The sequence below is a fragment of the Primulina eburnea genome, chromosome 5 (genome assembly GCF_022965805.1).
Source record: "Primulina eburnea isolate SZY01 chromosome 5, ASM2296580v1, whole genome shotgun sequence".
Classification (NCBI taxonomy): Eukaryota; Viridiplantae; Streptophyta; class Magnoliopsida; order Lamiales; family Gesneriaceae; genus Primulina; species Primulina eburnea.
In genome coordinates this window covers 34780229-34852317 of record NC_133105.1, presented here as the reverse complement: position 1 = coordinate 34852317, position 72089 = coordinate 34780229, and the positions used below count along the sequence as shown (strand labels likewise).

Sequence of the window (72089 nt, the reverse complement as noted above, 5' to 3'; positions counted from 1 at the left end):
CGGCGGTTTCCACATCGCGCCCAACGGTTTCCACATCACAGCTCTGCGAGGATCATATCATAATAAGGGTCGGCGCCCAATGCCTCGAATTGAGAGTCATCCACTTCCGCCGTTTCTAATATTGCATTGATCGTAACAGAGCCACACGGAACTAGCCGACCCCTAACAAAGACCCTACCATCTTTCCCTTCCGCCGCATTCGCATAGAATTCTCTAACAACTAAAACTACTGCCGCCTTGGGTTGAGTCCCAAATTTTTCCCATCCACGCCGTTCCAAATCCACAAGAGGCCGTAGATGTCTGTCCTCAAATTGTCTACGGAATCCCCTCTCGGCTATAGGGTTTCTGTGAATCTTAGCATGATCGTATCTAGCCCTAGCCGCCTCACTCACAAACCGATGCCTATCAAAAGATGAGGATGAAGAGGAGGAACCAGGATTACCTCGTTGAGAGAGGTGTTCTTGCTTTCTAATGGAGATTGTGACTCGATGCCGGAGAATTGAGTGGAGAAGGAGGTACCTACAGGAAGGGATTCGCGTTTTTATCTACAGGAGCGCTCGATCGGTAAACACTTATCGCTGGAGCGCCAGGTTCTCTGGATTTTGTTTCGTGAAATGAGTGATCGCGCTCGAGCAGTACAAAATTACCGCCCGAGCGCCGAGCTCTCTGGAGATTTTGAAATAAGTGGTCGCGATCGAGCGGTAGAAAGTTGCCGCTCGAGCGCTGAGCTCTCTGGAAAATTGTCCCCTCCAATTTTTTTTTTTTTGAAATAACAATTAAAATAAATAAAACATAACTAACATAAATAAAACATCGAATTTAATTGCAAGATAAGGGGGAGAGAGGTGGTTCTCAATTTATAGTCGAGAGCTTGACTGTCGGTCAGTTCAGTTTGGATTGTCTTGTAACCGGGTGATCCCAAGTTGTGGTTCAACTGTGCCACCCATGTAGTGCTTCAGTCACTGGGCATTGACCGTAAATGTCCCATCCTTGCCGTCTTGCAATTCTACAGCCCCCCGATGGGTAAACTTTGGAAATCACGAATGGACCAGACCATCGCAATTTCAACTTTTCGAGGAATAGTCGCAATCGGGAGTTGTAGAGCAGGACGTGTTCACCTTCCTTGAATTCCATTTTAGTGATTCGCCTGTCATGCGCCCTCTTTGTATTTTCCTTGTACGATAGCGCGCGATCATATGCCAGATTCCGAAATTCCTCCAACTGGTCCAATTGAAGTAGATGTCGTTCACCTGCATCAGTAAAGGTAAAGTTCAGTGCTTTTGTTGCCCAGTATGCTCGATGCTCTAACTCTACAGGTAAATGACACGCTTTATGTAGTGCCCGAATTCAGTACACGTATAACCCATGCAGTTATTTAATTATTAAATCATTTAACTAATTTTAAAATGAGTTTTAAGCCATGCATGATTTATTTAAATGCATTATTTTAAATTATTCGAGTTTATGAGATGCACGTTAAAATATTTTTCGAGTTTCATTTTCAGGCGATTATTCGAGGCGGGATAGAGGAAAAGACCGGTGACGATTTTTGGCAATTTGAAAGTGTGGTAATTTATTTTAAGTTGAGGATGGGGCAATTTAATTATTTATTTAGTTTTAGCATCTTTGAGCCTAAATCATTTAGTTGGTAACTTTAAGAGTTTAAAAATTTTAAAATTAGCATTTTGGTGGGTGCTGTTTTAATTTAAGAGTCTTGTTAAATTAGTGTGGGTTAACCTTTATTAGTAATTTTATCAATTAAATTAGCACTAATTTCTCCTAATCAAAAACCCACACACACGTACACACACTCACACACACTTACACATTTTTACACACACTAAACACACAACACACCTACACATTCATTTTCAGATTTTTAAAGAAAGAAAACTTAGGGTTCTTGAGAGAACAAGCAGCCGCCCCCTTCCGCTCTATGTTCCAGCAAGTTTTCGGTGATTTTATTGCAAGATAATCGAGCCACCATCGTCCCGGATCAACCTCGCTTCTTTCTCCGCTTCGGTATCGCCGTGTCGGTAAAGTTTATCATCAAAAGGCACGTATAATCTTTCTTTTGCTGCATAGATCATGTCATATTATGTGTTGCGTTGTTTATGCGTAAAAATATATGTGTTAAGTTCGCTGTTTGAGCGGAAAACGGTTTAGATCAATTTTGAGATAATTTTAGATCTGAAAACTCGTTTTTTGCTATCTTTTTTAAAACTTCGACTTTTCGGTCGTGATTCTGAGAAAACTTTCAACGTGAAAATTTTAGAACTTTTTGATACCTTCGGTTTGATATAAAATTCGAAATATTTGGATACAAATTGAGTTAGTTATGACCGTTTTCGTGGGACTGCTCAAATTGCGTTTTCCTGAAAATTATGTTAGTGATATGTTCTTGAAGTTATTTGATTGCAGGCTTCGTTGGGCATCGACGGGCTTGTGCTACTGCATTTAGATATGTTGTGGGATGTATTTAGGTGTAATTTGGTGGTTCGTTATGGTCGAGATTGGCTTGGGATGTAATAGAAGTCGTAGGAAGCGAAACGATGCCGAATTGCGGGTTATTGTTGTATTGTAGTTACTTGTCGATGTTTGGGAATGTTCGGGGTGTTTGTATGGGTCTGCATCAATGTAATAACATCCTAGGACGAGTCTTGAGGGGTTGGTTCATGGTCCTTAGGCTTGGATTGAAAGAATGAATGAATAAGTTATTGAATTTTCGTGAGTTTGCAAGTCCAGTGCCTACCCGGACCCCTACACGGAGTCCGTGTCCGTTTTCCTTCAAAAATACGAAATTACAGTTCCTATCCGGACCCGTACACGGACCCCTACACGGGGTCCGTGTACCCCTTTTAAAAAAAATTATTTTAAAAAAAAATTGTTCTTTTTTTAGGATTTGCTTCGGGGTTCTAATATCATGGTTTAACACCATTGTTAAAATTTATTTATGTAAAAATATAGGATTTGTTTTGTGGTTTTATGTCATGATTTAGTACGATAATTAAACGAGGTCAAGTCCGGAGCGAACTAGAATGTCATAAGCTACTTATTCACTTTGGTGGTGAGCTCGAGTACCTACGTCTAAGACATGCAAGTTAAGTATTTAAAATTAATGTTAGTATGTGCAGTAGCGGCCCCAAGTGAAATCCAACAAATCTCTCAACGCCAAGTAAGTATGTTGACGTGCAAAAGAAAATATTTCAAGTTTTTGAGGTATGCTAAATGTCTTGTGACCAAATTATGAATGGGTTTGGAAGTCGGTGAACGTGGCCGAGGACCTCTCCCTTCCGTTAAATTATGAACGGGTTTAGATCGTGATTGGAAAGCGTTAAATTATGAACGTGGATCAATCAGCCCGTTAAATCATGAACGGGGATCTCATGTATGTGGCAGTGGATACGTCCCTGTCAGCCCAGTACTGTGGTTTAGTCTGATCAGGCAAAATATGTTATGGGTCACTTGCTTTGAAACATCCTCTATGCAAAATGATGAAGTATGTATGTTCAAGTATGCAAGCATGTTTAAGAAAAGTTTATGGCACATCTAAGTATGTATGTACGTATGCTCAGGTTTATCAAGCAAGTTCAAGTTTTAAGTATGTACGTCCTATTTTAAAGTTGCATGTGATTTTATTATGTACTACTCGTTACTACCAGTTTATACGTGTTGAGTCTTTAGACTCACTAGACTTGATCGATGCAGGTGAGGACGTTTATGAGGAGGGTGAAGGTGTTGACCGAGGAGCTGGCTTGGACTCAGCGGGAGGCTAAACCCGAGGACCGCCCATGTTTTGAAGTTTTTATGAAAATGTTCAAACGCTTTTGTCAAACTCTATTTTTAGATCTTTGTTTGCAACAAATGGTGGAGACGTACAGTTATTTTATCAAATTTTGAACGTTCATGTTTTGTTTAAGAAATTTTTTAATTTTTCCGCAAATTTTAAGTAGCAAAAGTACGGTACGTTATAGTTGGTATCAGAGCCGTGTTCTTGTAAAGGGTTATGCCTTTTGCTAGTCGCAAGAAGCTCACGAAGTCACACCTCAAGTCTGTAAGTTTTAAAGTTTTGAGTTATGTTGTGTACTAACCATTAAGTTTTTATTTCAGCATGTCCATGTTTTAAGTCCAAGTTACGTGCATCTTATGATATTAGTATTATGTTCAAGCATATAGGGTTTACGTGTTGGGTAAATGTTAGAACAGTATGCCTCCAAGACCAAGGATTGTGCGTGAAGCAGGCGATGAGAATAGGAAAGCCCAGGATGGGGAGAGGGCCACTCCTCCTCGTCCACCCCAAATATGCAGGCTCAGATGCTTGCAAGGATGGCCCAGCTCTTCGCACTGTTTGCAGGGAACTAGACTGCAGCAGACACAAGGGCGAGGTCCAGACTGGAGGCAGTCTATGAAAGATATATGAGGATGAATCCGAAGGATTTTTCGGGGACCATTGACCCGATGATAGCGGAAGGATGGATTAAGTCCATCGAGGTAATCTTTGCACTTATGGAGCTACAGGATGCTGACATAGTTAGATGTGCCACCTTCTTGTTGACTGGAGACGCAAGGCTTTGGTGGGAAAGTGCGTCAGTGTCAGTGAACTTACAAACACTGACGTGGAATGAGTTCAAGGAGGTTTTCTACTCCGAGTACTTCACTGAAGAAGTAGGCTCTCGCCTGACCAGGGAGTTCATGTCGCTGCGACAGGGAGACAACAGCGTGGCAGACTTCATCTGGAAATTTGAGAAGGGGTGTCACTTTGTGCCCCTGATGGCAAATGATGCCCGGGAGAAGATGATGCATTTTATGGATGTGTTGCGGCCGATCTTGCGCCGTGATGTTCGAGTTGCTGATCATATGACTTATACAGTTGTCGTGTCGAGAGCATTGGCGGCAGGGCAGAACCAAAGGGACATTGAGGTCGATAGGTTTGGCAAGAGGTCCTATTAGGCAACTTGTTTTGAGGAATCTTTGTAAGTCATTAAGAAACTTAGGATTAAGTGGATATGAGTACTGGAATTAGGTTGTCTAGACTACTTGGGTCGTGTAAGTTTTAATTTCAAATTTATGAAATAGGTGATCATACAGGGATATTGAGTGAAATAAAAAGGGAATTAGTTATATCCAACATAGATTACCAATGTCGAATATTAAGATTTTTATCGAGTAAGAAATCCAAAATCTTTATATGAGGATTCTAGAATTCTGTGGGTTATAAGTGAAGTTGATTTATTTGAATTAGTCCATCATTATCAGGGGGAAACTTATTAAGCTTTATACATTAGAATGAATTAAGTATTGAGGATACGTCAAAGTGTGACATTCGTTCGAATGAGGAAGATTTAAGTGTCTTAGGCCTTAACAATAATGTAATTGGGAAGGAAATAGTTTAAGCATGTATTTGATGCTAGGAAGGTTTTATTATCTAAGCAGAATATCGATATTGTATATTTTGGGATTTTATGGATTAGTGTTACTCGAAATTTAAGATTTGCAGCAATCTTTATTTGGGATGTACTTGTAAACAGCTAAGTTACATAAGTTAGTGTCATATGGTAAAGACTAGATTCAAGGATCGTAGGTCAATATTATTACGGGGTTAAGATAAGGTTTAACTTTTGAGTGTAGTACCAAGGATAGAAGTTGATCAGTAACTTTTGGTGCTGAGATTTCTTAGATTGAACTGCATAAATGCTAATGTAATAGATCGATGAACATTACGGGTATAGTATAAGGGAGGTAAGATACGATAAGTTTGAACCTCCATTTCTAATATTGGGAATTGTGAGAAAAACCAAAACTCGAAGTCATAGTAGAGTAAAACTAAGACAGCCTTCAGAACTAGATTAGGGCATTACGATTTCTTAGTGATGCCATTTGGACTGAAGAATGCTCCAGCGATTTTTATGGACTTGATGAACCGAGTATTCCAGCCCTACCTAGATCAGTTTGGCATAGTGTTCATTGACGACATCCTCATCAACTTGAAGAGCCATGACTAGCATAGCCAGCATTTGAGGACAGCGAAGTTCAGTAAGTGCGAGTTTTTGTTGGAGAAGGTAGCGTTTTTGGGTCATATTATTTCTAGCAGTGGAATTGAGGTGGATCCAACCAAGGTAGCGGCATTTAAGGATTGGGTTGAACGGAAGAATGCATCGGAAATCCGCAGTGTTCTGGGTTTAGCCGGTTACTACCGTAAGTTCATCCAAGGATTTTCATCGATAGCAGTGCCACTCACAGCACTGACCAAAAATAATGCTAAGTTTGTGTGGAGTGATGAATGTCAGAAGAGCTTTGATACGTTGAAGCAAGCCCGTATTTCAGCGCCAGTGTTAGCCATGCCATCAGGGCAAGGGAATTTTGTGTTATACACCGATGCATCTAAGCTCGGTTTAGGCGCAGTCTTGATGCAGCAGGGTCGGGTGATAGCTTATGCTTCCAGACGATAAAAGGTGCATGAGAAGAATTATCCGACGCATGACTTAGAATTAGCCGCCGTCGTCTTTGCATTGAAGATTTGGAGACACTACTTTTACGGCGAGAAGTGCCAGATATTCATGGATCACAAGAGTCTCAAGTATTTCTTCACACAGAAAGAACTGAATATGAGGCAGAGACGGTGGTTGGAGTTAGTGAAAGACTACGACTGCGAGATTAGCTACCATCCGGGGAAATCTAATCTAGTGGCAGATGCCTTGAGCCGGAAATTTACAGTCATAGCTCAGTTGTCAGTGCAGAAACCTCTTCAATCTGAGATTCAGAAGTTTGGTTTAGAAGTTTGTCGCAAGGGTAGAGCTCCGAGGCTATATAATCTGACAGTCCAATCATCCTTGCTAGACCGTATTCGTACATGTCAGCCTTCCGATGAGCAGGTACAAAAATGGAGGCTGAAGGATGAAGCCAAGGGCAGTGTACTCTACACAGTGTCAGATGGCATTGTGAGATACAGAGGTAGAATGTGAGTGCCTAGTGTTGATTCGATCAGAGAGGATATTCTCACAGAGGCACACGCATCTATGTATTCTATTCACCCAGGAGGTACCAAGATGTACAGGGACCTACAGATTTTGTTTTGGTGGCCAGGAATGAAGAGAGACATCCGCAGATTTGTGTCTGAATGCCTTACTTGTCAGCAGGTGAAGGCAGAGCATCAGAGGCAAGCATGATTGGTTAAGCCACTCCCCATCCCAGAGTGGAAATGAGAGAATATTACAATGGACTTTGTGGTTGGTTTGCCAAAGTCAGTCAGAAGATCGAATTCTATTTGGGTTATAGTGGACCGACTCACTAAGTCAGAGCACTTTTTGCCACTGAAGACGACTTTCTCCATGACGCAATACGCGGAGCTCTATATCAAACAGATAGTCCGATTGCATGGAGTCCTAGTTTCTATTGTGTCCGACAGGGACCCAAGGTTTACATCGTCCTTTTAAAAGAGCTTACCTGCAGCCATGGGGACGGAATTTCTTTTCAGTACAGCTTTTCATCCTCAGACAGATGGCAAGTCTGAGCGAGTGATTCACATTTTGGAGGATTTATTGCGGGCCTGTATGATCGATTTCCAGGGAACTTGGGAATCAAATTTACCTCTAGTGGAGTTTACCTATAACAAAAGTTTCCAAGCATCTATAGGTATGGCCCCCTACGAGGCGTTGTACGGACGGAAGTGCAGATCACCAGTTCATTGGGATGGGGTTGGTGAAAGAGCAGAACTTGGTCCAGAGATAGTTCAGCAGACTGCAGATGTGGTGGTCAAGATTCGAGACAGAATGAAGACCGCCCAGAGTCGCCAAAAGAGCTATGCCGATAAGAGAAGGAGAGATCTCGAGTTTGCCGTAGGTGATCACGTTTTCCTAAAGATAGCACCCATGAAGGTTGTTATGAGATTCGAGAAAAGAGGCAAACTGAGTCCGATGTTTATTGGACCGTTCGAAATTTGGGACAGAGTTGGGACACTAGCTTATCGTGTTGCCTTCCAGCCGAATCTGGCCGGGGTACACAATGTGTTCCATGTCTCGATGCTGAGGAAGTACCTAGCAAATCCTTCGCACGTATTGAGCTACGAGCCGTTGCAGTTGGCTCCAGACTTGTCATATGAGGAAAGACCCCTCCAAATCCTAGACAGACAGGAGCGTAGACTTCGGAACAAAGTGACCAAGTTGGTCAAAGTCCGGTGGCTAAACCAATCAGTGGAGGAGGCCACTTGGGAGACTGAAGCAGACATGAGAATCCGCTACCCAGAATTGTTTGGTAAGGCTTAATTTCGAGGACGAAATATTTATAAGTGGGGGAGGAACTGTAGTGCCCAAATTCAGTACACGTATAACCCATGCAGTTATTTAATTATTAAATCCTTTAACTAATTTTAAAATGAGTTTTAAGCCATGCATGATTTATTTAAAATAATGAGATGCACGTGAAAATGTTTTTCGAGTTTCATGTTTCAGGCGATTATTCGAGGCGGGATAGAGGAAAAGACCGGTGACGATTTTTGGCAATTTGAAAGTGTGGTAATTTATTTTAAGTTGATGATGGGGCAATTTAATGATTTATTTAGTTTTAGCATCTTTGAGCCTAAATCATTTAGTTGGTAACTTTAAAAGTTTAAAACATTTAAAATTAGCATTTTGGTGGGTGTTATTTTAATTTATGAGTCTTGTTAAAATTAGCGTGGGTTAACCTTTATTAGTATTTTTATCAATTAAATTAGCACTAATTTCTCCTAATCAAAAACCCACACAGACGTACACACACTCACACACACTTACACATTTTTACACACACAAAAACACACAACACACCTACACATTCATTTTTCAGATTTTTACAGAAAGAAAACTTGGGGTTCTTGAGAGAACAAGCAGCTGCCCCCTTCCCCTCTATGTTCCAGCAAGTTTTCGGCGATTTTATTGCAAGATAATCGAGCCACCATCGTCCCGATGAACCTCGCTTCTTTCTCCGCTTCGGAATCGCCGTGTCGGTAAAGTTTATCATCAAAAGGCACGTATTCTCTTTCTTTTGCTGCATCGATCATGTCATATTATGTGTTGCGTTGTTTATGTGTAAAAATAATTGTGTGACGTTCTTCGTTTGAGCGGAAAACGGTTCAGATCAGTTTTGAGATAATTTTAGATCTGAAAACTCATTTTTTGCTATTTTTTTAAAACTGCGACTTTTCGGTCGTGATTCTGAGAAAACTTTCAACTTGAAAATTTTAGAACTTTTTGATACCTTCGATTTGATATAAAATTAGAAATATTTGGATAGAAATTGAGTTAGGTATGATCGTTTTTGTGGGACTGCTCAAATTGCGTTTTCCAGAAAATTATGTAGTGATATGTTCTTGAAGTTATTTGATTGCAGGCTTCGTTGGGCATCGACGGGATTGTGCTACTGCATTTAGATATGTTATGGGATGTATTTAGGTGTTATTTGGTGGTTCGTTTGGGTCGGGATTGGCTTGGGATGTAATAGAAGTCTTAGGAAGCGAAACAATGTCGAATTGTGGGTTATTGTTGTATTGTAGTTACTTGTCGATGTTTGGGAATGTTCGGGGTGTTTGTATGGGTTTGAATCAATGTAATAACATCCTAGAATGAGTCTTGAGGTGTTGTTTCATGGTCCTAAGGCTTGGATTGAAAGGATGAATGAATAAGTTAGTTAATTTTCGTGAGTTTGCCAGTCCAGTGCCTACCCGGACCCCTACACGGAGTCCGTGTCTGTTTTCCTTCAAAAATACAAAATTACAGTGCCTATCCGGACCTGTACACGGACCCCTACACGAGGTCCGTGTACCCCTTTAAAAAAAAAATTATTCTTTTTTTAGGATTTGCTTCGGGGTTCTATATCATGGTTTTACACCATGGTTAAAATTTATTAATGTAAAAATATAGGATTTTTTCATGGTTTTATGTCATGGTTTAGTACGATGATTAAACGAGGTCAAGTCCGGAGCGAACTAGAATGTCATAAGCTACTTATTTACTTTGGTGGTGAGCTCGAGTACCTACGTCTAAGACATGCAAGTTAAGTATTTAAAATTCATGTTAGTATGTGCAGTAGCGGCCCCGAGTGAAATCTAACGAATCCCTCAACTCCAAGTAAGTATTTTGACGTGCAAAAGAAAATATTTCAAGTTTTTGAGGTATGATAAATGTCTTGTGACCAAATTATGAATGGGTTTGGAAGTCGGGGAACGTGGCCGAGGACATTTCCACCCCGTTAAATTATGAACGAGTTTAGATCGTGATTGGAAAGCGTTAAATTATGAACGTGGACCAATCAGCCCGTTAAATCATGAACGGGGATCTCATGTATGTGGCAGTGGATATGTCCCTGTCAGCCCAGTACTGTGGTTTAGTCTGATCAGGCGAAATATGTTATGGGTCACTTGTTTTGAAACATCCTCTACGCAAAATGATGAAGTATGTATGTTCATGTATGTTCAAGTATGCAAACATGTCTAAGAAAAGTTTATGGCATGTCTAAGTATGTATGTACGTATGCTCAAGTTTATCAAGCAAGTTCAAGTTTTAAGTATGTATGTCCTATTTTAAAGTTGCATGTGATTTTTTATGTACTACTCGTTACTACCAGTTTATATGTGTTGAGTCTTTAGACTCACTAGACTTGATCGATGTAGGTGAGGACGTTTATGAGGATGGTGAAGGTGTTGACCGAGGAGTTGACTTGGACTGAGCGGGAGGCTAAACCCGAGGACCGCCCATGTTTTGAAGTTTTTATGAAAATGTTCAAACGCTTTTGTCAAACTCTATTTTTAGATCTTTGTTTGCAACAAATGGTGGAGACGTACAGTTATTTTATCAAATTTTGAACGTTCATGTTTTGTTTAAGAAAATTTTTAATTTTTCCGTAAATTTTAAGTAGCAAAAGTACGGTACGTTACACTTTACCAAACAGTAGTCTATATGGTGTAGTGCCTATAGGTGTTTTGAATGCAGTCCTATATGACCAAAGAGCATCATCTAACCATACAGACCAATCTTTTCGACTGACACCTACCACTTTTTCTAAAATCCGCTTGATTTCTCGCTTAGACACTTTCACTTGACCACTCGTTTGGGGGTGTAGGGAGTAGATATCATATGTGTGACACCATATTTGCTTAAAAGTTTTTCAAAGAGTTTGTTGCAAAAATGGGTGCCACCATCACTAATGATTGCTCGTGGTGTCCCAAACCTGTTAAAAATAATTTTATTTAAAAATTTCAGGACCACTTGAGCATCATTAATGGCATATGCTTCTGCCTCCACCCACTTAGACACATAGTCGACCGCCACAAAAATATATTTTTTGTGAAAGTGCTGGGTGTAAGGCTCGAGAATTATCAGCTGTTATGGATGTGAGATTCACAAGTTGGAGAATGCATGACATTTAAATTGAAATTGTGAGGTTTGGGCCGAAGCCACACCGCACCCGCGGTGTTAGAGATACAGCACCCGCGGTACATTGAGAAGAAATTAGTGAAATTGTGCGAACAGACACCGCACCCGCGGTGTTAGCACGACCGCACCCGCGGTGTGAGACCGCACCCGCGGTCTAAGTGTTACACTTTAAAATGAATTTGCCGTGAGCACAGCGCACCCGCGCTCTTGAGTCACCGCACCCGCGGTTTGCATGCGAAAATGCCACCTTTGAATTTCGTGTTGACACATGGCTTGGGGTATATAAGCTTGCATTGGAACCTCATCTATTCTCCATTTCAGCAGCCGAGAGGCAAGAGCAAGGGGAGAGAGTTCACTTCTTTATAGTCTTTGCACTTGAGATTTTGAGTGGTTTTGTGTTCCGATTTTAATTTCGAGGCCGGATTCATGATCCTTGCAACGAGGGCTAGCTAAGGATGTAAGTTCTTATATTTCCAGCATGTTTCGAAATTCATATGCTGGGGAAATTATGTTTTGAGTTGAGAAATGTGCTCTTGGTATATCGAGCATCGTAGATTCGTTATCAGATTGATTTTCGGATATCGTATGCTATGGGTTCGATTTTCCAACATGTGTGGATCGAGTAGATACAGATTTCAGCATGTATATTGATGTGTTGATGAGATTAGAAATGAATTATGATAGATTATCATTGTTTGAGTTGAGCGGTATCGAAGAATTACGCCATTAAGCCGTCGAATTATGTTGAAACCAATATCAGTCTTGTATATTGAATTGTTTGAGATGTATATTGATAGAGTACACATTGATTATGCCATTTCAGATTTATATTGGCTACTTGGTATTCGAGACTTCGACTACGACACAGACAGTGCGACGAAAGGTATAATTCATGTGATCACGGGATTGCACAACTCGATTCAGATTTGATACGAGTTTCCCTAAATCACATACTAGATTGCTATTACATTGATTATGTAATGTTTCGTTTATTGATTTATATTCGAGTCTTGAGATAGGAGAGATTGGCAGACTTGCCAAAACTAGACGTTTCGGTGTATCGACGCATAGGAGCAGATTTGCTATATGTGTAGACCCTCGATACAAAGTTGACCGAAGTCTAGGAATAAGACGTACCGTTGCCCCGAGTGGTTGGGTAGGTAACAGACCATCTTATTCACACCGGGATCCCTAGATTAGAAAAGAGTCGAGTCAAGATTTGAATGTTGAATACAGATTTGTATTCTCCTACATGTTTAGATTTATATTCATGTTATTTGATACATATGCTATGCTCTTGTACATGATTATTACATTGCACGCATCCATGTTTTATACTGGGATATGTTCTCACCGGAGTTATCCGGCTGTTGTTGTGTCTGTATGTGTGCATGGCAACAGGTGGGGCAGGATCAGGGTCACGACGAGGATGAGAGAGTTGATAGCGTGGTGATGCCGGGTGTAGTAGCAGATTACCAGTAGTTTCTGTTTAGATTTGAACTACTTGTATTTGAGATTCGAACACTAGTGTATGGTTGTACTAGACAGATATGTATGTACATTATGTTGTTTATTTTAGTTAACGACATGTTATGCTTTATCTATACATTTGAATTACAGTTAAAAGCAAAATTTTGACCCACATTTTCGAACAAAGATCCAATTAAATCCCAAACGAATAGAGTTAGAGCCCGGGTCCCCACAACAGGTGGTATCAGAGCAGTAGGTTCTGTAGACTGAGATAGAATAGAATGAGCGGGGTAGATTGAGTCATCTTCCTTGCTTTTGAGATGCTAGCATGGTTTATTGCTTTCCCTATTATATGTTATGTTGTATTATCTGAATTGATTTACAGCATTTCAAGCCTGAATCAGAACCGATTCTCGATCGAGGTTATGATCAGAGGAAGGCTGAGACAGATGATATTGATTATGTACTAATCAGTTTGATAATCAGATTTATGCCGCCTAGACGAGTGCCACAGCCAGAGCAGGGTAGCACATCAGGTGTACAGATGGATGTTACCGCTACACCGATGGAGACTTTATTGAAGAGATTCCAGTCTTTCCATCCGCCTACCCTGAAGGGCACAGAGAGTGCAGTAGAGTGCGAGAGCTGGCTTGATGATATTGAGATGTTGTTTGAGTCTTTGGCATATACTGATGAGCGACGTGTGAAGTTGATAGGGCATCAGATGCAGGAGGTTGCCAAGAGCTGGTGGTTGACAACGAAGAGAGCCTTGGAGCACCGAGGCATTGACATCACGTGGAAAGTCTTCAAAGATGAATTCTAGCAGCGCTTCTTTCCCGTCTCCTACCGGAAAGATAAGGGAGCTGAATTTGCGAATCTGAAGCAGGGACAGTGGAACATCGAGGAGTATGTTGCTAAATTTTCTGAATTGCTACGATTTGCACCGCATGTGGCCGGGAACGACGAGGCAGTGGCCGATCAGTTCATCAACGGGCTGAATCCCGATGTCTTTACTTTGGTGAACACGGGCCGGCCTAGTACTTTTTCAGAGGCACTGAACCGAGCGAAGGGAGCCGAGGCTGGTTTGATCAGGCAGCGAGGAGCTTCCTACGGTGTTTAGGGGCAGAGACCGCCACAGCCTACTACCGTACAGTTTCCACCACCTCCTCCTCGTTTTGACAGCGGAGCTAGTGGTAGTGGTAAGAAGGAATTTCTGAAGGCTAAAGGCAAACAGTTTAAGAAATCTGGGAGTAGTTCATCGAGTTCGAGTGGATCTCGACAGAGAGGTCAGGGGTTAGAGTATAGTGGCGCATACTATGGTTCGTGCGGAGGACGACATGCGACGGAGCAGTGTCAAGGAGTTATGGGACGCTGCAACATCTGTAGGCAACAGGGACATTTCGCCAGAGTTTGTCCCCAGAGAGGTGCACAACGATTCCAGAGCACCGGATCATCAGCACCAGCGCCACAGATGGAGAGACAGGCATCTTCTGTGCACTCCTTCCAGCCACCCTCTACACATACCCAGCAGAGACCAGGAGGTAGTCAGACGGTGAGTCAGCCTCCCAGACAGCAGGCACGTGTTTTTGCCCTGACAGAGGAGCAGGCGTAGGAGGCGCCAGATGACGTCATTGCAGGTAGCTGTTTTCTTTGCGGTTATCCTGCATATGTGTTGATTGACACAGGGGCATCTCATACATTCATATCTGAACATTTTGCATTGAGACATGCATTGCCTGTTGAGTCGATGTCTACAGTAGTGTCTATAGCTTCTCCGTTGGGAAGTGGTTTGATATCTGTGACTACTGTTAGACACTGTATGCTTCAGTTTGAGGGGCATGAGATTGATCTTGATTGTGTAGTACTTGGTTTAGCTGATTTTGACTGTATAGTTGGTATAGACATGTTAACCAAGTACAGGGCCACTGTAGATTGTTTCCACAAGATTGTCAGATTCAGACCCAAAATGACAGACGAGTGGAAATTCTACGGCAAGGGTTCCAGATCTCGGATTCCCTTAGTATCTGCTCTGACTATGAGTAGATTGCTTCAGAGAGGAGCAGAGGGCTTTCTGGTATATTCAGTAGATTTACTGAAGTCGAGCCCAGCATTGGCAGATTTGCCAGTGGTTTGCGAGTTTGCAGATGTTTTTCCTGATGAGATTCCAGGGTTGCCTCCAGTTCGAGAGGTTGATTTCAGCATAGATCTTATGCCCGGTTCTGTTCCTATTTCGAGAGCTCCGTATAGGATGGCACCGATAGAGCTGAAAGAGTTGAAAGCACAGTTGGAGGATCTTCTGTCCAAGGGATATATCAGACCCAGTGTATCAACTTGGGGTGCTCCAGTGCTTTTCGTTAGAAAGAAAGATGGTTCGATGCGACTGTGTATTGATTACAGACAGTTGAACAAGGCAACAGTGAAGAACAAATATCCGTTGCCGCGCATCGACGATTTATTTGACCAGTTACAGGGATCTTCGGTATATTCGAAGATTGATTTGAGATCAGGGTATCATCAGCTCAGAGTTCGAGATGTTGATATTCCGAAGACTGCATTCCGAACCAGGTATGGACATTACGAGTTTGTTGTTATGCCTTTCAGTTTGACGAATGCACCTGCGGTGTTTATGAGTTTGATGAACCGCATTTTTCAGAGATATTTAGATGAGTTTGTAATTGTGTTTATCGATGATATTTTGGTGTATTCGAAGAGTTTGACTGAGCATGCAGATCACCTGAGGATTGTATTGAAGACTTTAAGAAAAGAGCAGTTGTATGCCAAACTGTCCAAGTGTGAATTCTGGTTGCGACAGGTTGTCTTCTTGGGGCATATTATATCTGGAGAGGGTATTGCGGTAGATCCGAGTAAAGTTGAGGCTGTGATCAGTTGGCCGAGACCGACTTCTGTGCCTGAGATACGCAGTTTCATGGGTCTAGCCGGGTATTATCGTCGTTTTATTCGAGATTTCTCCAGTATAGCGAAGCCTATCACCCAGTTGACACAGAAGAATATGCCATTTGTGTGGTCCGAAGATTGTGAAGCCAGTTTTGTAGAGCTGAAGAAGAGGCTGACTAGTGCGCCTGTCTTGACGATTCCTGCAGGTACAGGTGAGTTCGTTGTATACTGTGACGCATCTCACAGAGGGTTAGGATGTGTGCTTATGCTGCGAGGACATGTGATAGCATACGCCTCTAGACAGTTGAAGCCGCACGAGACCCGTTATCCGATTCATGACCTTGAATTGGCGGCGATTGTCTTTGCACTCAAGATCTGGCGTCATTATCTCTATGGCGAGAAATTCGAGATCTACTCCGATCATAAGAGCTTGAAGTATCTCTTTTCTCAGTCAGAGTTGAACATGAGGCAGCGACGATGGCTTGATCTGCTGAAAGATTTTGATTGCGAGATCAAGTACCATCCAGGGAAGTCAAATGCAGCGGCAGACGCCTTGAGTCGAAAGGTATGTGCTCTTTCCTTGTCGACTGTAGGTGTATCGAATTTAGTAGAAGATTGTTGCTTGTCTGGATTGACATTTGATACAGAGAGTAGACCGTTGCGACTTGCTGCGATTCAGATTGAGCCAGACTTGATTATGAGGATCAGAGAAGCGCAGAGAACCGATCCGAGTGTGCAGAGATCGATTGATATGGTCAGAGCTGGACATATCTCAGAATATCAGGTCAGAGATTCTGTTCTGTATGTGAATAACCGTCTAGTGGTGCCAGATGTTTCAGATTTGAGACGACAGATTATGTCAGAGGCACATTGTAGTCGGTTCAGCATTCATCCTGGAGGCAGGAAGATGTACAATGACTTGAAGACGCAGTTCTGGTGGAAGCAGATGAAGACAGATATTGCAGAATTTGTGTCTAGATGTTTGAATTGCCAACAGGTGAAGGCCGAGAGGAAGAAGCCCGGAGGTTTACTTCAGAGTTTGTCTGTTCCTGAATGGAAATGGGACCACATTTCCATGGATTTCGTGACGAAGTTACCTCGATCATCCCGGGGCTGTGATTCGATTTGGGTCATCATTGACAGATTGACCAAATCTGCCTGTTTCATTCCGTACAGGATGACATATAGATATGATCAGATGGCAGAGTTATATGTCAGAGAGGTTGTCAGATTGCACGGTGTGCCGAAGTCGATCGTATCAGATCGTGATCCACGATTCACTTCTCACTTCTGGCACAGTTTGCAGCAGGCTTTAGGTACGACTTTACACCTAAGCACTGCTTATCATCCCCAGACAGATGGACAGTCAGAGCGGACTATCCAGACTTTAGAGGACATGCTGAGAGCTGTAGTACTAGACTTTGGTACTAGTTGGCAGGATTCATTGCCGTTGTGTGAGTTTTCATACAACAACAGCTATCAGACGAGTATTGAAATGGCACCGTTCGAAGCTTTATACGGAAAGAAGTGCAGATCTCCGTTGTACTGGGATGATATCTCTGAGGTACCAGAGTCGGGGCCTGATATGATTCGTGAGATGACCGAGAAAGTGAAGATCATTCAGAAGCGAATGAAGACGGCACAAGATAGACAAGCGAAGTACGCCAATATTAGACGCAGACCGTTAGTATTCGAACAGGGAGACAGAGTATTTCTGAAGATTTCACCTTTCAGAGGCGTTGTCAGATTTGGCAAGCGAGGAAAGTTGTCTCCTAGATACGTCGGTCCGTATGAAATCCTTGAAAAGATTGGCGACCGAGCTTACAGACTTGCTCTTCCTCCTTCATTATCTGGGATACATGACGTATTTCATGTATCGATGCTGCGTAGATATATGCCAGATAGTTCTCATATCATTCAGCCTGACGAAGCCGAGCTGGATCAGACCTTGAGCTACGTTGAAAGACCGATACAGATTCTTGATCGGAAAGAAAAGAAGCTCAGGACGAAGACTATTCCGTTAGTGAAGATTCAATGGAGTCGTCATGGCATCGAGGAAGCAACTTGGGAGACAGAGTCTGAGATAAGACAGAGACATCCCGAGTTATTTTTATGATGTGAGTCTTTCTTCCCGTTGTGACTGTACAGTTTTGTATATACTTGCATTATTATTTGCTCATGAGTTCGAGGACGAACTCTCGTCTAAGAGGGGGAGAAATGTAAGGCTCGAGAATTATCAGCTGTTATGGATGTGAGATTCACAAGTTGGAGAATGCATGACATTTAAATTGAAATTGTGAGGTTTGGGCCGAAGCCACACCGCACCCGCGGTGTTAGAGATACAGCACCCGCGGTACATTGAGAAGAAATTAGTGAAATTGTGCGAACAGACACCGCACCCGCGGTGTTAGCAAGACCGCACCCGCGGTGTGAGACCGCACCCGCGGTCATGCAAGGACCGCACCCGCGGTCTAAGTGTTACACTTTAAAATGAATTTGCCGTGAGCACAGCGCACCCGCGCTCTTGAGTCACCGCACCCGCGGTTTGCATGCGAAAATGCCACCTTTGAATTTCGTGTTGACACATGGCTTGGGGTATATAAGCTTGCATTGGCACCTCATCTATTCTCCATTTCAGCAGCCGAGAAGCAAGAGCAAGGGGAGAGAGTTCACTTCTTTATAGTCTTTGCACTTGAGATTTTGAGTGGTTTTGTGTTCCGATTTTAATTTCGAGGCCGGATTCATGATCCTTGCAACGAGGGCTAGCTAAGGATGTAAGTTCTTATATTTCCAGCATGTTTCGAAATTCATATGCTGGGGAAGTTATGTTTTGAGTTGAGAAATGTGCTCTTGGTATATCGAGCATCGTAGATTCGTTATCAGATTGATTTTCGGATATCGTATGCTATGGGTTCGATTTTCCAGCATGTGTGGATCGAGTAGATACAGATTTCAGCATGTATATTGTAGTGACCCGTTCCAGAATCACCTACTAATCAGAACTTAAGCATGCAAAATTAACATTTAAAACTGAATCAGGTAAACAGCGGAAAAACAGTAATACGACCCAATCGAATCTGTAAGTACAAAATACTTAAACAACCAGATCGAACTAAATACCAAGAACAAATACCAACAGCTACAGGTCAACCTCTGCCAGCTCCCTGTCCACTCCCTCCTGGACCGTCTAACCTGAGACCTGCCCCATCGAATAGGGTGTCCAAAACAGAGATAAACCGAGGACGTGAGCATAAAACGCTCAGTACCGAAAGCATGAGTATACAAGACTATGACATGCATGTATGCAAAATGTACTGGATACCAGGATCTGGGTATATCGAAATACTGCTCAGACAAATGACGTCAAGGTATGTAGCACTCTGCGCCGTCGCACCAGGAGGTGGCTCCCATACCAAAATAAACCTTTGGATATACCGGTGACCTGACCACCGTCAGCCAACGGGGTCCAACCATCCACAACAAACGAGGGCTGAGCACCCTCTCAACAGGCTATCTCAAAGATAATCAGGCTCAACATGATTATGCAAATGCCGCATAATAAACCATGCATCATATGACAGATAATAATGCAACATATAAACATGCAACACATAGTAAAGCATACTCAATCCTGCTATCTCGGATAGTACTTTCGTACCTCAAACCAGTAGATCCTAGCAATCAGCCCTAGAATCAAGCCTACAATCCAAGTGATACCATATCACTAAACCACATCTAAAAGCCTTAACTAGACTAATAGATACTCCCAAATCTCAAAGGGAACCCAGAACTATACCTGCGTCCGTAGTCAGCCTACTGATGCCGCTAGCCCCCAACTAGAGCACAGCTCCGCTACAAAACCAGTAGCTCCCCGCTAGTGCCCGAACCTCGGGAAAAGACTAGAAACCCATCAGAAACGACTAAAACGCTCTGGAACTCTCGGAATTGGCGAGTGAAAAGTGAAGCCTCGCGCTTCTATTTATAGACAACGATCGGACGATCCGATCCACTTCGGACGCTCCGATCCGGTACACTTCGGACGATCCGATCCACTTCGGACGATCCGAACATTGCATGTCTTCCACGTGTCCAGCCACCTGTCTTCGGACGATCCGAACCCTGATCGGACGATCCGAACTCTGACATGACATGACTCGTCTGACTCCGAACAGAACGGACGATCCGAACCAACTTCGAACGATCCGAACCCGGTTCTGTCCTTCCGATCCCACCGAAATACAATTAATCCAATAATTAACTCAAATTAGGCATCGGGATACTACATTCTCCCCCTCTAAAAAGGATTTCGTCCGCGAAATCGAGTCTGAAGAATGACAATTCTGAACAACAATACATTCAACTTAAGAATGAATTACAACTGAAAGCACAACTGAAATTACAATCATAACTGAAAATACTACAACTAGAACAATTCTGGATGCTCTGACCGCATGCGACTCTCTAGTTCCCAAGTAGCTTCTTCAGTACCTCGGCGCTGCCACTGCACTAAGACAAGAGGAATAGTCTTATTCCGCAATACCTTATCCTTCCGGTCTAAGATCGAAACCGGTCTTTCCACAAAAGACAAATCCGGATTCAGCTGAACTTCTGTTGGATGCAAAACATGAGACTCATCCGCTACGTATCGTCTCAGCAAGGACACATGAAACACATTGTGAACACTAGACAGATACGGTGGCAAAGCTAATCTGTAGGCCAAATCTCCCACACATTCTAAGATCTCAAAAGGACCAATGAATCTCGGAGATAGCTTACCCTTGAGTCCAAATCTCAGAATCCTCCGAAAAGGTGATACCTTGAGAAACACTTTCTCGCCTGCATCAAAATGAAGAGGTCTGCGCTTGGTGTTCGCATAACTTGCTTGTCGATCCTGAGCAGTCTTAATCCGCTGTTTGATCACAAGAACTTTGTCCATGGCCTGCTGAATCAATTCTGGACCCTCGACCTGTCGTTCTCCGACTTCTTCCCAGAACAGGGGAGTACGACAACGTCGACCATACAATGCTTCAAACGGAGACATACCAATACTCCTATGAAAACTGTTGTTGTATGCAAACTCTATCAGTGGCAGATGATCCTGCCAAGCTGGCCCGAAATCCATCACACAAGATCTCAACATATCCTCAAGAGTACGAATAGTCCTCTCTGACTGACCGTCAGTCTCTGGGTGATATGCAGTACTCAAACTCAAGGTAGTGCCCAAAGCTTGCTGAAAGCTGCCCCAAAATCTAGACGTAAATCGAGGATCTCTGTCACTAACGATACTCACGGGCACACCATGAAACCGTACAATCTCCTGAATGTACAACCGTGCCATCCGATCGAAAGTGAAATCTCTGTTATACGGAAGAAAATGGGCAGACTTAGTAAGTCGATCCACTACCACCCAGATAGCATCTCTATTCCCCACAGACATAGGCAAGTGAGTCACGAAGTCCATCGTGATATGCTCCCACTTCCACTCTGGAATAGGAAGATTCTGCAACAAACCTCCAGGTCGTCGATACTCAGCCTTCACCTGCTGACAGACTAGGCACTTGGAGACATACTGATAAACATTACGTTTCATACCTTTCCACCAAAATCGAGTCCTCAAATCCTTATACATCTTGTTGCTCCCTGGATGAACACTCAACTTGCTACGATGAGCCTGGGACAAAATCTCCTCCCTCAAAGTGTCATCTTCCGGTACAACAACACGACCAGATAAGCACAAAAGACCCTCGGACTGATAGTGGAATCCAGAAGTATTATCTCCATCAGCCAACCGAGCTAATTTCTGAACCTTAGAATCAGACATCTGAGCATCTCTAATCCGAGAATACAAAACTGGCTCGGACAAAATAGTAGCTATACGGATACTCTCTGTTCCCTTCCGATGCTTACAATTGAATCCCATCGAACAGAAATCCTGAATAATCCCAGATACAGCACAAGTCTGAAGAGCAGATAACCTCACCTTGCGGCTAAGAGCATCGGCCGTGAGATTCGCAGATCCTGGATGATACTTGATCTCACAATCGTAATCTTTGAGTAGATCCATCCAACGACGCTGACGCATGTTCAACTCAGCCTGAGTGAACAGATACTTCAAACTCTTATGATCAGTGAAGATCTCAAATCGCTCACCATACAGATAATGGCGCCAGATTTTCAAAGCAAAAACGATCGCTGCTAATTCCAGATCATGAACAGGATAGTTTTCCTCATGAGGCTTTAACTGTCTCGACGCATAAGCAATCACATGCTCATTCTGCATCAGAACACACCCTAGTCCCTGCAAAGAGGCATCGGTGTAAACACTGAAACCACCAGATCCAGACGGTAAAGCCAAAACAGGCGCAGATGTCAAACGTCTGCGAAGTTCCCAGAAACTCTCATCGCACTCTGATGTCCACTCAAATGAAACATCTTTCCGAGTGAGCTGAGTGAGTGGCTTAGCAATCTGAGAGAAGTTGGCAATGAAACGGCGATAATACCCAGCCAATCCCAGAAAACTGCGGATCTCGGCTACTGTCGTCGGACGCGACCAGTTCAATACCGCTTCCACCTTGCTCGGGTCAACTGAAACTCCCTCGCTAGAAATGACATGACCAAGGAATACAACCCTGTCAATCCAAAACTCACATTTACTCAACTTCGCATAAAGCTGATTCTCGCGAAGTGTCTGTAAAATAATCCTCAAGTGTTGTGCGTGTTCTTGCTGATCATGCGAATAGATTAAGATATCATCTATAAACACCACAACAAACTTATCCAAGAATTCCCGAAAAACCCGATTCATCAGATCCATAAAAACTGCTGGTGCATTCGTCACCCCAAAAGGCATAACCAGAAACTCATAATGCCCATACTGGGTCCTGAATGCAGTCTTCGATATATCTCCCTGATGAACTCGAAGCTGATGATAACCAGACCTTAAATCAATCTTGGAATACACAGAGGTACCTTGCAGTTGATCAAATAAATCATCAATCCGTGGCAACGGATACTTATTCTTTATCGTCGCACGATTCAACTGCCGATAATCTATGCAGAGCCGCATAGAACCATCCTTCTTTTTGACAAAAAGAACTGGTGCTCCCCACGGGGACACACTGGGTCGAATGTACCCCTTGTCAAGAAGATCCTGCAACTGCTGTTTCAATTCTTGCATCTCCGATGGAGCTAAACGATAAGGAGCCCTAGAGATTGGTGCCGTGCCTGGCACTAAATCAATGCCGAAATCCACTTCCCGAACGGGAGGAAAACCAGGAATCTCCTCGGGAAAAACATCCAGAAAATCGCAAACCACTGGAATGTCACTGATACCGACACTAACTGCGGACGAATCAATAGCATAGATAAGGTAGCCTACCCCGCCCGATTCTAAAGCACGACAGGCTTTCAGAGCAGAAACCACAGGCATCGGGGGTCGCGCTCCCTCTCCATAGAAAAACCAACTGTCGCCCTCAACTGGACGAAACTGCACAAACTTCTGATAACAGTCCACAGTAGCTCTAAACACAGTCAGCACATCTATTCCCAGAATGCAATCAAAATCCTCCATCGCAAGAATCATCAAATTAGCAGTTAAAATATTACCCTCAAACTCTAGAGGACAACCCAAAACTAGACGTTTAGCTAACACCGAATGACCCATCGGTGTGGAAACAGATACCACAACGTCCAAAGAAGTGAAGGGTAATGCATGACGCTTAGCAAACCTCGCAGATATGAATGAATGCGATGCACCAGTGTCAATGAGAACGTAAGCAGGTAATCCACATAATAAAAACACACCTGCGATAACTCTCTCGTTCTCCTCAGCCGCCTGATCCTGGTTAAGAGCAAAGACCTGCCCTTGAGTACGCGGTCGGAGGTTAGAACCCTGAGTAGACTGTCCCTGCTGTGGCCTCTGATGAACTGAAGCCTGAGAACCAGATCCTGATCCTCCGCCCGTCTGTGGACAATCTCTCTTCATGTGGCCCATCTGACCGCACTTGTAACAAGCACCCGCAACCCTGTGACAACGCTCCGTCGGGTGATCCTTCCCGCAGTGCTGACACGGGCCCCTCTTCTTCCCAAAATGGTGAACTCCTCCAGATCCAGAGGAAGAAGAAGTAGATCCAGCCTTCTTAAATGCTTGGGCGCGGGGACCCAAAGAACTAGTAGGACGAGCAGACTGCATGGCTCGACCTCTCAACAAACTGCCCTCAGCCTGGCGACAACGATTTACAAGGCCCTCATACGATGTCGGATCATCGCAGACAACAACCCGATCATAAATCTCCTGATTGAGGCCCTGAAGAAAATGGTTATACTTGGCACTAGCATTGTCACTGACATGCGGAACATATGGAAGCAACTCAAAGAACTTCTGCTGATACTCATCAACAGACAAACTTCCCTGCTTCAGATTGATCAACTCAATCGCCTTGGTCTGCAGAAGAGCTGACGGAAAGTAAAGCAACATGAAAGCGGCTCGGAAATCGGCCCAAAGAACTCGACCCTGTCGCTGAACTATCGGTGCAGAGGTAGACCTCCACCACTTGCGCGCACCACCCTCCAGCAAGAAATCAAGGGTATCAATCTGCTGCTCCGCCGAGCACTGAAAAGTCTTGAAGCAGCTCTCCATCCTCTCAAGCCAGTTCTCCGCAACATCCGGAGTCTCACCGCCCGAAAGAGGTTTCGGCCCCATCTGCAAGAACCGATGCATACTAAAACTCCGAGGCTCATCACGACGGTGTTGACGACGTTCTCGATGCTCTCGACGACGTTCCCGATCGTCGCGGTCTCCCCAGCGTCCAACGCTTCCATGACTACTAGCATCGTCGTCAAAACTAGACATCTCTTAGCTACAAAAGTTACCAGAGATTAAACCCAAAAGAACAGTTCTAAATCCCAAAATCTTAATGCATGCTCTGATACCATAAATGTAGTGACCCGTTCCAGAATCACCTACTAATCAGAACTTAAGCATGCAAAATTAACATTTAAAACTGAATCAGGTAAACAGCGGAAAAACAGTAATACGACCCAATCGAATCTGTAAGTACAAAATACTTAAACAACCAGATCGAACTAAATACCAAGAACAAATACCAACAACTACAGGTCAACCTCTGCCAGCTCCCTGTCCACTCCCTCCTGGACCGTCTAACCTGAGACCTGCCCCATCGAATAGGGTGTCCAAAACAGAGATAAACCGAGGACGTGAGCATAAAACGCTCAGTACCGAAAGCATGAGTATACAAGACTATGACATGCATGTATGCAAAATGTACTGGATACCAGGATCTGGGTATATCGAAATACTGCTCAGACAAATGACGTCAAGGTATGTAGCACTCTGCGCCGTCGCACCAGGAGGTGGCTCCCATACCAAAATAAACCTGTGGATATACCGGTGACCTGACCACCGTCGGCCAACGGGGTCCAACCATCCACAACAAACGAGGGCTGAGTGTTAGAGTAGGTGCCCGTCGAGCCAAGTGTTGGCCGAGTGTTCACAATGAAACTCTATGTATAAGCAGTCTTTATTTTAATAATATTTGAAGTTATTATTTTGGCAAATCTTTATCTGTATACCCATGCTAGCTGCATAGATAAAGCCCTTGAATATACAAATAGTAGAAAGAATATGAGATGCTCATATGATGAGTATCATGAAACTCATATTTGTAATACTGTATATTCTAAACGGTTCCTAGTCGATTCAGCCGCCACTAAGAAGGATATAGGCCGCTCGAGTTAGAGACTAGTATCTGCGATGTGAGTACCATGTTTCATTGGTAGGGGACATTGTGATGTCCGAACATGCAGATAGGTGCTCCTTGTAGAGTGCACTGAACAACCCTCCATAAAAGGACTTTCCAAGTGGTTCTCACTTATCGAGTGGAAAAGTCCTGGTTTATGGTTGTACAGAATTAGTCCTTATGACCCGGGACAACATTGAGACTCTATGTGCTAGAATTACACTTTGACTTGTTTACCGACTCTCATGGGGTCATCAGGTGGCAAGGTTGGGTGTTCTGTCGAAACACATAGGAGTCGATGCATTGTAGTCGGGGATTCACCGCTTACCTTCGGGTATGGATATCCTATGTGTTATCATGTGTATGTAGATCGAAATCTCTGGCCAGAGTATGGTTGTAATTATGAAAGGTGTTTCATAGATTACACCATCGATGCAACTACGACATGACACATAGTATCGATTCATTGACAACTCTCGATAAACCAATGGTTGTCGAATCGATCGGGATATATGAGTTGAAGGGACCGTACTGTACGCTAACCATAATTGAATGGTTCTTGCAGGCACTATCATGTGATACCTAGGGAATCACGTAAGCGATGCTGCTAGGCGTTTAACGTGATTGGTTGGGTACTATCAGACTTGAGTTCTGACGTTCTTACTATCAAGGAGTTGATAAGTAAGAATGGAGCAATTGGGGTATGCTCGAATAAGGACATGTTTAGTCCGAATCACATGGAGATGTGAACCCACGGCAACCATTGAGGGCCACACAAGTACTAGCTTTGTAAATCCCGATGAGAAGTGAAAATAGTTCAATGTGTTGAACGGCTTATAAAGGAGTTTATAAGCGTAAGTAAAATTAGAAGTTTGACTTCTATAAAGGAGAAAATGGTTCAATGTGTTGAACGGCTTATAAATGTGTTTATAAGCGTAAAGAAAAATAGAAGTATGACTTCTATGAGAGAAATATAAATTTTAATTTATGAAAGTGTTCCTAGATTAAAATTTGGCCAAGTAAATAATGTAGTTGAAAATTGTGATTTTCATAAACATTATTGGGGACTAAATTAGATTAATTCAAGTGTTGAATTAATTAAACACTAGTAGACCTAGTAGAGTCTAAATAATTAAAATTAATTCAAGTGTTGAATTAATTAAATAATATCGAGTCTTGTAGAGCTCAATTAAAATAATTATTTAACTAGTGGGACTTGAATAAATTCAAGTAGTATTTAATTAATCTCAAATATGTTTGAGATAATTAAAATTTAGTCCATGGTTTTTAATGTGTTAAAAACCATATAATATATGTGAGACATGCTAGGGTTTGCATGCTTGGGAGGTGAAGAGTCTTGAATACTTTTGATTAAAAAAATTGCAAAGGCATACAACTTTTGTATCTAACTTTTTGCAACCCCAAGACTAGATTCTCCTCCCTCATTCTACACTCAAGATGGCCGAAACTTCTATCTATTCTCTCCCAAATTTTTCTCCCATTTTTGCTTCTTCAATTGTTGAAGATTGCATACACTTCTCTTTGAAAAATCCTCTAATTTTTCTAGTGCAAAATTAGAGGGGATCTTCCTAGTTAGTGGTGGGCCTAATTTTGAAGGAAAGGAAGGAAAGCTTGTAGATCTTCTTCCATTCAAGAGCTAAGGTTTTTAAATCTTAGTTGGAGCCATAAAATCAATCCTTGTGATTGATAGGTAATTTTCTCAACACCCTATGCTTGAAAGTTGAGATTTTTGTATATGTTTGCACAACTAGTACATGGTGTTCAATTTTGAAAAATTTTTATACCAAAATTTCGGTTTTCATGTTTTGAAAACATTTTTGTGCTTCCGTTGCGATTTTGAACACCGTATATCGATCCCTTTCAAGTGGTATCAAGAGCTAAGGTTACTAGTTTTTGTGCAACATATACAAGATATTATATTGAGGGCGATTTCTAACCGTTTGAGATGAAAATTTGCAACAAAACCGAGGCCTTCTTGTGGGGAATTTCGGGCAGCATGTTGCTGCCCGTTTCGGGCAGCTCGGGCTGCCCGAGGGCTGCCCATTTCGGGCAGCAAGGGCAGCCCGAGGGGCTGCCCGAACAGCCCCTAAAGTTTAATAAAAAAAAAAAAAAAATTTTGCATGTTGGCCGGAATGTTGGCCGGAATCCGGCGACGGAACTCCGGCGACGGCGATGACGACTAGGGTTTCCAAAAGTGTTTTGGAATATCAAAGTGTCATGGGCCTTGAGTTGTTGGGCCATTAGATGGTCAACATATTTGTGAATTTTAAATGGGCCAAAATGTTTTTGGTGAAAAATAAGTTTTTGGGCCCTTAAGTTTAAAATTACAAAAGTTGCAAATCTTTCTCATAAAATAAATAATTGAAGTTGGACTTTAATTATTTATAGTAAATTGTGATTTATAAGAAATTCGGTTATAAATAAATTAATTGGAAAGTAGACAAAGGTGTTTGTATACTTTGTTAATTTAGTTTATAATCGTGGCGGTTAGTGATTGGATCAAGATATATAATATTGGATCAATTAATTATAGTGATAATTAATTGATGGTGTATGATATGTGATATTATGCATGAAGGATGATCAAAAGCCCAAGCCCAATTTGCTAGGTGTATGCTAGGATATTTGTGTTGTATGATTGTAATAATTATCAATTTTAAAGTGGGCTTGGTTTATGGCCCGTTCCCACCCCATGAGATGTATCCCTATGTGCCATGGATATTTATTTGTAAATATTAGAATAGGGGAAGATCAAGATTGGAAGATGGTGGCCTTGGTGATTATGAAGATCGAAGACATGTAATATTGGATGCTAATGTAATAATTTAGTTGCATTGCATCCCGTGCATTTACCCTAGGATTGGACCTAGGCCCGTGTTTGGCTCACACGGGCCATTAGTTTTGGGGCGATTGATCATCCTTGTATTGTTTTCTATTTATGATATATGCATGATATGTTATAAATAATGAGTATGTGCGTTATTATTATTATAATAACAAAGTTGCATGAATCCGGCAAACATACGATCAAACATGGCGAGCTTTTAAAATAAAATTAATGATGAGACCTTTCAAAATTAAAAACCCTCATTTTGAATAAGATTCAAAATTAATATCAAGCCCGAAAAGGGGAATTATAAATTTGTTTATAATTTCCTTGTCTTCCATCGACAATGGGTGCATGATGAACGCTACCCGTACTCGGGGCTCGGCTCATATTATTGGGGGGGCCCTGGGTGCCGGAAAGCTGTGACATCCATTGACATGGTGATGTGAACTACGTGGAACTCCCATGATTTCGGCTCATATTATTGAGGGAACTCATGGCGACCGTCAATTAAGGTTCAACATCGATGGGTAAGGCTTGACACGTGAAGATGAACGACGTCATATTATTGGGTCCTAATCAAACGTGAGACAAAAGTTTACGTAGAGGGTTGCATTATGATGCAATTGGAAACTACCTTTTAGGAATTGTGATTGGCTGATATTATTCGGGATCACAATTCGTTAATTGGACCTTACGTACCTACTGAGGAAAGGAGTTTCCCGTTTTCACTAGAGGGTAGTGAAAGATGTCAAAACAGTGGGAGCAAATATTTATGAAGTAAAAGTCCAAACTTCATATCTTACTAAATATTTAAAATAGTCATCAACATTTATCTGTTTTTACTTTTCAGTACAAATCAACAATGTCTTCGATGCGCAATTCGATATCTGTAATACTCGACAAACACATATTAACTGGACCTAATTACCTCACTTGGCTAAGAAATTTAAAAATAGTCTTGAATTCGGAAAGGGTAACATATACACTGACTCAGTCGCCCCCTGTTGAGGCTCCGACTGACTGCACTCCTGAGGAATTGCAGGCTTACAAGGAATGGTGTGACCATGACTTGATAGCCAGGTGTTATATGCTGACTTCTATGAACGATGAGCTTCAGAGGCGTTTTGAGGGTGCAAAGAGTGCTGCTGACATTCATTTGCATCTCAAAGAGCTCTTTGGTGAGCAAACACGACCTCTAAGGCATGCTACCGTCAAGGAGCTGATCACTTTGCGCATGCGAGATGGGGCCTCGGTCCATGAGCATGGCCTAAAGGTGATCGAGCTCGTGGACAAGCTCGTTGGCATGGATCTGATCTTGCCTTCAGAGTTGACCACCGACGTGTTGCTGTTATCGCTGCCTAGCTCATTTGATCCTTTTGTGGTGAACTTCAACATGAACAAGATGGAACCGACCCTTGAGGAGTTGGTGAACATGCTTGTTACGTTTGAATCCACCATCAAGAAAGAGAAGTTGGTTCTTTATGTGGGTTCTTCATCTGGTACGAAGATTGATCCACATGGGAATGGAAAGAAGAGTTCTTTCCAACGTCCTGAGAAGAACGTGCCCTTGTTGAGGCAATCTCCGAATCCCGTTGTGGCAGCCAGACCAGTTAAGGCTGACAAGACTGGTGATGTTTGTCATCACTGCAAGAAGCCTGGACATTGGAGGCGAAATTGCAAAGAATATCTTGCCCAGAAGTGTTCTGGAAACGGTATGTTCTAAATTTAAGTAAACATTTTAATTAACTCTACTTCTTGGGTATTAGATACCGGTTGTGACTGACATCTCTGTAATGGGTTACAGGTGATGGGAAGAAGTAGGAAGCTTAAGAAAGGTGTGACCTTCTTGAGGATGGGCAATGGAGCAAGAGTTGCTGCCAAGACCTTAAGAGATGTTTACTTATTGTTGAACAATAGTTTTAAGTTAATTAAGAGATGTTTTGTTTGTACCTTTTTGATGAAAAACATTATTTCCATTTCTATTGTGATAAAGATGGATATTCTTGTTTATTTTGCAAAGGTGTTTGCAACATTTACATGAATGAATGTTTGATTGGTACTTGAGAACCTGAAAACGATCTCTATAACTTAAAATTAAAAGATATTCCATTAAATGTCCATTCAAAGGCAGACACCATATGAGATATGGATGGGTAAGCCTCCCAAATATTCTTATCTTAGAATATGGGGAGCCCTGCTTATGTGAAGCAGGTAAGTGGGAGATAAATTGGATTGTTGATCCATTTTATGTTACTTTGTGGGATATCCAAGGAATTAAGTTGGATATCATTTCTATCATCCCCAAGAAACAAAAGTGTTTGTTTCTAGGAATGCAACCTTTTTGGAAAGGGATTTTCTATTGGATAGAAAAAGGCAGATGATAGAACTCGAAGGAGTTCGAGAGAAACCCACAATTATAGAACCCACACCCGATGAGCCAAGAGAGGAGATACAAGCTCCTAGCAGATAAGAGAAAGTCTCGAGACCACCTATGAGGTATGGTCAGCTTCTTGAAGAAGGCCATGATGAGCCTAACCATGGATGTGATCCATGGACCTTCAAGGAAGCGTTATCTGATGCCAATTCATCCAAGTGACTTGAAGAAATGGAATCTGAGTTGAATTCCATACATTCGAACCAAGTGTAGGATCTTGTTGATCCACCTGTGGGAACTGTTCCCACAGGGACTTGGGGAGGATGGGAAGGTGTTGACCTTCAAGGTGCGATTGGTGGCAAAAGGATGTACTCAAAGACAAGGAGTTGACTTTGAGGAAACCTTTTCCCAATCGCAATGTTCAAGTCCATAAGGATTTTATTAGCCATAGCTGCATAGTATGACTATGAGATATGGCAGATGGATGTCAAGACAAACTTTCTTAAATGGGGATTTTAAGAAAGTTATTTACATGTCTTAACCTGAAGGGTTTACATCTATTGGAAGTGAGCATATGGTATGCAAACTTCAGAGATCTATTTATGATCTAAAGCAGGCATCTAGGAGTTGGAACCTCAGATTCGACAGTACAATCAAATAGTTTGATTTACTAAGAATCATGAGGGACCCTATGTGTATAAGAAGGTCAGTGGGAGTGTTGTGACATTCCTGGTGTTATATGTTGATAACATTCTACTCATTGGGAATGATGTAGGAATGTTGCAATCAACAAAGATATGGTTAGCGAGTAAGTTCTCGATGAAGGACTTGGGTGAAGCATCTTTTGTATTGGGATACAGATCTATTGAGATAGATCGAAAAGATGGCTTGGTCTCACCCAGTCCACATACATGATACCATCGTGAAGCGGTTCTCGATGGATGCGTCCTTGAGAGGACATCTACCAATGTGTCATGGCGTGTCCCTATCCAAGTCTGTCTCCTGAGACTGATGCAGAGATAGTGACGATGACACGCATTCCGTATGCTTCGGCAATTGGTAACATCATGTATGGGATGATATCTACACGTCCTGACGTGGCATTTTCACTATGTGTAGTGAAAAGATATCAATCGAACCCCGGTCTTCCACAACTAGAAAGCTGTGAAAGACATCCTCAAGTTGTTGAGAAGGACCAATAAGTTGTTCTTGGTCTATGGGGGTAAAGAACTGAAATTGGAAGGCTATACCGACTCTAGCTTCCAAAGCGATATCGATAACTCGAAGTCAACCTCTAGTTTCGTATTCATGCTCAACGGTGCTGCTGTCTCTTGGAAGAGTTCCAAGCAAGACAATATTACGGATTCCAGCACAGAGGCCGAATACATTGCTGCATCAGATGCAGCAAGAGAGGCTGTTTGGATAAGGAATTTCGTCCAAGAGTTGGACGTCATTCCTAATGGAATTGCTCCTATCCCGGTGTTGTGTGACAACACGGGAGCTATAGCTCAAGCAAAGGAGCCTAGGTCTCATCAGAAATCCAAACAAGTATTGAAAAGGTACCACATCCTCGGAGAGATTGTGGAAAGAAGAGTAGTGTCTATTGACAAAGTCGGCTCCGCAGATTATGTTGTTGATTCACTAGCTAAGCCTTTACCTGGACCATTATTCGACAAGCATCGCGAATCAATGGGTTTTAAGCATATGGGTAGTTGGCTCTAGTGCAAGTGGGAGATTGTTAGAGTAGGTGCCCGTCAAGCCAAGTGTTGGCCGAGTGTTCACAATGAAACTCTATGTATAAGCAGTCTTTATTTTAATAATATTTGAAGTTATTATTTTTGAAATCTTTATCTGTATACCCATGCTAGCTGCATAGATAAAGCCCTTGAATATACAAATAGTAAAAAGAATATGAGATGCTCATATGATGAGTATCATGAAACTCATATTTGTAATACTGTATATTCTAAACGGTTCCTAGTCGATTCAGCCGCCACTAAGAAGGATATAGGCCGCTCGAGTTAGAGACTAGTATCTGCGATGTGAGTACCATGTTTCATTGGTAGGGGACATTGTGATGTCCGAACATGCAGATAGGTGCTCCTTGTAGAGTGCACTGAACAACCCTCCATAAAAGGACTTTCCAAGTGGTTCTCACTTATCGAGTGGAAAAGTCCTAGTTTATGGTTGTACAGAATTAGTCCTTATGACCCGGGACAACATTGAGACTCTATGTGCTAGAATTACACTTTGACTTGTTTACCGACTCTCATGGGGTCATCAGGTGGCAAGGTTGGGTGTTCTGTCGAAACACATAGGAGTCGATGCATTGTAGTCGGGGATTCACCGCTTACCTTCGGGTATGGATATCCTATGTGTTATCATGTGTATGTAGATCGAAATCTCTGGCCAGAGTATGGTTGTAATTATGAAAGGTGTTTCATAGATTACACCATCGATGCAACTACGACATGACACATAGTATCGATTCATTGACAACTCTCGATAAACCAATGGTTGTCGAATCGATCGGGATATATGAGTTGAAGGGACCGTACTGTACGCTAACCATAATTGAATGGTTCTTGCAGGCACTATCATGTGATACCTAGGGAATCACGTAAGCGATGCTGCTAGGCGTTTAACGTGATTGGTTGGGTACTATCAGACTTGAGTTCTGACGTTCTTACTATCAAGGAGTTGATAAGTAAGAATGGAGCAATTGGGGTATGCTCGAATAAGGACATGTTTAGTCCGAATCACATGGAGATGTGAACCCACGGCTAGTTGTATCAATGAACCATTGAGGGCCACACAAGTACTAGCTTTGTAAATCCCGATGAGAAGTGAAAATAGTTCAATGTGTTGAACGGCTTATAAAGGAGTTTATAAGCGTAAGTAAAATTAGAAGTTTGACTTCTATAAAGGAGAAAATGGTTCAATGTGTTGAACGGCTTATAAATGTGTTTATAAGCGTAAAGAAAAATAGAAGTATGACTTCTATGAGAGAAATATAAATTTTAATTTATGAAAGTGTTCCTAGATTAAAATTTGGCCAAGTAAATAATGTAGTTGAAAATTGTGATTTTCATAAACATTATTGGGGACTAAATTAGATTAATTCAAGTGTTGAATTAATTAAACACTAGTAGACCTAGTAGAGTCTAAATAATTAAAATTAATTCAAGTGTTGAATTAATTAAATAATATTGAGTCTTGTAGAGCTCAATTAAAATAATTATTTAACTAGTGGGACTTGAATAAATTCAAGTAGTATTTAATTAATCTCAAATATGTTTGAGATAATTAAAATTTAGTCCATGGTTTTTAATGTGTTAAAAACCATATAATATATGTGAGACATGCTAGGGTTTGCATGCTTGGGAGGTGAAGAGTCTTGAATACTTTTGATTAAAAAAATTGCAAAGGCATACAACTTTTGTATCTAACTTTTTGCAACCCCAAGACTAGATTCTCCTCCCTCATTCTACACTCAAGATGGCCGAAACTTCTATCTATTCTCTCCCAAATTTTTCTCCCATTTTTGCTTCTTCAATTGTTGAAGATTGCATACACTTCTCTTTGAAAAATCCTCTAATTTTTCTAGTGCAAAATTAGAGGGGATCTTCCTAGTTAGTGGTGGGCCTAATTTTGAAGGAAAGGAAGGAAAGCTTGTAGATCTTCTTCCATTCAAGAGCTAAGGTTTTTAAATCTTAGTTGGAGCCATAAAATCAATCCTTGTGATTGATAGGTAATTTTCTCAACACCCTATGCTTGAAAGTTGAGATTTTTGTATATGTTTGCACAACTAGTACATGGTGTTCAATTTTGAAAAATTTTTATACCAAAATTTCGGTTTTCATGTTTTGAAAACATTTTTGTGCTTCCGTTGCGATTTTGAACACCGTATATCGATCCCTTTCACTGAGCACCCTCTCAACAGGCTATCTCAAAGATAATCAGGCTCAACATGATTATGCAAATGCCGCATAATAAACCATGCATCATATGACAGATAATAATGCAACATATAAACATGCAACACATAGTAAAGCATACTCAATCCTGCTATCTCGGATAGTACTTTCGTACCTCAAACCAGTAGATCCTAGCAATCAGCCCTAGAATCAAGCCTACAATCCAAGTGATACCATATCACTAAACCACATCTAAAAGCCTTAACTAGACTAATAGATACTCCCAAATCTCAAAGGGAACCCAGAACTATACCTGCGTCCGTAGTCAGCCTACTGATGCCGCTAGCCCCCAACTAGAGCACAGCTCCGCTACAAAACCAGTAGCTCCCCGCTAGTGCCCGAACCTCGGGAAAAGACTAGAAACCCATCAGAAACGACTAAAACGCTCTGGAACTCTCGGAATTGGCGAGTGAAAAGTGAAGCCTCGCGCTTCTATTTATAGACAACGATCGGACGATCCGATCCACTTCGGACGCTCCGATCCGGTACACTTCGGACGATCCGATCCACTTCGGACGATCCGAACATTGCATGTCTTCCACGTGTCCAGCCACCTGTCTTCGGACGATCCGAACCCTGATCGGACGATCCGAACTCTGACATGACATGACTCGTCTGACTCCGAACAGAACGGACGATCCGAACCCACTTCGGACGATCCGAACCAACTTCGGACGATCCGAACCCGGTTCTGTCCTTTCGATCCCACCGAAATACAATTAATCCAATAATTAACTCAAATTAGGCATCGGGATACTACATATATTGATGTGTTGATGAGATTAGAAATGAATTATGATAGATTATCATTGTTTGAGTTGAGCGGTATCGAAGAATTACGCCATTAAGCCGTCGAATTATGTTGAAACCAATATCAGTCTTGTATATTGAATTGTTTGAGATGTATATTGATAGAGTACACATTGATTATGCCATTTCAGATTTATATTGGCTACTTGGTATTCGAGACTTCGACTACGACACAGACAGTGCGACGAAAGGTATAATTCATGTGATCACGGGATTGCACAACTCGATTCAGATTTGATACGAGTTTCCCTAAATCACATACTAGATTGCTATTACATTGATTATGTAATGTTTCGTTTATTGATTTATATTCGAGTCTTGAGATAGGAGAGATTGGCAGACTTGCCAAAACTAGACGTTTCGGTGTATCGACGCATAGGAGCAGATTTCCTATATGTGTAGACCCTCGATACAGAGTTGACCGAAGTCTAGGAATAAGACGTACCGTTGCCCCGTGTGGTTGGGTAGGTAACAGACCGTCTTATTCACACCGGGATCCCTAGATTAGAAAAGAGTCGAGTCAAGATTTGAATGTTGAATACAGATTTGTATTCTCCTACATGTTTAGATTTATATTCATGTTATTTGATACATATGCTATGCTCTTGTACATGATTATTACATTGCACGCATCCATGTTTTATACTGGGATATGTTCTCACCGGAGTTATCCGGCTGTTGTTGTGTCTGTATGTGTGCATGGCAACAGGTGGGGCAGGATCAGGGTCACGACGAGGATGAGAGAGTTGATAGCGTGGTGATGCCGGGTGTAGTAGCAGATTACCAGTAGTTTCTGTTTAGATTTGAACTACTTGTATTTGAGATTCGAACACTAGTGTATGGTTGTACTAGACAGATATGTATGTACATTATGTTGTTTATTTTAGTTAACGACATGTTATGCTTTATCTATACATTTGAATTACAGTTAAAAGCAAAATTTTGACCCACATTTTCGAACAAAGATCCAATTAAATCCCAAACGAATAGAGTTAGAGCCCGGGTCCCCACACTGGGAAACGGTCAAATGAAGTCTATTCCCCACACATCAAAAATATCACACTCAATGATATTATTCAAAGGCGTTTCATGACGGTTAGAGATGTTAGAGATGTTACCTGTCCGTTGGCATCTATCACATGCTAGCACATAAGAACGAGCATCTTTAAAAAGGGTTGGCCAATAAAAGCACATTCAAGTACCTTCGATGCCGTCTTGTTGGTCCAAAATGACCACCTACCTCACGGTCATGGCAATGGTTGAGGATTTGACCAAACTCCTCCTATGCAACACACCTTCTTATCATGGAATCTGCACAAATCTTAAACAAAATTGGTTCCTCCCAAAAATAGTATTTCACGTCAGAAAAGAATTTCTTTCGTTGGTGAAACGATAGATTTGGTGGGGGTGTGCCTGTGACAAGAAAGTTAGAAATATTTGCATACCAAGGACAATGTCTCACCTCAAATAGCTGCTCATCAGGAAACCAATCATTTATAGAATGATCTATACAATCATTACTAATCAGCTGCAACCTAGACAAGTGATCCGCGACTACATTCTCGACACTCTTCTTATCTTTTATTTCTAAATCAAATTCTTGCAACGATAAAATCCACCTAAGTAGGTGTGACTTGGCATCTTTTTTAGCAAGTAAATATTTTAATGCAGAGTGATCTGTGTGAAAAATTACTTTGGACAAAACAATGTACGAGTGAAATTTATCAAGTGCAAATACTACTGCAAGCAATTCTTTTTCAGTTATTGCATAATTCAATTGAGCCTCGTAAACGGTCTTACTTGCGTAGTAAATTTTATGAAATACCTTGTTTTGACGTTGGCCAAGAACAGCCCCCACCGCAGTATCATTGGCATTGCACATGATCTCGAAGGGCAGATCCCAATCTGATGCCACCAAGACAGGAGCCTTCACCAAGCGCTTCTTCAAATCCGCGTACGCCTGTAAACAATCAGAATTGAAATCAAAAGGCACGTCTTTCATAAGTAAGGAAGATAAAGGTTTGGCCATTTTTGAAAAATCTTTGATAAACCGCCTATAAAAACCGGCGCGGCCTAGAAAACTTCTAACTCCATTTACTGAGGCTGGTGGTGGTAGGTTCTTTATGACCTCTATTTTAGCTTTGTCAACCTCAATCCCTTGTTCCGAAACCTTGTGCCCTAACACAATTCCCTCTTGTACCATGAAGTGGCACTTCTCCCAATTAAGCACCAGGTTCGTCTCCTCGCACCTCTTCAACACGGTTCCCAGATTCTGCAGACATTCATCAAACGTTGCACCAAAGAAAGAAAAGTCATCCATAAATATTTCAAGAAAGGTTTCAATCATATCATGGAATATGGCAGTCATGTAACGTTGAAACATGGCAGAGGCACTACACAGACCAAAAGGCATACGGCGGAAAGCAAAAGTTCCATAAGGACAAGTGAAAGTTGTTTTCTCTTCATCCTCAGGTGCAATAGTGATTTGATTATATTCCTGAATACCCATCTAGAAAACAGTAAAACTCATGCCCCGCTAGTCTTTCCAACATCTGATCAATAAAGGGTAGAGGAAAGTGGTCCTTACGAGTGTCATCATTTAATTTCCTATAGTCAATGCACACACGCCATCCCGTAACTGTCCTAGTGGGTATTAATTCATTTTTTTCATTTGTGATCACAGTAATCCCACCTTTTTTCAGGCACACACTGGTCATGACTTACCCATGCACTATCAGATATAGGATAGATAATACCTGCATCAAGGAGTTTGATAGTCTCCTCTTTTACTACCTCTTGCATATTTGAATTCAATCTTCTCTGAGGTTGCAAAAGAGGTGAGTACTCGTCTTCCATCAAGATCTTGTGCATGTAGACTGAGGGGTTGATACATTTTATGTCCACCACCTTCCACGCAAAAGCACTCTTGTGCGCTTTCAACACTTCCAACAGTTTGTCCTCCATCACATCTGTCAAAGAGCAGAAATAATGACAGGTAAAGTGTTATTCTCACCTAAGTATACGTACTTTAGGTGTGGAGGCAATGGTTTGAGATCAAGCGTCGGGGGCTCCTCCAAGCATGACTTCTGAGGGATCAAGTCTCTGCGATCTCCCAAGTCTTCTAATCTCATCCTTATTGGCCTCTTCCATGGTTGGTTGGCATTGAGGTATGCCACTATTTCGGCTCTCTCTTCGTCCAGTTCATCTTCTCTTAGTTTAGTAGTGAGAGTGGCTTCCAAAGGATCTCCAATAGCACCTTGCACATAGTTGGACACAAGAGCATCAAAAGCATCAATCCTATAACAATTATCAGAGTGCAGTGTGTGTTTGAGTGCATTAAAAACATTGAAAGTGATCTCCTCTTCTCCCACTTTCAATCTCAGCTTCCCTTCTTGCACACCAATTAAGGTCTGTCCAGTTGCCAGGAATGGTCTCCCCAAAATCAAGGGCATCTCCACATCCTCCTCCATATCAAGTACCACAAAATCTGCAGGAAATATGAATTTGTCCACCTTTACCAAGACGTCCTCTATGACCCCTCGCGGGTATTGACAGGTCTGTCTGCTAGTTGCATGGACATTCTTGTTAGTTTAGGTTCTCCCAATCCGAGCTTCTTAAATACAAATAAGGGCATAAGATTAATACTTGCACCAAGATCACACAAAGCTTTGTGAAAAACAACATCACCAATCATGCAAGGAATAGAAAACTCCCTCGATCCTTAAGTTTCGGTGGGATCTTGTTTTGCACCAAAGCAGAGCAATTTTCAGTAAGATTCACCGTCATGTGATCCTCCAACTTTCTCTTGTTTGCTAAGATGTCTTTAAAAATTTAGATTACCTTGGCATTTGCATCAAAGCATCGGCAAAAGGAATATTAGTATGCAATTTTTTAAATATCTCAAGAAACTTGCCGAATTGCGCATCCAGTTTGGCCTTTTTTAACGCTGCAGGAAAAGGAGGAGGTATGAAAATTTTAGATTGTGCAGTGGGTGCTGGTGTATAGTTAGAAGACTTACCTTTAGATGTCTCAGTCAGTTCATCCGGCACTTGATTTTTATCTTTTTCTCTTGAATCTAAAATTTTTCCACTCTTCAGCTCAATGGTCTTCACTTGCTCTTTTGGATTGGTCTCGATGTTACTTGGCAAGGTGCCCGGATCTCTACTTGCTATCATCTTTGCTAGCTGTCCATTCTGATTTTCAAGCCCCTTTATTGATGCATCCTGATTCTGTAGTCTAGTCTCGGTAGATGAGATGAACTTAGACATCATCTGCTCCAAATTGGACTTCTCTCTAGGAGGATCAGATCTGTACATCAGTCGTTTCCCATATTATCCTTGTGGTCGATTCTGGCTGTTTTGACCACCCCATGAGAAGTTTGGATGTTGCCTCAACCCAGGATTGTATGTGTTCGAATAAGGGTCATTCCTTGGGCGGTTTTGGACTCCCACTTGATTCACCGGTGCCTCATTTTGCACATAGAAGGGATTGCCATCTTGACAGTCTTTCACATAGTGTGCACATCCACATTTCTCACATGATATCTCTTGAAGACGCATAACTGTGCCACCCATGTTCAAGCCGTCCAGTTTCCTGTTCAACACATCAAGTTGTGCAGTAATGGCAGAAAAATCAGTTACCTGATGAACTCCTGCACTTCTCCGTTGGTTGTTCCTGTTTGATTGAGGATGATAACTGCTAGCAGCCATCTCCTCCAACAACTCATATCCTTCTTCCGCAGTTTTTCTCAACAAGTTTCCACAAGCAGCAACATCTATCATAGTACGGTTAGGAGTAAGCAAACCATAATAAAATGTTTGAACGACTAACCCAAGTGGCAGTTCGTGATGAGGGCATCTTCGTAGTAGATCCTTGAAGCGTTCCTATGCCTCATACAAAGACTCGTGATCGAATTGAGCAAATGTTGTAATGTCTGCCCGCAGCTTCATGGTATTTGATGGAAGAAAGTATTTAATGAGAAACGCTTTCACCATGTACTCCCATGTAGTGATCGAACCTACAGGTAAACAGTTTAACCATGCTTTAGCTTTATCACGTAAAAAGAAAGGAAATAAACGCAGCCTAACAGCATCATCAGAAACTCCATTAAATTTAAATGTATCGCAGATTTCAAGAAAATCTGCGATGTTCATTTTTGGGTCATCCGCTGCAGATCTTCCAAATTGGATTGTGTTCTGAATCAGCTGAATTATAGCTGGCTTGATTTCGAAGTGATTTGCCCGCACAATAGGCCTCACAATGCTAGGGCGTGCACCATCCAAAGAAGGGTGGGCATACTCTAGCATTGGTATGCGGCGTGGCATCTCAACATGTCTATCTTCACGATGTTCCTCCTCACGATCGTTCTCATGCCTCTCCATCAGTTTTTTTAGTCTCTGCTGCTGTCTCCTCCTGCGGAAAGTTCTTTCAATTTCAGGGTCCAACGGCTCAAGCTCCACGTCAAGTGACTTTGGCATGCACTGGAGAAGATATCTGTAAAGAAATCGATGGTGTCAAAAAAAGTAAAATAGAGAATACTAAAGAAAATAACTAAAAATAAAATTGTGAATTAACAGTCTCCGGCAACAGCGCCTAAAACTTGATCGAGCAAAACTTGCACTGTGGGATCCTCAATAATAATATGGTTTTGTATGCTCAAAATTTAATCGCAAGTGCACGATGTCAAGTAATAGTATAATGTACGTGAGCACGAGTATCGTTCCACTGGAGACTGTATTTTACAATTATTATTTCCGTTATGAAATCTTTAGCAATGAAATTTGAGTGGTTTGTTTTATAACTAATAAAATTAAATAAAACTTGATAAACAGATTCAAGAATTAAATGCTAAAAAATAAATGCTAGACCGATTGATTAAATTTCAATGATAAATGAATTTGTTTGGAATTTCGTTTCACCTGCCCCTCTTTAATTAACTAATTCTTTCGATGGTGATCTACGCTTCCGACATGATTTCCTATTCAATTGAACACACTCTCTCGAGCTATGCCAAACTATTTCTACTTAGTGAAGTAATTAAATTTCTTTAATTATTTATCAAGAGCGAACCGCATTTCGATCTGTGAAATCCCCTAGTTTTCGACCCTTAGGACTATAACTATCAGCGTGTATCCAATTTCATATGTCTATGTAAATTGTAGATCCACGAATTATACTACTCGTTCCTATCACAAGTTATTCTCTAGAACTCACTCGCAATATAAAAATGATGTTGAAGTTAGCTACGCACTAACACCACGATAAAACAATAGTATAATCAAGAATAAACCAACAATTGAAGTTTGAATTAACTAAATCAAAGTTTGGGGTAGGATCCCCTTTAATCCCAACAAATATTTAAGGTTTAGCTAATCAAAGTCATAATTAAACTAAGCAAAACAATAACTAAACAAAGGAAAATAAACTAGAAATACGAGACGAGACGAGATCTGCGAAGAACGGTGCCCGGAAATTTACGAATCTTCAACTCCAAGCTTGTTTTTCTCCTTCTTCCAGCTTTTTCTCTCAAAAATATCTCTAAATAATGTCCCAAAGTCGTCCAATCCCTTCCCCTTTCAGCCATCTCCCCTCAGAAGGAAAGAAATCGCGAAAGAAAAATCTTTCCTAACTTAGGTGGCGCTCGGGGGTAGAATATTGCCGCTCGAGCGCCACACTCTCTGTAAAGCACTTGGGGAATGCGGCTTCTCGCGCTCGGGCGATAGAGAATTACCGCTCGAGCGCCACATCTTCTGTAACTTTTCTCTTCTTGGATCACTTCTCGCGCCCGAGCAGTAGAAATCTACCGCTCGAGCGCCGACCTCTCTGGACTTCAGCGCTTTGAGTGATTTTCTCGCGCCCGGGAGATAGAAAATTACCGCCCGAGCGCCGCCTCTTCTGCACATTATCTTCTTAGCTTGGCACTTGGCTTCGATTTTAGTTTTCCTGCCATTTTTCCTGCAAATTCGTCATGCACAAGTGAGAAATGATCAAATGCATATGCTTACTCTAAAACAAACAAAATTTAAACAAAATGTACGTATGCACAATGCAAACACACACAAACTAATGCAATAAAACACGTAAAAACCATACGTATCACTCATCAGTACCTACAAAAATCAAGTCTAGTGAGTCTAAAGACTCAGCATGCATATATCGTGAATAACAAGTAAAATATAACATAAAGTTTCGTGTCGTGTAAAGATATCATATCGTAAAGCGTAACGTGAAAATCGTGTAATGAATATTTATAAATACGTGCATAACTGAAAATTGTACTTAAAATGTTTGCTCGTTAGAGCCCTGTCATAAAATAGCATATCATAATTTTTCTGTTGAGATAATTTTCTACGAAAGTGGCCCATAACATAACATGAATCGTCTGATCAGATTAAACCACAGTATACTGGGCGGTAGAGATCATCACAGCCTTTGGACTGGATATCCGTACCCCTACATGAACATGAACCGGTCGTAAGTCACCGGGTGAAGTAATAATCCCATAAGCTGCACACCCATAAGCGTGAGGTGGTTACAAGACATATCACATATATCTCAAAATAAACATTTTATATTTTTATGAACGTAATATAATTAAAAATCCTGTCTTATTTTTACCTAATGGGTTGGATAGTTCCCAGGCTCTACCTAATTCTAATAAGAGAAACATGCAAATAACTTAACTTGAGAATAACTTCGTAATGGAACCCAAAAATGGGGCCAACTAGACCAACGACTTAATTTCTAACCATGGCTCCATACCAACCCGAACCATCGTTTAGTCATGGTCAAAATACGCCTAACATGATGAAATAATGCTCCTAAGAATTGTGATACTCGAAATTTGGTGAATGGAGGCCAAAAAATGAAACGCTCTTTCGAGAGTCACTTTGGCACATTGCACCGTAAATTCTCGTACGACCTCTAAACTTAACCAAATCACGAACGGCCAAAACATGACCTTCCTAACTCATTGAGGCACTGTCCAGTCTAAGGCCACTGTCTAAAAGCCAATCAAGAACTCGAAACAAGCCTCTGAACCGAAGGCAAAGTTGCTGTCAAAAATACAGCAGCAACTGTTGCGCTTTCTTGCTTCGTTTACGAGGATATTGGCAATTGGGGCTTGAACCACTAACCAGAGTCTCTTACCAACATCCTAAGGTATGGTTTGAACCATGGCTAAGGGCCCTATGCCAACTACAATCCAAGCCAACACCTACGACGATCCCAAGATTCACCCGAGAACACACATGGCACGCGTGGGGGTGTTGCTTGTTTTGCCGTCATGGATCATTCCATTGGCCACAGGATCGACCATGACTTGATCTAGAAATCATGAGGTATTGTGGGAACCATGGCTAAGGGCTAAAAAGACAACCAAGATCCACCCAAACTTCAAAACCGAAACTACTCACACAAAACAGAAATGAAACCCGAAGGGACACTAGTGATGTTTTGCTTTAAAATCGATGAGACCATGAACCAAGCCATGAAAGGCCGACTTGGTCACGTCCTAGACATTCTAGGGAAGTGTTCAAACCGTGTTTATAGGCCCTAGGCCAACCAAGATCCGAACTCTCCCTTTAGACAATCAACAACTAAAACCGAGGGCCAAAAATTGTAAGGTTGCGAGTTACTTGCAAAGATTGTTTTTCTGGGGCGAAAAAGCTCAAACCAATGGACTAATCCCTTACTAACACACCCTATAACATGACCATAAGCAGCCTTGAACGCCTGGAATCGAGCCAACCTCTGAAATCATAAGAAAAAATACCAAACGTGAAGCATAAAGGGAGCCGAAAATCTGTGCAGAAATTTTGAACTTGCTGTCAATAAATTTCGGTTTTTGCCATGAAATCATGATCATGTAAGGTTTTAAAATATTTATATAACTTGATTGAAGAGCAAATAAAAATATAGACATGCCTTGGAATTCGATTTTCGAAAGAACAAACCAAAACAACGAACGCGGCGCGGCGAAGACGAAGTTCTCTTTTCTTTTCTTCTTTTCTCTCTTGTTTGCTTGTTGAAGGCTCGCGATTTTTTTCTGAGTTTTCTTCTGAATTTAGAGAGTGAGGAGAGGGAAATGGCTAGGGAACGAAGGGAAGTTTACTAAATAAAAAGGGAGCTTTGAAAGGCAAAATGAATCTTGCTATCTTTTTTGTTTGTTAGATAGGGAAAGATATTTTATATTATGGGATTTGATGTAGTGATGGCCGATTTTTTAGCTATCAAAAATGGGCAAGAATATTGCTTAATTAATAATTTTTTGTTGATTAAAAGGTGAGGGATTATCATATCAAGAAAAAGATTAAGGAATGATATCAAAAATGGTGAGTTGTCAATCCATAATTAAATCTCACAAGAAGTTGCCGAAATTTGCAAGATCATGGAGGGAAAATATTGCTTAAATATTGTATTTTAAATCTTTAAAGTTTTATCTACCAATTAAGTATTTTAGTAAATTAAATAATTAATTATTTTAGGATAGTAATTATCTTGCATGCATGGCTAATTCTTTAAATTAAATTACTAGCATGTTAAGTTACAATTTCTTAAATAAAATAAGCCTAGATTAACTTATCTCAATTGGTCACACATTTTAATTTAGGCTCTTAAGATTATTTATTGCCTACTCTAATTAATTAAATAATTCTTTAACATTCTTTTACATTAAAATGACTTATTCTTTATCTTAAATAAATTCTAGGAGAATTTTCTTATTATTAAATTTTATCGCAATACTCCAACTCCGGTCCGGACTCGCTTATTTATCTGAAAAGATAAAACTAAACTATTGCATAAAATAAATAATCATAACTCAACAAATTTTAAAAGAATGAATTTAAACTCTCAAGCATAAAAATCATTTTAATTTAAATAATAGTAATTATGCATGGCTTATATGTAGTCTGATTTACGGGTTCTACAACTCTCCCCCCTTAAAAGAAATTTAGTCCTCGAAATTAAAACTTACCGAATAACTCAGGGTACCGACTCCTCATCTCAGGCTCAGATTCCCACGTAGCTTCCTCCTCTGAATGATTAAGCCATTTGACTTTCACTAGCTTAACCAGCTTGTTTCGAAGCTTCTTCTCCTGTCTGTCTAAGATCTGCACTGGTCTTTCTTCATAAGACAGGTTCAGAGTAAGCTGCAATGGTTCAAAATTCAAGACATGCGAAGGATTCTCCATATACTTCCTTAGCATAGAGACGTGGAACACATTGTGTACTCTAGCCAGATTCGGTGGAAGAGCAACACGATAAGCTAACGTCCCAACCCTGTCGAGGATCTTAAATGGTCCGATGAATCTCGGACTGAGCTTTCTTTTCTTCCCGAATCGCATGACACCTTTCATAGGTCCTACCTTCACAAAAACATGGTCGCCAACGACAAACTCTAGATCTCTCCTCCTCTGATCCGCATAGCTCTTCTGTCATCTCTGAGCAGTCCTGATCCTATCACGGATCTTGACTACTACATCGGCAGCCTGTTGAATGATCTCCATACCCAATTCTGATCTCTCCCCTACTTCATCCCAATGAACATGCGATCTACACTTACGACCATACAGTGCTTCATACGGAGCCATACCTATAGACGACTGAAAACTGTCGTTATAGGTGAACTATACCAATGGCAAATTCGACTCCCAACTCCCTAAGAAATCGATGACACAAGCACGGAGAAGATCTTCTAAAATCTGGATAACTCTCTCTGACTGACCATCTGTCTGAGGGTGGAAAGCTGTGCTAAACAACAACTTCGTACCCACTGCTGAATGCATGATCTTCCAAAATGCAGAAGTGAATCTAGGATCTCAGTCAGACACGATAGAAACGGGAATACCATGAAGTCTGAATATCTCTCGGATATACAACTCTTCATACTGAATCATGGTGAAAGTCGTCTTGATAGGCAAGAAGTGCGATGATTTGGTAAGACGATCAACAATCACACAGATAACATTTGATCCTCTGATTGACTTCGGCAAACCGGTCACGAAGTCCATGGTAATATTATCCCACTTCCACTTGGGAATAGGAAGGGGCTTGAGCAAGCCTGCTGGTCTCTGATGCTCCACTTTCACTAGCTGGCACGTCAGACACTCGGGTACAAAACGTCTGATATCCTTCTTCATTCCTGGCCACCAATACAACAACTGCAGGTCTTTATACATCTTCGTACTCCCACGATGGATAGAGTACGTCGACATGTGGGCCTCGGATAAAATATCTGCTCGAATAGAATCACTGCTAGGAACCCACATTCTGTCTCGGTATCTCACAATACCGTCGCTAACTGTATACAGATACTGCCCTTGGCCTCATCTCTATGCTTCCACTTTGCCAACTGCTCATCTGCTGACTGACCACTGCGAATACGGTCTAGAATGTAAGACTGAATCATCAAAGTTGATAGACGAGGAACTCTACCTCGAGGATAAGTCTCTAGATCAAACCTCTGCATCTCAAACTGAAGAGGTCTCGAAATCGTCAAATGAGCCATCACTGCGACTTTCCTGATCAGTGCATCCGCAACTACATTAGCCTTACCCGGGTGGTAGCTAATGTCACAGTCATAGTCCTTCACTAGCTCCAACCAACGCCTCTGACGCATATTCAGCTCTTTCTGCGTAAAGAAGTACTTGAGGCTCTTATGATCGGTAAAGATCGGGCACTTCTCTCTGTACAAATAAAGACTACAAATCTTCAAGGCAAAAACTACGGCTGCTAGCTCTAGATCATAGGTAGGATAATTCTTCTCATGGATTTTCAACTGACGAGAAGTATATGCTATCACCTTCCCATGCTGCATCAACACTGCGCCTAAACCGAGCTTCAAAGCATCGGTATACAAAACAAAGTATCCGGGCCCTGACCGCATGGCCAATACTGGCGCTGATATAAGAGCTTGCTTCAAAGTATCGAAGCTCTTCTTACACTCATCGCTCCACACAGATTTAACATTCTTCTTTGTCAACGACGTGAGTGGAACTGCGATAGAGGAGAATCCCTGAATAAAATTCCGATAGTATCCTGCTAGCCCAAGGAAACTACGGATCTCTGATGCATTCTGCGGCACAACCCAATTTCTGACTGCTCCAACTTCGCTGGGTCTACCTCAATACCGCTGCTAGAAACGATGTGGCCTAATAACGCCACTTTCTCTAACCAAAATTCGTACTTACTGAACTTTGCAAATAACTTGTGCTTCTGCAAGGTCTGAAAAACTGCGGTCAGATTTCTGTTGTGATCCTCTTGATTCTTTGAGTAGACGAGAATATCGTCTATGAATACTATCACAAACTGATCAAGATACGGCTGAAATACGCGATTTATGAGATCCATGAAGATCGCTGGTGCATTCATCAAACCGAATGGCATCACAAGGAACTCGAAGTGGCCATAACGAGCCCTAAAAGTAGTTTTGAGAACATCGGCGTCTTTCACCCTCAACTGGTGATAGCCAGAACGCAGATCGATCTTATAGAATACTGAAGCTCCCTGTAACTGATCAAATAAATCTTCAATCAGTGGAAGTGGGTATTTGTTCTTCACTGTAACCCTGTTCAATTCTTGGTAATCAATACAGAGCCTCATCGTACCATCCTTCTTCTTCACAAACAAGACTGGCGCGCCCCATGGTGAAAAACTCGGGTGAATGAACTCCTTGTCAAGAAGTTCCTTAATCTGCTTCTTAAGTTCTGCCATCTCTGTCGGTGCTAATCGGTACGATGCTTTGGAGATCGGAGTCGTACCTGGCATAAGCTCAATAGAAAACTCCACCTCTCGCTCGGATGGCATACTAGAGACGTCGTCAGGAAAATCCCTAACAATTGGGACATCGGAGGCCGACTGATTGGGTGCCTCGGGAACTGATATAAAAGTTGCCAAAAAAGCTCGACACCCTCTATGCATGAGCTTCCTAGCCTGGACACAAGATATCAAACGCGTTAAATGAAAGTACCTGTCTGGTTTGAATAAGAACTGCTCCATCCCAGGCGGTCGGACTAGAACGGTTCTTCGCTGAAATTCGAATAAAACTCTGTTCCTTAGTAGCCAGTCCATACACAGAATGATATAAACTCTGGCATCGGCAAAACGATAAGATCCGCAGAAACAAGATTGCCATGAAGCTTGAGGTCTATGTATCGGATCACATTATTATTGCCAGCTCCTCTCCAGAAGGCAGCACTACTGAATAGGCTATATCTAGCCCAATGGTCTTGACGTTGAGAAAATTAGCAAAGGTCTCCGAAAAGAACGAATGAGTAGCCCCTGAATCTATCAAGGCTTTCATAGGTGAACCAACTATAAAAATTCTCCCTGAAAGATTGGAACACTAAGCTGAACCCAATAGTTACAAGAACTAAACTTATAGACATGCGATGGCCAGAGTTCTTCTAAACTAAATTCCCGAAAATAACACTGATTAGAGCATGCAATCCTATAACAAATTCTAATTCAAAATCTCAACCCAAAACATAAGTTCCCAATACAAACTTAAATCTTAAAGGTACCTGTCATGAGCATCGTCTCCGGGTTCTTCTCCGCTGCATGGAGAGCAAAGATTCTGCCTTGGGTAGGCAGACTCCCCTGCGGGCATTGCTTCAGCAAGGGTCTAGACTACCAACTTGTAATACTTCCCTAGCCATACATATTGTGATGTCCGAGCATGCAGATAGGTGCTCCTGGTAGAGTGCACTGAACAACCCTCTAGAAAGGACTTTCCAAGTGGTTCTCACTTATCGAGTGGAAAAGTCCTAGTTTATGGTTGTACACCATTAGTCCTTATGACCCGGGACAACATTGAGACTCTATATGCTAGCGTTTCACTTTGACTTGTTTACCGACTCTTATGGGGTCATCAGGTGGCAAGGTTGGGTGTTACGGCGAAACATATAGGAGTCGATGCATTGTAGCCGGGGATTCACCGCTTACCTACGGGTATGGATATCCTATGTGTTTTTCATGTATGTGTGGGTTGAAATCTCTGATCAGAGTATGGTGGTAATTATGAAAGGGGTTTCATAGATTACACCATCGATGCAACCACGACATGACACATAGTATCGATTCATTGACAACTCTCGATAGACCAATAGTTGTCGAATCGGTCGGGATATATGAGTTGAAGGGACCGTACTGTACGCTAACCATAATTGAATGGTTCTTGCAGGCACTATCATGTGATACCTAGGGAATCACGTAAGCGATGCTGCTAGGCGTTTAACGTGATTGGTTGGGTACTATCAGACTTGAGTTCTGACGTTCTTACTATCAAGGAGTTGATAAGTAAGAATGGAGCAATTGGGGTATGCTCGAATAAGGACATGTTTAGTCCGAATCACATAGAGATGTGAACCCACGGCTAGTTGTATCAATGAACCATTGAGGGCCACACAAGTACTTGCTTGGTAAATCCCGATGAGAAGTAAAATAGTTCAATGTGTTGAACGGCTTATAAATGTGTTTATAAGCGTTAAGAAAAATAGAAGTATGACTTCTAAGAGAGAAATATAAATTTTAATTTATGGAAGTGTTCATAAGATTAAAATTTGGCCAAGTGAATAATGTAGTTGAAAATTGCGATTTTCATAAACATTATTGGAGACTAAATTAAATTAATTCAAGTGTTGAATTAATTAAACACTAGTGGACCTAGTAGAGTCCAAATAATTAAAAAATAATTCAAGTGTTGAATTAATAATATTGAGTCTTGTAGAGCTCAATTAAAATAATTATTTAACTAGTGGGACTTGAATAAATTCAAGTAGTATTTAATTAATCTCAAAAATGTTTGAGATAATTAAAATTTAGTCTATGGTTTTTAATGTGTTAAAAACCATATAATATATGTGAGACATGCTAGGGTTTGCATGCTTGGGAGGTGAAGAGGTGTGGAATATTTTTGATTAAAAAATTGCAAAGGCATGCAACTTTTCTCCCAACTTTTCCCACACCCAAGACTAGACTTCACTACTCACTCTTCCCTCCTCACTTGGCCGAAACTTCAAGGCTTTTCTCTCCATTTTTTCCTCTCATCTTGTGTTCTTCATTTTCTTGGAGAATACTCACTTCTTTTTGATAAATCTTCAAATATTTCTAGTGCAATATTTGAAGGGGTTTACAAAGCTAAGTGGTGGGCCTAATTCTTGGAGCTTCAGCAAGTGGTCTGGACTACCAAACTTGTAATACTTCCCTGAGCCATACATACACGCTCCAACATGGCGGCGTGTGCACCTAGGACAGACTAGATGCTCTAAAGTCCTCGGGACTGCACGTCCCTGCTGCTGCTGTCCTCTGTTTCTGGGTGGCCCATGGAAAGGCCTCTTATTCTGATGCTGCTGCTGAGGAGGAGGGTGGTGTGGAACTTGAACTAGGTCGCTTGCCCTGGCGGTCTCTCTCAATATCATTCTGGTCCTGCTCTGCAGCTAGAGCTCTGGAGACAACGACATCATAAATAGTAGGGCCAGCCACCCTAACATCACGCCGCAAGAACGGCCGCAGATCATCTAGAAAATGCCTCAGTTTGGCTCCAGCATCATTTGCATTCATGGGCACGAAATGGCAACGCCTCTCAAACTTACGGATGAACTCCGTAACAATCATATCTCCCTGCCTCAGGGTCATGAACTCCCTGGTCAACCTGGAACGCACCTCGTCAGTAAAATATTTAGAGTAGAATACCTCTGCGAAGCGTGTCCAGCTCAGAGTAGCCAAGTTCAAGGCTACAGATGCTCCTTCCCACCATAAGCGGGCGTCTCCTCCAACTAGATAGGTTGCACAACGAACTCTATCTTCATCTCCAAGCTCCATGAACTCGAAAATAACCTCGAGGGACTTAATCCAGCCCTCGGCAATCATGAGATCTACCGTCCCTGAGAACTCCTTAGGTCTCATCTTCATGAATCGCTCATAGGTCACCTCTGGCCCTGCCGGCCTGGCTGCCACAGCATTATTCCCTTCAAACTGTGCGAAGATTTGAGTCATCCCAGCTAACATCTGGGCCATCATGTCCGGTGGAGGGGGTGGTGGTACATTCCTCTCCTGCCTCTGATTCTCGCCGTCATCCTGGCGAGGCTCATCATTTCTCGTTAGCTCAAGAATGAGTCTAGGAGGCATACTGTTCCATATATACAACTGATATGTGTCGTTTTTACGTATTTTATCGCATTATTCGGTGTGTGTTTTGCATTGTGCATCGTTTATTTCAGTCACATTCTGTTCATTTTAGAGTAAATATTTGCATTTTATCACATCTCACTCGGGCGTGATGAATTTGCAGGAAAAAGGGCCGGAAGAACCAAAATCGGAGCCAAGTGCCAAGTCAAGACAAAAAGGGCAGAGGAGTTGGCGCTCGGGCGGTGAAATTCTACCGCCCGAGCGCGAAAAGAGAAATGCCGAAGCGTTTGTACAGAAGGTTTGGCGCTCGGGCGGTGAAATTGTACCGCCCGAGCGCGAGATGAAAGCCCCAAAGGATTAAAGACAGAAAGGTCGGCGCTCGAGCGGTAGTTTTCTACCGCCCGAGCGCGAAGGCCGCTCTTCCCAGGGAGATTTACAGAAGGTGTGGCGCTCGAGCGGTATTTTTCTACCGCCCGAGCGCCACCTATTTTTGGCAAGATTTCATGCTCGATTTCTTACCTTAGTTTAGGAGGGTGGCTATTATGGAAGGAGTTTTTGGCCGACTTTTGGGGACATTCAGAGAGATTCAGACTGAATTTTGCAGCCGTCATCAAGTTTAGAGAGCACTTTTGCGCTTGGATTGAAGATTTGAAGATTCCGAGCACCGTTCTTCGCATATTTCGTCTCGCCTAGTATTTCTAATCTAGTTTCTTTCGTTTTAAACATTGTTGCATTTATTTTTACTATGAATTCTAGTAGGTAACTTTATTATTTGTTGGGATTAAAGGGGATCCTACCCCGAATGTTGGTTTGAATTAATTTATATTTCGGTTGTGCGTTATTCTTGATTTTACTACTGTTTTATCGTGTCATTAAAGAATAGCTAACTTTAACGACGTTTTCATATCACGAGTGAGTTCGAGAGAATAACGAGTGATAGGATCGAGTGGTAGAATCCGCGGATCTACAATTTACATAGATATATGAAATTGGATACGTGTCGATAGTCATAGTCCTAAGGGTCGAAAATTAGGGGATTTCATAAGTCGAAATGCGATTCACTCTTGATAAATAATTAAAGAGATTTAATTACTTCATTGAGTAGAATTAGTTTGGCATAGCTCGAGAGAGTGTGTTCAATAGATTAGGAAATCCTGTCGGAAGCGTAGATCACGAACGAACGAATTAATTGATTAACGAGGGGTAGGTGAACCGAGATTCCCAACAAATCCATTTCTCATTGAATTTTACTCAACCATTTTAGACATTATATCTCATTACTTGATTTTGAATCTTTTTATTTGCATTTTTATTTGATTTTAGTAGGAATAAACCAATCAAATCACTTTTCGTTGCTAAATGTTCAATAACTGAAAATAATAATTGTAAAACACAGTCTTCAGTGGAACGATACTCGTACTCACGTACACTATATTATAACTTGACATCGTGCACTTGCGATTTATTTTGAGCATACAAAATCATATTTTTATTGGGGATTTTACTGTGCAAGTTTTGCTCGATCAAGTTTTTGGCGCCGTTGCCGGGGACTGTTAATCTACGATTTTATTTTTAGTTATTTTCTTTAGCATTATTTTATTTCTCGTGAGATAACACTTCATATTTTATTACAGATATCTCTTCCAGTGCATGCCAAAATCACTTGACGTGGAGCTTGAGTTTGATCCTGAAATTGAAAGAACCTTCCGCTGGAGAAGACAACAACAGAGGCTTAAAGAACTTATGGAGAGACACGAGCCAGAACGTGAGGAGGAACAGCGTGAAGAGAGACATATTGAGATGCCACGCCGCATACCAATGTTAGAGTATGCCCAGCCTTCTTTGGATGGTGCACGCCCTAGCATTGTGAGGCCTATTGTGCGGGCAAATCACTTTGAAATCAAGCCAGCTATAATCCAAATGATTCAGAACACAGTCCAATTCGGAGGAACTGCAGTAGATGACCCAAACACGCACATCGCGGATTTTCTTGAGATTTGCGATACTTTTAAATTCAATGGAGTTTCTGATGATGCTGTTAGGTTACGTTTATTTCCTTTCTCTTTACGTGATAAAGCTAAAGCATGGTTGAATTGTTTGCCTGTAGGTTCAATCACCACTTGGGAGGACATGGTGAAAGCGTTTCTTATCAAATACTTTCCCCCATCAAAAACCATGAAGCTGCGGGCAGACATTACAACATTTGCTCAATTCGATCAGGAATCTCTATATGAGGCATGGGAGCGTTTCAAGGATCTACTACGAAGATGCCCACATCACGAGTTACCACTTGGGTTAGTCGTTCAAACATTTTATTATGGTTTGCTTACTCCTAATCGTACTATGATAGATGCGGCTGCTTGTGGAAACCTGTTGAGAAAGACCGCGGAAGAAGGATATGAATTGTTAGAGGAAATGGCTGCCAGCAGCTATCATCCTCAATCTGACAGGAACAACCAGCGGAGAAGTGCAGGAGTTCACCAGGTAACTGATTTTTCTGCTATTACTGCACAACTTGACGCTTTAAACAGGAAAATAGACAGCTTGAATGTGGGTGGCACGGCTATGCGTCTTCAAGAGATATTCTGTGAAAAGTGTGGAGGAGAGCACTATGTGAAAGACTGTCAAGATGGAAATCCCTTCTATGTGCAAAATGAGGCACCGGTGAATAAAGTGGGAGTCCAAAACCGCCCAAGGAATGACCCTTACTCGAACACATACAATCCTGGGTGGAGGCAACATCCCAACTTCTCGTGGGGCGGTCAAAACAGTCAGAATAGACCGCAAGGAGAACAACCGATGTATAGATCCGATCCTCCTAGAGAAGAAAAGTCCAACTTGGAACAAATGATGTCTAAGTTTATTTCTTCCACTGAAACTCGACTCCAAAACCAAGATGCATCAATAAAGGGGCTCGAGAATCAAATTGGACAGTTGGCCAAGATGATAGCAAGTAGAGAGCAAGGCACCTTGCCAAGTAACACAGAGACGAATCCAAAAGAGCAAGTGAAGGCTATTGAGTTGAAAAGTGGGAAAGTTTTGGAATCAAGGGAAAAAGTGAAAACTCAAACAGTGGATGAGCAAACCGCGACATCTAAAGGTAAGTCTTCTAACTCCACACTGGCACCCACTGCACAACCAAAAATCGTTATACCTCCTCCTTTCCCTGCAGCACTTAAAAAAGCAAAACTAGATGCACAATTCGGTAAGTTTCTCGAGGTGTTTAAAAAGCTGCATATCAATATTCCCTTTGCCGATGCTATAATGCAAATGCCTAGTTATGCAAAATTTTTGAAGGATATCTTAGCTAATAAGAGGAAGTTGGAGGATCATATGACAGTCAACTTAACCGAGAATTGCTCCGCTTTGGTGCAAAACAAAATTCCACCGAAACTGAAAGACCCAGGGAGTTTCTCTATTCCTTGCATGATTGGTGATGTTGTTTTTCATAAAGCATTGTGTGATCTCGGTGCCAGTATTAATCTTATGCCATTGTCTGTGTTTAGGAAGCTTGGGTTGGGAGAACCAAAGCCGACGAGGATGTCTCTACAACTAGCTGACAGATCTGTCAAGTACCCCCGCGGAGTGATTGAGGATGTGCTAGTGAAAGTGGACAAATTCATTTTCCCTGCGGACTTCGTGGTGCTTGACATGGAGGAAGATGCGGAGATGCCTCTGATTTTGGGTAGACCGTTCCTTGCAACTGGCAAGGCACTGATTGATGTGCAAGAGGGGAAGTTGAAACTGAGAGTGGGCGAGGATGAGATTACTTTTGATGTTTTTCATGCACTTAAGCACACACTACATTCTGATAGTTGTTTTAGAATTGATACTTTTGACTCTCTTGCGTCTCACTATGTGCAGGATGCTCTTAGGGACCCTTTGGAGGCCACTATAAATACTGAATTGGCAGAGGAGGATGCGACTGGAGGATCTATGAGAACGGAGAGATATGACCCCTCAAAGGTCAAGCATCGATGATCCACCAACACTTGAGCTGAAGCTGTTGCCTCCACACCTCAAGTACGTATACTTAGGTGAGAATAACACTTTACCTGTCATTATTTCTGCTGCTTTGACAGATGTGATGGAGGACAAACTGTTGGAGGTATTGAAAGCACACAAGGGTGCATTTGCGTGGAAGGTGGCGGATATCAAAGGGATTAATCCATCAGTCTGCATGCACAAGATCTTGATGGAAGAGAAGTACTCACCTCATGTGCAACCTCAGCGAAGACTGAATCCAAAGATGCAAGAGGTAGTAAAGGTGGAAACAATTAAGCTTCTCGATGCAGGTATTATCTATCCTATATCTGATAGTGCATGGGTAAGTCCTGTTCAGTGTGTGCCAAAAAAGGGTGGGATTACTGTGATTACAAATGAGAATAATGAATTAATACCCACTAGGACTGTTACGGGATGGCGTGTGTGCATTGATTATAGGAAATTAAATGATGCCACCCGTAAAGATCACTTTCCCCTTCCCTTTATCGATCAAATGCTTGAAAGGTTAGCGGGTCATGAATTTTATTGCTTTTTGGATGGGTATTCAGGGTACAACCAAATTATGATTGCGCCGGAGGACCAAGAGAAGACCACTTTCACTTGTCCTTACGGCACTTTTGCTTTTAGACGAATGCCCTTTGGTTTGTGTAATGCGCCGTCCACTTTTCAGCGATGCATGACTGCTATATTTCACGACATGATAGAAACGTTTCTTGAAATTTTTATGGATGACTTCTCGATATTTGGCTCTTCTTTTGATGATTGTTTGCAGAATTTGAAGGTGGAGTTGAAGAGATGCGAGGAGAAGAATTTGGTACTTAATTGGGAAAAATGCCACTTCATGGTACAAGAGGGAATTGTCCTAGGGCACAAGATTTCGGGGCACAGAATAGATGTGGACAAGGCGAAAGTTGAAGTTATCAAGAACTTACCACCTCCGGCGTCCATAAAGGGAGTTAGAAGTTTTCTAGGCCACGCCGGCTTCTACCGGCGTTTTATCAAAGATTTTTCTAAAATTGCAAAACCTCTATCTTCTTTACTCATGAAAGATGCACCCTTTGATTTTAATTCGGATTGTTTGCAGGCATACGAGAAGTTGAAGGAGCGCTTGGTGACGGCCCCTGTCTTGGTGGCACCAGATTGGGATCTACCTTTCGAGGTCATGTGCGATGCCAGTGATACTGCGGTTGGTGCTGTCCTCGGCCAAAGACTAAACAAGGTATTTCACACTATATACTATGCAAGTAGGACTCCAGATGAAGCACAATTAAATTATGCCACCACTGAAAAAGAGTTACTTGCAGTAGTGTTTGCACTTGACAAGTTCCACTCATACCTTGTTTTGTCGAAAGTAACTGTGTTTACTGATCACTCTGCCCTTAAATATTTACTTGCCAAGAAAGATGCAAAGCCACGCTTACTTCGGTGGATTTTATTATTGCAAGAATTTGATGTAGAAATAAAAGATAAGAAGGGTGTTGAGAATGTGGTTGCAGATCATTTGTCTAGATTGGAATTTATCAGTGATGATTGTGTGAATGATGCGATCAATGATTGGTTTCCAGATGAGCAGTTGTTTGAGGTAAAAAATTGTCCATGGTATGCAAATTTTGCAAATTTTCTTGTTACAGGCTCACCCACCCCCCCCCCCCCCCAAATTTAACATTTCACCAAAGAAAGAAATTCTTTTCGGACGTGAAGTATTATTTTTGGGAGGAACCTTTCTTGTTCAGAATTTGTGCAGATGCCATGATTCGGAGATGTGTCGCAGAGGAAGAGTTTGGGCAAATCCTCAACCATTGCCATGACCGTGAGGTAGGTGGTCATTCCGGACCAACAAGGACAGCATCCAAGGTACTTGAATGTGGCTTTTATTGGCCAACCCTCTTTAAAGATGCTCGTTCTTATGTGCTACATTGTGATAAATGCCAGCGGTCAGGTAACATCTCTAATCGTCATGAAATGCCTTTAAATAATATCATTGAGTGTGAGGTTTTCGATGTATGGGGGATAGACTTTATGGGACCATTTCCTAGTTCTTTCACGAAAAAATACATCTTGGTGGCGGTTGATTATGTGTCAAAGTGGGTAGAGGCGGAAGCATATGCCACTAATGATGCTCAAGTGGTCCTAAAATTTTTAAAGAAAAACATTTTTAACCGATTTGGAACACCACGAGCAATCATTAGTGATGGTGGCACTCATTTTTGCAACAAACTCTTTGAAAAACTCTTGAGCAAATATGGTGTCACACATAAGATATCTACCCCTTATCATCCCCAGACGAGTGGTCAAGTGGAAGTGTCTAACCGAGAAATTAAGCGGATTTTGGAAAAAGTGGTAGGTGTCAATAGGAAGGATTGGTCGGTGAGATTAGATGATGCTCTTTGGGCATATAGGACTGCTTTCAAAACACCAATAGGCACGACACCGTACAGATCATTGTTTGGTAAAGCATGTCACTTACCTGTAGAGTTAGAGCATCGCGCATATTGGGCAACAAAAGCACTAAACTTTAACTTTACTGATGCAGGTGAACGACGGTTGCTTCAACTAAATCAGTTGGAGGAATTCCGAAATCTGGCATATGATCTCGCACTAACCTACAAGGAAAAGACGAAGAAGGCCCATGACAAGCGGATCGTTGAGAGAGAGTTCAAAGAAGGTGAAAGTGTCCTACTCTACAACTCCCGGCTGCGACTTTTTCCCGGAAAGTTGAAATCACAATGGTCTGGTCCATTTGTGATTTCGAAAGTATATCCATCGGGAGCTGTAGAATTGAAAGACGGGAAGGATGGGGCATTTACGGTCAATGCCCAGCGACTGAAGCACTACATGGGTGGCACGATTGAGCCGCAACTTGGAATCACCCGGTTCCAAGACACGCCGAACTGAGACAGACCGACAGTCAAGCTCTCGACTATAAATTGAGAACTACTTTCCTTTTCTTTCTCTTGCATTTAATTCAATTTTCTTTTTCTTTCGTGTCAGCATATTTTGTTTTATTGTTGCGAAAAAAAAAAAAATTTAGGTGTAAATTTTCCCGAGAACTCGGCGCTCGGGCGGTAATTTATTACCGCTCGAGCGCGAAGCTAATGCAAAAGTCCAGAGAGCTAATAACTTTTTCCCGAGGACTCGGCGCTCGAGCGGTAATATTTTACCGCTCGAGCGCGAAGACTTTTAAAAGCGCAGATCCCCTTCCCCTTTCTTCATTCTGCACGAATCTTCCCCAATTCCCCTCTCAAAATCCCTAATCCCCAAATTCCCCTCTCAAAAATCCCTCACTACTCTCATTTTGTTCTTTCAATTTTGTGGTGCAGGCTTTCAATATCCACTCTAGTGTCCGGCAACAAGGCGACATCCTCGGTAGGAAGCAGGAATAACCCTCTCCGGTCACCTATCATCTCCATCTTCACATTCTATGGCTCCCAAGAAGCAAAAAGGTAACCCCGGTTCCTCCTCTTCATCCTCATTTGATAGGGCACGTTTTGTTGGTATGGAGGCTAGGGCTCGATATGAGCATGCCAAAATTCACCGCAACCCAATAGCCGAGAGGGGAGTCCGGCGACAGTTAGAGGATAGATACTTGGATATTATTGTTGGTTTGGAAAGAAGGGGATGGGACAAATTCGGTGAGCAACCTAAGGCGGCGGTAGTCTCTGTGGTTCGCGAATTTTATGCCAACACAGCGGAGGGGCGAAATGGTTTGGTGTTTGTTAGGGGTAAACATGTACCGTATGACTCGGTGACGATCAACGCACTGTTAGGGACAGCGGAGGTTGACGACTCCCATTTCCAGACATTAGTTGCCAAACCGAATTATGATACGATTCTCGCCACATTGTGCCATCCGGGCACAATATGGAAACCATTGGGCGGCTCGCCGAGTTGTTTTGACGAGAAGTATTTGAAAGCCGAAGTTGCCCTTTGGTATTTATTTGTGGCTCGGAGAATGATGCCGGTCTCGCATAAGAGCGAGGTCCAGAAAGAGCGGGCGGTGCTGCTTTATGCTTTGACCGAGGGATACGCCATCAACGTGGGCACACTTATCAATTCACAAATCACACTGAGTGCCCACAACAGTCATGTGGGCCTGTTCTTCCCCACCATTATCTCCGAGTTGTGCGCTAGAGCGGGAGTCGTATTTCGCGATGATGAGGAGTGGTTGCAGCCCATGAAGCCTATTTGTGTCGAAGACCTCCAGCGGAAACGAGCTAAGCGAGTCAGTGAATTTCCCTCTCGGGAGGAGGACGCCGGTGGATCTAGCACTGCCATCCCACGCCGCCGCCCACCACAACCCCGCAGGCGAACTCAGAATGACAAGATGGATGAAAATCTCGCCTTCCAAGCGCATCAGAGTCAGTTCAACTCTTACGTCACAGACCATTTATCTCACATTGGCTCCATGATGCGCTCTTTGCTTGTGCACGGGGGCGTTGACCCGTCGACCATTCCACCGACTCCGCTACCTCCTCCCCCATTCTAGTTCCAGTATGATTATTCTCAGCAGGGGGATGCTGCCGGAGTGCCACCACCCGAGCACGACGACGACGACGAGTCTTGATCATGGGAGTTTACTGTTTCCCCTTTCTTTTTATTCTTTTTGCTTATTTTGTCGTTGCATTTGCATTCATGAGTTTTTTTTGGTTTTTAGTGTTTGTTTCGTTTTGTGCACTGAGGGCATTGCACAACTCTAGTATGAGGGGGGGTAGATAGATTGTTTTGATTGTTTAGTTAATTGGTTTAGTTATTCGTTGCATTTATTTTGTTTAGTGTCGTTTATGGTGAGAAGACATAGTTTATGCGCCAATGATGAGGTTAGATTGTTAGTATACAAAAGTTTTGATTGGGTCATTTCATGAACGGTACTCTTGATTGTTAATGCATGAATTTTGGCTCAAGTTTGAACTTTTTAAGCACATATGTGTGGGGACTAGAAGTTTGTAGGAATAATGGTGAACTTTGAAAGTTTTGTGTGGTTAACTTGAAAGGCACCATTTATGAGTTGATTTAGCATGTAAACCCGTGAAAATAAGTCGCTAATTGGGACCTCGAATGAGAAAATTTGTTTTGCCTTGAACTTTACATTTACCTCCTTTCCAATGCACTGAATTAAAATGTCATACTCCTAACCAGCTGTAATCCAAAGGATTATATTCTTAGCCTAGGGAGTACATGTGTGAAAATTGTGCATTTAAAAAAAAAAAGAAAAAGAGAAGGAAGAAGGAGATGTAAGGTGAGGGGGAGCCGAAATAAAAGGAATGAAATTCTATTCCTAGGCTAAAAGTTGGAGATGTAAGGAGACGAGGAAATTCAGACGAAAATCTTGACGATTGCACAATGAAAATGATCGGTGTACTCCCAACTTTTAGCCACTTGAGCTTATTTTCCTTCTTTTCGACACCCTTATCTGCACTTAAAAGTTGAATAAAGTTCAATTATGTAATGCCCGAGAATTTGATTATCATAATTTGCTATGAGATTAGTGAATTAAATAGATATAATTGTAAACGGGCCACTACGAGACCAGATTGGACAAAGAATATAAATTTCATAAGATTCGGGCAGAACTAGTGGCGCCCGAGCGGTAGAAAGTGACCGCCCGAGCGCCAATGTTCAATGGAATTATGTTCGGGCAGAATGTGTGGCGCCCGGGTGGTAATTTATGACCGCCCGAGCGCCAGAACTTAGCATTGCGGGCAGAACCTTCCGCGCCCGGGCGGTAGAACTTAACCGCCCGAGCGCCGAGCTCGCGCCCGGGCGGTAAGATTCGACCGCCCGAGCGCCGTTTGGAATTGAGCAAATGTGTGACACGTCTCATCAGCATGCAAGGGATATATATATATAAACGTATATCATGTTGCCATTCCTCAGAAAATGAGGTAAGAATCAGATAAGGCTCCCGAGAGAAAGCTTCAAATCCTTACGCCTTTTTATTTCAATCCGTCCGTCAGATTTTAAATCCGACTTCGGTACCGTGTTCCTATCGTTGTAGGCTACGCGTGGACGTAAGTTTTACTATGTTTTGGCATGTCTTGAAATTATGATGTTGAAAGAATCAGATATGATTCATATATGTTGTTTCTGACATATTAGACATCGTATAATTACAAGCGGAATTAAGAACGGACACCGTATAGAATTGTTATGAATTTCAGAGTTGCATTAGCTGAGTTATGGTATCAGATTTATACCGTTATCGACTATGAATTAGGAGAATTGATATAGATGGTTTAATATGGAGATTATGCCGTTGAAAGAATATCGAAATCAAGTATTTAAGTGGGTATGTGTTGATTAAGATTAGAAATTGATAGATTGTGTATCAACATTTCCATTTCAGGTTCGTATTGGTGACAGCGACAGCAATTGTGCAACGAAAGGTATAAACCATGTTGTTTGGGAAGCCACAACTCAAATAAGATATTATTTGAGTTTCCCAAACCAAAATCACATACTAGTATTGTTGTATATATGGTAACATGTTTATGACTTGTTTATAGAATAATATTCAAATCTTGTTACATGAGTTTGCTTTGATTATAGAATTGTATTCAAGCATGTAAGATTATTGTAATATTCAGATATGAATATGAGCATGCTTTGTTACAGGTTGATAGTCATTGCATTTAAGATAGGAGAGTCGTTGACAGCCATTGTCAACTATCTAGATGTTCGGTGTATCTCAGCTTAGGAGCAGCCTTGACTCCTATTGCAGTCGTTGATACAGCTCAGACCGAAGTCTAGGAATAAGACGTACAGTCACCCCGAGTGGGAGGGTAGGTGACAGCCATTGACGTCTTATTCACACCGGGATCCCTAGAGTTCTAGTCGAGTCGAGTCTAGACATGATTTGATTCGCATTGCATTTCATGTGCATATGATGTCATTCATGATAGTATGTTTCATGTTTAATTGATTATATGCATGTATACATGTTTATACTGGGATTTGTTCTCACCGGAGTTTCCGGCTGTTGTTATGTCTGTATGTGTGCATAACAACAGGTGGGGCAGGATCTGGGTCACGCAGAGGATGAGAGATGGACATAGCGTGGTGATCTCGGGCTTAGCAGAAGGACTAGTAGTTGTACTTTTGGCATGTACTGTATTTAATTACTAGTTGTCGGATATGGTTTGGAACTAGACATATGTTGTACTTTATGTTTGTATGTTATGATTGTAAAATAAATCAAGACTGTATGCTTGTTTATACAACATTAGAATAAATGTTGAAAAGCAAAAAAATTTGACCATTTTGTTTTTATGATCCATTTAATCCCAAAGAAAAGTTAGAGCCCGGGTCCCCACAAATTAATGGCTAGTGATAAATAGACACGGGGATGCATGCTAGTGAGACTTGTATTGAAGTGTTAATTGAGTGACTCGCATGATTGGATAATTGATCTATTTGAAATACGAATGACTAGACCCATCATGACACACACACACGTTCAAATTAGTGTCAAGATTTATGTGTAGATGAGAATGAGTATTCATTTGTGATTTGACTTGATTATGATTTGTACGTGAGAAAGTTCACTGAGGCATGAGCATAAAATTTGTTAACTCACCATTGATATTTACTTGTGTTAGTTGTTTCTTGTTTGAGTAATTTTGTGGTTGTTGAGTTTGTTTAGTATCTCGTGCTTTAACCTATTTTACTCGAGGGCGAGCAAAAGGTTAGTATGAGGGGGTTGATATGTGTCGTTTTTACGTATTTTATCGCATTAGTCTGTGTGTGTTTTGCATTGTGCATCGTTTATTTCAGTCACATTCTGTTCATTTTAGAGTAAATATTTGCATTTTATCGCATCTCACTCGGGCGTGATGAATTTGCAGGAAAAAGGGCCGGAAGAACCAAAATCGGAGCCAAGTGCCAAGTCAAGACAAAAAGGGCAGAGGAGTTTGCGCTCGGGCGGTGAAATTCTACCGCCCGAGCGCGAAAAGAGAAATGCCTAAGCGTTTGTACAGAAGGTTTGGCGCTCGGGCGGTGAAATTGTACCGCCCGAGCGCGAGATGAAAGCCCCAAAGGATTAAAGACAGAAAGGTCGGCGCTCGAGCGGTAGTTTTCTACCGCCCGAGCGCGAAGGCCGCTCTTCCCAGGGAGATTTACAGAAGGTGTGGCGCTCGAGCGGTATTTTTCTACCGCCCGAGCGCCACCTGTTTTTGGCAAGATTTCATGCTCGATTTCTTACCTTAGTTTAGGAGGGTGGCTATTATGGAAGGAGTTTTTGGCCGACTTTTGGGGACATTCAGAGAGATTCAGACTGAATTTTGCAGCCGTCATCAAGTTTAGAGAGCACTTTTGCGCTTGGATTGAAGATTTGAAGATTCCGAGCACCGTTCTTCGCATATTTCGTCTCGCCTAGTATTTCTAATCTAGTTTATTTCGTTTTAAACATTGTTGCATTTATTTTTACTATGAATTCTAGTAGCTAACTTTATTATTTGTTGGGATTAAAGGGGATCCTACCCCGAATGTTGGTTTGAATTAATTTATATTTCGGTTGTGCGTTATTCTTGATTTTACTACTGTTTTATCGTGTCATTAAAGAATAGCTAACTTTAACGACGTTTTCATATCACGAGTGAGTTCGAGAGAATAACGAGTGATAGGATCGAGTGGTAGAATCCGCGGATCTACAATTTACATAGATATATGAAATTGGATACGTGCCGATAGTCATAGTCCTAAGGGTCGAAAATTAGGGGATTTCATAAGTCGAAATGCGATTCACTCTTGATAAATAATTAAAGAGATTTAATTACTTCATTGAGTAGAATTAGTTTGGCATAACTTGAGAGAGTGTGTTCAATAGATTAGGAAATCCTGTCGGAAGCGTAGATCACGAACGAACGAATTAATTGATTAACGAGGGGTAGGTGAACCGAGATTCCCAACAAATCCATTTCTCATTGAATTTTACTCAACCATTTTAGACATTATATCTCATTACTTGATTTTGAATCTTTTTATTTGCATTTTTATTTGATTTTAGTAGGAATAAACCAATCAAATCACTTTTCGTTGCTAAATGTTCAATAACTGAAAATAATAATTGTAAAACACAGTCTTCAGTGGAACGATACTCGTACTCACGTACACTATATTATAACTTGACATCGTGCACTTGCGATTTATTTTGAGCATACAAAATCATATTTTTATTGGGGATTTTACTATGCAAGTTTTGCTCGATCAACAACCCATACGTAACCAACATGCATAATTCCATTATATCTTTAAATTTCAATAAATACCGCATAATCATAATCTTGACATAAAATATTTCATGAAAACATGCTGTCAAAACATTTCATACTTTAAACTAAATGTGTAAACGTAAAACTTACAGACCGAAGACGTGACGTCGTGAGCTTCTTGAGGTCAGTAGTAGTACAACCCTTTACAAGAACATAGGCTCTGAAACCAATTGTAGAGGCCCGTATTTCGTATTTGAAAATTTGCGGAATAATTTAAAATTTTTCTTTAGACATTAAATCTTTTATCAGTTTATTTATGAATGAGGCATGTTATTTACATTTAAAGAAAAATTTTAAATTATTACGCAAATTTTCAAATACGAAATACGGGCCTCTAACCGTAACGCCCCAGATTCGACGAATGTCCTCACTGTACCAAGACGAGTATTTTCAGCTGCTTATGTACTCACTCACACGCACCACCCATCCCAAAATTTCCCCAAGTCAAGACCGCTTAACTTTGGAATTCTTATGTGATGGGCTACCGAAAAGAAGATTCACCTTCTTGATATGAGTAGTACCAATCAAATATTTAAAGCCCTCTTCAACTGTTCAGTCCATTATATTGAATAGTCTGGGAATCTCTCTCATTCCGGTGTGGGATCGGTTCATTCATGTTCCCTCCACCTAGAAGCCTGTCAGGAGCCGCTCATTGTCCGTGCAACCTCATGGAACCGACGATCACCCCCCGCCCTCTTCGGTCCCGGGCCTCACATGCCCACCAGCTTCCTCTTGGTTCGTCCCCGAACCACAACGTACTCAGAGAGGTCGGCTCTGATACCAACTGTAACGTACCGTAATTTTGCTACTTAAAATTTACGGAAAAATAAAAATTTTCTTAAATAAAACGTGAACCTTCAAAATTCGTTAAAAGAGTTAAAGTGTATTTCTCGCAAGTTGTTGCAACAAAAGATTTAGAAGTTAAAGTTTGACAAAAGTATTAAATGTTTGCATAAAACGTAAAACCTGACGGTCCTCAGGTTAGCCTCCCGCTCAGTCCAAGCCTGCTCCTTGGTCCCCACCTCCAGCCTCCTCATAAACATCCTCACCTGCATCGATCAAGCTTAGTGAGTCTAAAGACTCAACACGTATAAACTGGAAGTAACAAGTACTATATAATAAAATCACATGCAACTTTAAAATAGGCCATACATATATAATAAAATCACATGCAACTTTAAAATAAGCCATACATACTTAAAACTTGAACTTGCATAACAAAACTTGAACATACGTACATACATACTTCGATGTGCCATAAACCTTTCTTAAACATGCTTGCAAACTTGAACATACTTAAACATACATAGCTTCATCTTTTTGCGTAGAGATATGTTTCAATGCAAGTGACCCATAACATAATCGCCTGATAAGACTAAACCACGGTGTTGGAATGAGAGGGACGTATCCACTGCCACATACATGATATCCCCGTTCATAATTTAACGAGCGGATTGGTCCCCGTTCATAATTTAACGCTTTCCAATCCTGGTCTAAACCCGTTCATAATTTAACGGGCGGATTGGTCCCCGTTCATAATTTAACGCTTTCCAATCCTAAACATAATTTGGTCACAAGACATTTGACATACCTCAAAACCTTAAAATATTTTCTTGCACGTCAAACATACTTACTTGGCGATGAGGGATTCGTTGGACTTCGATTGGGACCGTTGCTGCACATACTAACATGAATTCAAATGCTTAACTTGCATAACTTAGACGTAGGTATTCGTGCTTACTTACGAGTTCATTCAGTTCCTTAGGACGTTCTGAAATTCCCATGACTCGACCTTGTAAATCATTGTACTAAACCAAGGCATCAAACCTCAAAGCGTACTATAATTTTTTCTCAAAATATGAAGGACTTGGACACCGTGCCTGGATCTGTGTATGGGTACGTGTAGGTTCGAACACCGATGACTCGAAAAGAATGGAGGACACGAACCCCGTACTAGGGTCCGTGTAGGTGCGCAAAAGAAGTACTCGAGAAGAAAAAGGGACACAGACTCTGTGCCGGGGTCCGGGTACCCTCTGTATGTGGAAAATCACGAAAATTCACTAACATAATCATTCACCCTTTCAATCCAAGTCTAAGGACCATGAACCAACACCTTGAGACTCATCCTAGGATGCTATTACAATGATTCGAACCTGCACACAAACCCCAAACGTCCCCTTGCATTGACAAGTAACTTCAATACAACAATAACCCGTAATTCGGTATCGTTTCGCTTCTTAAGACTTCTATTACATCACAAGCCAATCCCGACCCAAACGAACCACCAAATAACACCTAAATACATCCCATAATATATCTAAATTCAGTAGAACAAACCCGGCGATGCCCAACAAAGCCTGCAACAAATAACTTCAAGAACACATTTTCATAAAAGTCGCAGTTTGAGCAGTCCCACGAAAACAATCATAACTCACTCATTTTTATCCAAATATTTCGAATTTACTGTCAAATCGAAGGTATCGAAAAGTTATACCATTTTCATGTTGAAAGTTTATCATCAGAAGGCACTTATATTATGTTATTTTTGTATCGATCTCATCATATTATGCGTTGTGTTGTTATTTATGTGTAAAAAAACATGTGTGATGTGTAGATGTGCACCGGCGATCACCCCCCGCCCTCTTCGGCCCCGGGCCTCACATGCCCACCAGCTTCCGCTTGGTTCGTCCCCGAACCACACCGTACTAAGAGAGGTCGGCTCTGATACCAGCTGTAGAGGCCCGTATTTCGTATTTGAAAATTTGCGGAATAATTTAAATTTTTTTTCTCTTTAAATAAATAACATGCCTCATTCATAAATAAACTGATAAAAGATTTAATGTTTAAAGTAGCTGTGGAAGTAAATAATGTTTTCAAAACCACAACTTAAAGTAATTCTTCAAAGTAAACACTGAGTTTGAACATAAATAGTAAATGATAAAAATGAGCTGAAACATGAGGTCCTCGGGTTCCTACTACTGCCGACCCAAGCTAGCTCACTGGTCCCCGCCCTTGGTCCCGACCTCATCAGTACCTACAACAATCAAGACTAGTGAGTCTAAAGACTCAGCATGGATATATTGTGAGTAACAAGTAAATGTATCATAAAAGCTGGCGTAACGTAAAAATATTCTATCGTAAAGCGTAACGTGAAAGTCGTGTCATGAATAAGTATAAATACGTGCATATCTGAAAAATCGTACGTAAAATGTTTGCTCGATAGAGCCCTGTCGTAAAATAGCATATCACAATTTTCTGTTGAGATAATGTTCTACGCAAGTAGCCCGTAACATAACATGAATCGTCTGATCAGACTAAACCACAATATACATGGCGGTAGAGATCATCACAGCCCTTGGAGTGGATATCCGTACCCATACATGAACATGAACTGGTCGTATTCACCTGGTGAAGTAATAATCCCATAAGCTGAAATCCCATAAGCGTGAGGTGGCCACAAGACATGTCACATATATCTCAAAAATAAACATTTTCTATTTTTATGCACGTAATATAATTATTATCCTGTTTTATTTTACCAATTGAGTTGGATCGTTCCCAGGCTCGCTGCGACCCAATTCGAACATGATACATGTGCAAATAATCTCCACTTGACCAACAATATCATAACCAAATAAAAAACGAGACAATTACGCCCAACAAACTTAGTATCTAACCATGACTCCGTACCAACCCGAACCAACATCGAACCATCATTTAGTCATGATTAAAATACACCTAAAATGATAGAAAATAAATATCAAGGGCTGTAATACACGAAAATTGTGCATGGAGGCCAAAATCATGAAACGCTCTTTCGAGAGTCACTTTGGCACATGGCACAGTAAATTCTCGTACGACCTCTAAACTTAACCAAATCATGAACGGCCAAAAACATGACCTTCCAAATTCAATGAGGTACTGTCTAGTCCAGGGACATAGGCTAAAAGCCAACCAAGAACTCAAACATGACCTCTGAACCGAAGACAAAGTTTCTGTAAAATTCCAGCGGCAGCAGCTTCGCTTGAGTTGCTTCGTTTACAATGCTAATGGCCATTGGGGCTTGAACCACCGAACAGAGCCTCTTCCCAACATATTAAGGTATGGTTTGAACCACGGATAAGGGCCCTACGCCAACCACAATCCAAACAAACACCTAGGACAACACGAAGCTCAAACCGAGAACACAAAGAAAAATTCTGTACCATGCGATTGTTTGGATCGCTTGCTGTCATGTGTCGTTCCAGTGGTCATATGATCAACCATGGCTCGATCTAGACATCATCAGATATTTTGTGAACCATGGCTAAGTGATAGAAGCCAACAAAGATCCACGCAACACTCAAATTCGAAACTACTCACACAAACCCGTAAAAAATGAAAACCGAAGGAGCTGTCTTGTGTTGTTTGCTTTAAAACCGATGGGACCATGAATCAAGCCATGAAAGGTCATCTTGGTCATGTCCTAGACATGCTAAGGAAGGGTTATAACCATGGTTACAGGCCCAAAAGCTAACCAAGATTCGAACCTCATTGAACAATAAAAAACAAGAAATTTCGAGACTCAACTTGCAACTATGGTGGAGTTGTCATCAAGTCTTGAATCAAGCGAGTTGGGGGCTTAAAATAATTGACCAACATGATCCTAACTCACCCTAGTACATGCCTAGATGTAGCCTTGCATGCTTGGAACCGAGCCAACTCCTGAAATCACAAAACCAACAACAACCGTGAATCACAAGGAAGGGAGACGAAAAATCTGCACTTTGTTTTCGAAAATTTCGTGACATAAATTCGGTTTTTGCTTCAAGATTTATGAACATAGCATGGTTTAAAATACGTATATGACTTGATTGAAAGTGCATCCTATTCCATTAATATGATATCTATCTAGTGTGATGTATGGAATATAGAGCAAAAGATAATATAAACATGCCTTGAATTTGATTTTTGAAAGAACAAACCAAAACGACGAACGCGGCGCGGCAGAGACGGAGTTTCTTTTCTTTTCTACCTTTCTCTCTTATTTCTCTATTTTTTCTCTCTTGAGGCTCACGATTTTTCTACAGATTATGCTATGAAATTTTCGAGAATATGGAGTGAGGGAGAGTGGCTAGGAAATGAAGGGAGTTTACTAATTAAATGGAGAGTTTAAATGGCAAATCAATTCCTTCTATCCTAAGTTTGTTAGATAAGGAATGAGGTGTGATATGATTTGATTTGGAGAGTGAATGGCCGAAAATTGCTTATCAAATAAGGGTAGAAATATTGCTTAATTATTAATTTTTGAAGATTAAATGTGAGACAATTATCTATCAAGAATGGATAAGGAAGGGAATTAAAATGGAGATTTGTCAAACTAATTAAATCCTATCAAGGAGGTGGCCGAAATCGTGCTATTAAATGGAGGGAAAAATTGCTTAATTATTGAATTTTATCTCCTTAAAGTTTTAAATACTAATTATGTATTTTAGTGAATTAATAAATTAATTTGGGATAGTAATTTTTTTTGCATGCATGGCTAATTCTTAAAATAAATTACTAACATGTTAAGATACAATTTCTTAAATAAAATAAACCGAGCTATTGTAGCTCAACGATGATCCCCCCCAATCGATCTTGTCAACATATACGTGTTCATTTTCTTAATTTTATATACGTTCATCAGTAGTGAATTTCGTATTATCATGTCAATCAATGGATCCATCTACGTGTAACCTAGGTACTCGGCGGGGAGGACATCAGCAACAACATTACCCGTCCAATGAGCCCTGGCCTTACATGTCATCGTGTCATCGTATTAGTTACAGCCAACTCCCATCATTCAAAAACGTTTCATCATATTCATCACATAATAAAAGCATGCATATACGTAATTTTTACTTAAACCCAAGCATGTACCGTATTTTTCATAATTACATAAAAATCATTTACATGCTGCGTAAAAATTTTAAAACATGATAAATTTGTGCTCAGGGCGCTGCCAGGACTAAAAACTCACTCCGGGTGCAAAATGACCATTTTTCCAGTGGAAAACCAAAATGACCATTTTACCACTAGACCTGTTAATTTCGACCCGAAGCTTAGGAAACTCTTTAAAACACCTCAAAACATATTTAAAATTATTTATCAGACGTAAACTTGAGACCATTTCAAAACTTAATCGATTCGTTTTAAAACAAGGACCAGGGTCCCGGTTTTAACCCGAATCGACCTGAAACTTTACCAAATTTTTCCCAAAACTTTACCACCCTAAAACACATTCTAACAGCCCCTAAAATTCACATACCGCACCCACTATGGCTCCCAAAAGTGTCTGTTGGAAACTAAATTTCATTGATTTGACAAACTAAACTAAGCTTCGAAACGTATTTGTATAGCTGATCAAAGGAAACAAAGCAACGAGCAACGAGCTAACTGATCTATTGCCACTAGCTGAAGACTAATGTGTACCAGACATAAATTATACAAGTCATCAGCTGAAGCAGTATTATAACTGACTGATCAGTTGGGGACTGATCGGTTGGAACAAATAAGTTATAAGTTTTCCAGCAAAGTATCCTTCAGCCGGTCCCTCAGCTGTACATGTCATCAGTTGAGAACGACAACCAACAAATAGTACAATAGACTGCAACTAGTAGTGGACGCCGCATTTCAGTTATTGCAGTGTACAAATGTCAGAAGATATCGACGTGGCAATCAACGGATATAAAGATTCAAATTATATTTAATATTACCGTTGAGAAGGAAGCCTATAAATAGGTGAAGAGGGCAGCTGAGAATAGAATCACGCGAACTACTATTCTATTCAAGCTTGTTGTTACTCTGCTAAAATCACAACTCGCATTCAGGTGTCAAAGCTCATTCTTATCAGATTTATCAGTAGCAATCAAGGCTACCTTACGAGCTTGTTAGCTATTTGAGATCTTTGTTAAGATTCATTCAGTTGTGTTATACTGTAAAAGTTTTGTTAACTAAGAGTTTCAGTTTGGCAGTGTTAAGTCCAAACTGAAGTGGGTCAGTACAACGTGTGTATTTGATCAAATTATTTTAGAAAAAATCCTATCTTTGTGATAGAAGGGGTGACATAGGAGTTATTCTATTCTCCGAACATCCAGAAACATATCGCGTGTTTTTCATATTCAGTTAC

The 72089-nt window shown here is 41.4% G+C and overlaps 2 non-coding genes across 2 annotated transcripts; one reads left to right on the top strand and one right to left on the bottom strand.

Moving 5' to 3' along the window:
• Window positions 1-40379: 40379 nt before the first annotated feature.
• LOC140833220 (small nucleolar RNA R71) lies at window positions 40380-40485 on the top strand. Its single transcript, XR_012118352.1, has one exon. It is a non-coding gene; the product is annotated as a small nucleolar RNA R71 (small nucleolar RNA).
• A 13362-nt stretch (window positions 40486-53847) lies between these two features.
• On the bottom strand, window positions 53848-53953 carry LOC140833255 (small nucleolar RNA R71). The gene has a single exon (XR_012118385.1). It is a non-coding gene; the product is annotated as a small nucleolar RNA R71 (small nucleolar RNA).
• Between the last annotated feature and the right edge of the window lie 18136 nt (window positions 53954-72089).